General features: G+C 43.8%; 3 protein-coding genes across 9 annotated transcripts in view; 2 read left to right on the forward strand and 1 right to left on the reverse strand.

Annotated features, from left to right (window-relative positions):
- Window positions 1–2,877: 2,877 nt before the first annotated feature.
- On the reverse strand, window positions 2,878–29,470 carry LOC129861189 (GRIP1-associated protein 1-like; the record flags this gene model as incomplete). Of its 4 annotated transcripts, none has more annotated exon segments than XM_055932381.1 (22): window positions 2,878–2,934; window positions 4,501–4,596; window positions 7,707–7,784; window positions 8,920–9,033; window positions 9,139–9,351; window positions 9,743–9,838; window positions 10,018–10,152; window positions 10,591–10,683; window positions 15,385–15,462; window positions 15,709–15,808; window positions 15,940–15,987; window positions 16,506–16,537; window positions 16,656–16,703; window positions 17,441–17,607; window positions 22,613–22,661; window positions 23,092–23,264; window positions 23,417–23,573; window positions 23,759–23,866; window positions 27,482–27,508; window positions 27,661–27,722; window positions 28,003–28,069; window positions 29,187–29,470. In XM_055932381.1, coding segments are annotated over 22 exon segments (2,040 nt in total), but the record flags the coding sequence as incomplete, so codon positions are not given.
- Window positions 29,471–29,645: 175 nt separating this feature from the next.
- Window positions 29,646–45,088, forward strand: ptpn18 (protein tyrosine phosphatase non-receptor type 18). 2 transcript variants are annotated; one of them, XM_055932386.1, is made up of 16 exons: window positions 29,646–31,375; window positions 38,911–39,019; window positions 39,132–39,208; window positions 39,305–39,400; window positions 39,529–39,567; window positions 39,714–39,782; window positions 40,270–40,332; window positions 40,550–40,692; window positions 40,907–41,077; window positions 41,299–41,365; window positions 41,542–41,619; window positions 41,760–41,849; window positions 42,443–42,528; window positions 43,794–44,122; window positions 44,477–44,566; window positions 44,775–45,088. In XM_055932386.1, exons 1-16 carry the CDS (start codon window positions 31,292–31,294, stop codon window positions 44,846–44,848), a joined length of 1,665 nt encoding a protein of 554 aa, XP_055788361.1. In that variant the 5' UTR covers window positions 29,646–31,291; the 3' UTR covers window positions 44,849–45,088. The 2 variants fall into 2 exon arrangements, with proteins under 2 accessions (XP_055788361.1, XP_055788362.1); XM_055932387.1 differs by lacking the exon at window positions 40,907–41,077.
- Window positions 45,089–55,393: 10,305 nt separating this feature from the next.
- The window catches only part of plxna3 (plexin A3), a 154,114-nt gene continuing 137,683 nt past the window's right edge, over window positions 55,394–71,824 (forward strand). For 2 of the 3 annotated variants that reach the window (XM_055932388.1, XM_055932390.1), the window contains exons 1-3: window positions 55,418–55,593; window positions 63,447–64,718; window positions 66,889–67,071. In XM_055932388.1, the coding sequence (XP_055788363.1) occupies window positions 63,534–64,718; window positions 66,889–67,071 (1,368 nt within the window). In that variant the 5' untranslated portion in view covers window positions 55,418–55,593; window positions 63,447–63,533. Of the gene's footprint in view, window positions 55,594–63,446; window positions 64,719–66,888; window positions 67,072–71,824 lie in introns of all 3 variants that reach the window. The other variant, XM_055932389.1, reaches the window with a different exon arrangement.

The raw sequence follows: 71,824 nt of genomic DNA on the forward strand, positions 1-71,824 counted from the left end.
AGAGAGAGGCAGCGAGGAGAGAGAGAGAGAGAGGCAGCGAGGAGAGAGAGAGAGAGAGGCAGCGAGGAGAGAGAGAGAGAGAGGCAGCGAGGAGAGAGAGAGAGAGAGGCAGCGAGGAGAGAGAGAGAGAGGCAGCGAGGAGAGAGAGAGAGAGCACGGAGAGAGAGAGAGAGAGGCAGCGAGGAGAGAGAGAGAGAGAGGCAGCGAGGAGAGAGAGAGAGAGAGGCAGCGAGGAGAGAGAGAGAGAGAGGCAGCGAGGAGAGAGAGAGAGAGAGGCAGCGAGGAGAGAGAGAGAGAGAGAGAGGCAGCGAGGAGAGAGAGAGAGAGAGGCAGCTAGGAGAGAGAGAGAGAGAGGCAGCTAGGAGAGAGAGAGAGAGAGAGGCAGCGAGGAGAGAGAGAGAGAGAGGCAGCGAGGAGAGAGAGAGAGGCAGCGAGGAGAGAGAGAGAGAGAGGCAGCGAGGAGAGAGAGAGAGGAAGCGAGGAGAGAGAGAGAGAGGCAGCGAGGAGAGAGAGAGAGAGGCAGCAAGAGAGAGAGAGAGAGCGAGAGAGAGAGCAGCGAGGAGAGAGAGAGAGGAGAGAGAGGCAGCGAGGAGAGAGAGAGAGAGAGAGAGAGAGAGAGAGAGAGAGAGAGAGAGGAGAGAGAGAGAGAGGCAGAGAGAAGAGAGAGAGAGAGCGAGAGAGAGAGAGAGAGGCAGCGAGGAGAGAGAGAGAGGCAGCGAGGAGAGAGAGAGAGAGAGAGAGAGAGAGGCAGCGAGGAGAGAGAGAGAGAGAGGCAGCGAGGAGAGAGAGAGAGAGAGAGAGAGAGAGAGAGGCAGCGAGGAGAGAGAGAGAGAGGCAGCGAGGAGAGAGAGAGAGGCAGCGAGGAGAGAGAGAGAGAGAGAGAGAGAGAGAGGCAGCGAGGAGAGAGAGAGAGAGAGAGAGAGAGGCAGCGAGGAGAGAGAGAGAGAGAGAGAGAGAGAGAGAGAGGCAGCGAGGAGAGAGAGAGAGGCAGCGAGGAGAGAGAGAGAGGCAGCGAGGAGAGAGAGGCAGCGAGGAGAGAGAGAGGCAGCGAGGAGAGAGAGAGGCAGCGAGGAGAGAGAGAGAGGGAGCGAGGAGAGAGAGAGAGAGGCAGCGAGGAGAGAGAGAGAGGAAGCGAGGAGAGAGAGAGAGAGGCAGCGAGGAGAGAGAGAGAGAGGCAGCGAGGAGAGAGAGAGAGGAGAGAGAGGCAGCGAGGAGAGAGAGAGAGAGGAGCGAGGAGAGAGAGAGAGAGAGAGAGAGAGAGAGAGAGAGAGAGAGAGAGAGAGAGAGAGAGAGAGAGAGGCAGCGAGGAGAGAGAGAGAGAGAGAGAGAGGCAGCGAGGAGAGAGAGAGAGAGAGAGAGAGGCAGCGAGGAGAGAGAGAGAGAGAGAGAGAGAGAGAGAGAGGCAGCGAGGAGAGAGAGAGAGAGAGGCAGCGAGGAGAGAGAGAGAGAGAGAGAGAGAGAGAGAGAGAGAGGCAGCGAGGAGAGAGAGAGAGAGAGAGAGAGAGAGGCAGCGAGGAGAGAGAGAGAGAGAGAGAGGCAGCGAGGAGAGAGAGAGAGAGAGAGAGAGAGAGGCAGCGAGGAGAGAGAGAGAGAGAGAGAGAGGCAGCGAGGAGAGAGAGAGAGAGAGAGAGAGAGAGAGAGAGAGAGGCAGCGAGGAGAGAGAGAGAGGCAGCGAGGAGAGAGAGGCAGCGAGGAGAGAGAGGCAGCGAGGAGAGAGAGAGGCAGCGAGGAGAGAGAGAGAGGCAGCGAGGAGAGAGAGAGAGAGGCAGCGAGGAGAGAGAGAGAGAGGCAGCGAGGAGAGAGAGAGAGGCAGCGAGGAGAGAGAGAGAGAGGCAGCGAGGAGAGAGAGAGAGAGGCAGCGAGGAGAGAGAGAGAGAGGCAGCGAGGAGAGAGAGAGAGAGCAGCGAGGAGAGAGAGAGAGAGGCAGCGAGGAGAGAGAGAGAGAGGCAGCGAGGAAGAGAGAGAGAGGCAGCGAGGAGAGAGAGAGAGAGAGGCAGCGAGGAGAGAGAGAGAGAGGCAGCGAGGAGAGAGAGAGAGAGGCAGCGAGGAGAGAGAGAGAGAGGCAGCGAGGAGAGAGAGAGAGAGGCAGCGAGGAGAGAGAGAGAGGCAGCGAGGAGAGAGAGAGAGAGGCAGCGAGGAGGAGAGAGAGAGAGGCAGCGAGGAGAGAGAGAGAGAGGCAGCGAGGAGAGAGAGAGAGAGGCAGCGAGGAGAGAGAGAGAGCGGCAGCGAGGAGAGAGAGAGAGAGGCAGCGAGGAGAGAGAGAGAGAGGCAGCGAGGAGAGAGAGAGAGAGGCAGCGAGGAGAGAGAGAGAGAGGCAGCGAGGAGAGAGAGAGAGAGGCAGCGAGGAGAGAGAGAGAGAGGCAGCGAGGAGAGAGAGAGAGAGGCAGCGAGGAGAGAGAGAGAGAGAGGCAGCGAGGAGAGAGAGAGAGAGAGGCAGCGAGGAGAGAGAGAGAGAGAGGCAGCGAGGAGAGAGAGAGAGAGGAGAGAGAGGCAGCGAGGAGAGAGAGAGGAGAGAGAGGCAGCGAGGAGAGAGAGAGAGGAGAGAGAGGCAGCGAGGAGAGAGAGAGAGGAGAGAGAGGCAGCGAGGAGAGAGAGAGAGAGGCAGCGAGGAGAGAGAGAGAGAGGCAGCGAGGAGAGAGAGAGAGAGGCAGCGAGGAGAGAGAGAGAGGCAGCGAGGAGAGAGAGAGAGAGGCAGCGAGGAGAGAGAGAGAGAGGCAGCGAGGAGAGAGAGAGAGAGGCAGCGAGGAGAGAGAGAGAGGCAGCGAGGAGAGAGAGAGAGAGGCAGCGAGGAGAGAGAGAGAGAGGCAGCGAGGAGAGAGAGAGAGAGGCAGCGAGGAGAGAGAGAGAGAGAGGCAGCGAGGAGAGTGTTCCACTTACTGCTGAACTACCTTTCTTCTCCAGGATCCGCTGGCCATCTACCGTGTCTTTAATCTCCTGTACACCACAAAGACAGGGAGAGGCTCTAATGAGAACCATTACATGACCACACAGCCTTATTATACAGCTTTTAAACTCAGCAAAAAAAGAAATGTCCTCTCACTGTCAACTGCGTTTATTTTCAGCAAACATGGGTAAATATTTGTATGAACATAACAAGATTCAACAACAGACAAGTTCCACAGACACGTGATTTAGAAATTGAATAATGTGTCCCTGAACAAAGGGGGGTCAAAATCAAAATGAACAGTTAGTATCTGGTGCGGCCACCGGCTGCATTAAGTACTGCAGCGCATCTCCTCAGATTTGCCAGTTCTTGCTGTGAGATGTTAGCCCACTCATCCACCAAGGCACCTGAAAGTTCCCAGACATTTCTGGGGGGAAATGGCCCTAGCCCTCACCCTCCAATCCAACACGTCCCAGACGTGCTCAATGGGATTGAGATCCGGGCTCTTCGCTGGCCACTGACATTCCTGTCATGCAGGAAATCACGCACAGAACGAGCAGTATGGCTGGTGGCATTGTAATGCTGGAGGGTCACGTCAGGATGAGCCTGCAGGAAGGGTACCACATGAGGGAGGAGGATGTCTTCCCTGTAACGCACAGCGTTGAGATGGCCTGCAATGACAACAAGCTTAGTCCGATGATGCTGTGACACACCGCCCCAGACCACGATGGACCCTCCACCTCCAAATCGATCCCGCTCCAGAGTACAGGCCTCGGTGTAACGCTCATTCCGTCGACGATAAACGCGAAACCGACCATCACCCCTGGCGTGACAAAACCACGACTCGTCAGTGAAGAGCACCTTTTGCCAGTCCTGTCTGGTTCAGTGACGGTGGGTTTGTGTCCGTAGGTGACGTTGTTGCTGGTGATGTCTGGTGAGGACCTGCCTTACAACAGGCCTACAAGCTCTCAGTCCAGCCTCTCTCAGCCTATTGCAGACAGTCTGAGCACTGATGGAGGGATTGTGCGTTCCTGGTGTAACTCGGGCAGTTGTTGTTGCCATCCTGCACCTGTCCCGCAGGTGTGATGTTCGGATGTACCGATCCTGTGCAGCTGTTGTTACACGTGGTCTGCCACTGCGAGGACAAATCAGCTGTCCGTCCTGTCTCCCTGTAGCGCTGTCTTAGGCGTCGCACAGTACTGACATATCAATTTATTGCCTCCTTGCAGCATGCCTATGGCACATTCACGCAGATGAGCAGGGACCCTGGGCATCATTCTTTTTTCAGAGTCAGTAGAAAGGCCTCTTTAGTGTCCTAAGTTTTCATAACTGTGACCTTAATTGCCTACCGTCTGTAAGCTGTTAGTGTCTTAACGACCATTCCACAGGTGCATGTTCAATAATTGTTTAGACCCTTTACAATGAAGATCTGTGAAGTTAGTTGGATTTTTACAAATTATCTTTGAAAGACAGGGTCCTGAAAAAGGGAGGTTTCTTTTTTTGCTGAGTTTGTGTGTACATGTACGGAACATTTCAAACTGTACTTTCCTCTGAAAATTTGATAGAAAAATAACTATAATGGTAGTTTCTACTAACTACAAAAAGGGTTAGTTTACCTGTTTCAGTTTTCCAATGGTTTCAATGTGCACATCCCTTTCCTTCTCTACTTCTGTCAACTGCAGGTTCACACCATCTATTTCAGATGCCTTTCCCTGAATGAGAAACACAAAGAATACGTATTCAGTTTCAGTTACTTTCACAGATCCGATCTGAGAATCACACAATTTGAATCCGTTTCAACATAAGGTTACTAGTCACACCATGCTAATGGAATATCTACAGTGATGACAAGATTAACACAACAGTTCCATTCAGAATTAACTTCATGATACTAACAGGATTTTAATTGAAAAAGTAGGGGTTCAATTTCAAACAAGCATATCACCAAACCTACCTGCCCAATTAGAGTTAGACATAGAAGAGAAACACACTCTATAAGTAACACTTTTAATTGCTAAATAAGTTCAATAAACATCAGGTACTCAGCAGACGAGAATAGCAATGTAAGGAGTCATAGCTTTATCTACCTGAACGAAGTCCACGTACACTTACAGTGAGTATAGTATGTCCCTGGGTCAACTAGTGTTGTCACGATACCAGAATTTTCACTTCGATACTGATAGCAGGTTGAGTATCACGATACTCATTATGATACTCCATGCCACAACAAAGAAAAGGTGTATAACCAAAGTCATAGAATGGCACTTGATACAGAAAGAAACTATGTTCAATCGTTGGGCATCTTTAGGATTCAATGTTATTACATTTGAAAAATTGTACGTCCGGTTTATTTTTTACAGCCATGTATGCATTAATTAATAAATCATACAATCAATATGACTTTGTTTTTACCAATCTAACTACAAAACATAAATGGTAATCATTTATTTGAATGGTACTGTAAATCTCTATTGATAAACTGGGTAAATAACAATATAGCCTAGGTCTATTTAAAATACAGGTGAATGCAAATTATTCAATAGGAGTATGTGCATGCTTTGAGTTATTGAGCTTGTAAAATCTGATTTCATGGGGCTACAGATGGCAAACAATCCCTCCCATTTAGGAGTTATTTTAATGGCAACTGCTAGGACAAAATATTCTATTGTACCGATCAATAACATCTCCATGGAAGAAGCCATCTCTTTTATAAAAGTCTTAAAGTACTGACATCATTCGCGAGCCCGAACGTGGCTGTAGAATGTGTCTTTGTGGCTATGGAATCTAGAGAAAATAGGAAGGGAGACGAGGGATCAGGACCGGATTACCAAACGGGGACATGCTCCGGCCTTCAGCGGGGCCCCAGATAGCATATGATAGCAAAACGTGTAGGATTCCAGGAAATTAGCTTTAAAAAACTTTCAACAAAATGGGTAGAAATGGCATTCTAAAACTGCATGTTTCACAGGGCTGAGCTTGCGTTATGCTGGTTTGCATCGTGCAGTCCTGCCCTATGCAACTGTAGGCCTAATTAAACATGTACTCACAGTCTATATCAGCTATTATGTTGATTGATTCATCCCAGTTAATCATTTTGGATTGAAAAAGTCTAGGCAGTCTACCGTAATTGCTGGACTATTAAGCGCACCTGAAAATAAGCCGCACCCACTGAATTAAAAAAAAAAAAGTATTTTGTACATAAATAAGCCGCACGTGTCTATAAGCCGCAGGTGCCTACCGGTACATTGAAACAAATGAACTTTACACAGCCTTTAAACGAAACACGGCTTGTAACAAAAATAAATAGGCTTTAACGAAACACGTCTTGTAACAAAAATAAATAGGCTTTAACGAAACAGGCTTGTAACATTTTTTATTTTTATTTTTTTAAATAGCAGTAAACAGTAGCCTACCAAGAAAGTCCTTGGTCACTATCTTCCTCCTGTGCACTGAAACCACTGTCATCTCGTATCATCCGGAGGCAAATTCCCCGCTGAGCTTATACTGCCCTCTTCAATACGCAGCAGCTCCACGCTGTCAGGACCCACTGGCAGACTTGACCATAAATCGCTCTTCGCATGCGGCCCGTTTTAGTGAAGGATTTCTCCCCACTTGTCACCCAAGCCTCATTTTCTAGTTCGGGCCATCTGCTTTTCTTTCCTCTGAAAGCTTTTGTTGTCTTTTTGCACTAAGTCAGTTTCTCACGCTGCTGTTTCCAACGTCTTTTAATCGACTCATTAAGGCCAAGCTCCCGTGCAGCAGCTCTATTTACTTTTCAAACAGCCAGATCGATCGCCTTCAAATTGAAAGCTGCATCATATGCATTTCTCCGTGTCTTTGCCATGATGAGGGTGACAAAATGACTACCGTAATCAGAATGATGGAAAGTTTGAGCGCGCTCGATTTACTTCACATTATGTGACGGTGCTCAGGTTTTTGGCGGCATGAATTTGTGAAAGCGGGAAAAATCCATAAATTAGCCGCGTCATTGTATAAAGCGCAAGGTTCATAGCGTGGGAAAAAAAGTAGCGGCTTATAGTCCGGAAATTACGGTAGTCAGTTTGAAGATAAAACTAATTTGATCCCATTCACATTTTCTCAAAAACAAATGGGCTATGAATACATAACGTTACCGCTGCGTTTACCCTGGCCAGAGGGACAGAGTGAATTGTAGGTTAGACCATGCAGCTGCTGTTGCTGTTTGTTTCTTTGCAATACAGCACGTTAGATCACTAGTGTTTAGGCTGCTACATTTATGGAAGAGTTTTTGCTTGTGTCCGTCTGGAGTGGTGTGATCACAATCGCTAAATAAAGACCTGAGGAAAGTGGAGAGCACGCACCTTAAGATTAATGCATTGTTCCATGAACCTGATTGGTCAAGAGCCTGCAGCAGCACTCCAATGTGAAGAACAGAGAAATTGTGCTCGAGTTCAAAACTCCTGAAGCAAATCAGCCTAAAAAAAAACTCACTTTGCCCCTCTAACACTTTGCGTCAATCTATTTATTAAACTAAATCAAAGGTTGATTGAAAAGTGCTGTGGCAATGCATCCTCACCACAGACTTGATACTCTCAATCACGTGAGACATTTAACAGAAGTACCGAGCGTAACAACAATTCTAGTAACAAACCGTTTTTTTTCTCTCCTCTCATATAGAGTAACAAAGTTTCGGTATACCGTGCAACACTAGGGCCAACTGCAGTGAACAAAGCCTACACACACTCCCAGTCAGTATTCCCCTAGGCCCGGAGGAAAGTGTCTGAGTGTGTTGCTGTGTACAACACCCTGCCGTGTCTGAGAAGAGGAAAACAAGGCAAACAACCTTCAGTTGGAGAGAGTATTCTTCCTGCAGCTTCTCCGTGCTCTCCTGGTGCTCCAGACAGCTCTTCTCCATGCTCTCCTAAACACAGAGAGGAACAACACATCACCTAATCATCAGCACACATGTATTTTTAGAATTCTTTAAAAAGGCTAAACTACGACACATATGTAAAGTCATTAATCACAGTAAATGCTAGAAAACAAACAAATCTGAGCAGAAATAAGTAAGAAGCACTACTGACATCTTGTGGTCAGTGTTCCCGTGACGTGACGCCCCGTGGTCAGTGTTCCCGTGACGTGACGCCCCGTGGTCAGTGTTCCCGTGACGTGACGCCCCGTGGTCAGTGTTCCCGTGACCCCCCGTGGTCAGTGTTCCCGTGACCCCCCGTGGTCAGTGTTCCCGTGACGTGACGTCCCGTGGTCAGTGTTCCCGTGACGTGACGCCCCGTGGTCAGTGTTCCCGTGACGTGACGCCCCGTGGTCAGTGTTCCCGTGACGTGACGCCCCGTGGTCAGTGTTCCCGTGACGTGACGCCCCGTGGTCAGTGTTCCCGTGACGTGACGCGCCGTGGTCAGTGTTCCCGTGACGTGACGCCCCGTGGTCAGTGTTCCCGTGACGTCCCGTGGTCAGTGTTCCCGTGACGCCCCGTGGTCAGTGTTCCCGTGACGTGACGCCCCGTGGTCAGTGTTCCCGTGACGTGACGCCCCGTGGTCAGTGTTCCCGTGACGTGACGCCCCGTGGTCAGTGTTCCCGTGACGTGACGCCCCGTGGTCAGTGCTCCCGTGACGTGACGCCCCGTGGTCAGTGTTCCCGTGACGTGACGCCCCGTGGTCAGTGTTCCCGTGACGTGACGCCCCGTGGTCAGTGTTCCCGTGACGTGACGCCCCGTGGTCAGTGTTCCCTTGACATGACGTGCCGTGATCAGTGTTCCCGTGACGTGATGTCCCGTGGTCAGTGTTACAGTGACGCCACTAGGTCAGTGTTCCCGTAACGCCACGTGGTCAGAGTTACCGTGACAGGCATTACTCCGGGCAGTGAAGAGCGCCTCAAACTGCCAGTATTGATCACTCATTAACCTCATCTCCAACAGCATTTTTGTGTGTTCATGTACAAGCTTTAAAGTGTACAACACAGCATAACTACACTACATATTCCAGTAAGTACTGGAATATTCTAGTGAATAAATCAATGTGAAAGTGAAGTTGGTCGTGTACCTCAGCATCTTTGAGTCTGCGTTCGAACCAGCCCTTAGTGTCCTCCATGGACTGGACCTGGGCTTGTAGCTCCTCCACACACTGCTGCAGACCCTCCAGCTCCTTATTGCGAGCCTAGAGGTCAAAGGTCACATTAATACACAAGCAGAGCACCTGCTCATGTTCTCTCCCTTTTCGTTGGCTCTGTGGCCCTGAATCTAAATGTGTCCCCCCCTTCACCTTCTCGTCTCGGAGCTGTGAGCGGATCCCCTCCTCTGTGCGGTTCTTGTCCTCGTGGAGACCCCTCAGCTCCTTCTCGTAGCGCGCCCGCACCCCCAGGACCTCCTTCTCATGCTGCAGACGCACGTCGCTCAGCTCCTCCTTGTGCCGGGACTTCTCTGTGATTATCTCCATGGCCAGTTCATCCAGCATGGCCTTCCGCTTGTCAGCTGTCTGCAGGGGGAGGGAGACAAGGGGATATCTGACATTTATTGTGATGATAGATGAACAATAACATTCACACTCATCCAGCACTGATTAACTCTTTCTTAAACAAACCATGAGTCTTTGACTCATAATCCTGAATTCATATAAATTTGACTCAAAGATAACTCTGTGATAAGTCCAAGACTGGCACATATGCTAATTGAAGCTGTGCTGTCCATTTATGGCCTATGACCCCGTGGGCAGAAGGAGTGGAGCTTGAGAGATTTCAAATCAGCACTCCCACCTTCACTGGCATACAGAAATGCCAATTACTACAGTGCCATGTGTGTACCCCTCAAGCACGCATCTCTGTTCACTGTGTGTGTGTGTGTGTGTGTGTGTGTCACAGATAGCCCACCTTTTTAGCCTCCTCCAGCTCTTGCTGTAATCGGTCTTTCCATTGGTCCAATTCAGTCAGCTGTTCCAACAGTCTGCTGTTGGCACGGTTCACCTCCTACAGAGAGAAAAAGACAGCTAAAGAGAGGATAAAAATACATTTGCAACTCCCATCTTTTTCCTCCTTGACCTACATTAGAAGCACTTTATCAAAGTACTAACCACTGTAAAAGTAAGGTTTATTTCAGTGGTTATCGGAGTATGCATGCATTAGGACAATGTGAGGGTCACACAAACCTGTAGCTGAGAGTTAAGGTCATCTCTCTGTGCCAGGAAGCTCTCCTGCTCTGTCCGTCTCTGCTGCAGCTCAACATTCAGAGCCATGTTTTGGTCACGCAAAAGGTTCATCTCCTGAGTCTTCACTGTCTGAATCTAATGACAACGCCCACCCACTAGTTAGACACACTGAGCTTCACAATGGAACAACATTTGATTATTTATGTTTTACAAAGGTATTTCTAGACTTTGTTTAATGAAACAAAGTGGATCAAATGGGTCAGAAATGGAGAAAGTGAGACATGAAAAGCAGATGAGCAGAAGGTGAACGTCTTCAGATAAAGCTTTGTAGGAAAAACAACAAACCGTTAGTATTATTGTAAGTAGCAGCAATTCATGTCTGAACTATTGAAATAATCACCATCCGTCAGTATGAGAAAAACATCTTTACCTCCCTGACTTTAATCACAACAACTCAACTTGTCATAATAGTGATGCATCATGGGTAATGGCTGGTGAGTGGTGACAGTGGTAGAGTGAATAGTGATGAGGTTCCGTGGGGGTCCTGGCAGGGTGGGGGTCAGAATACTATACCTGTTCCAGAGCGACTAGGTTAGTCCTGAGAGCATCGTTCTCAGTCAGGATACCTTCCACCTGCTCCTGACTCACAGCACTTTGACACGCTATCTGCACCACAGCACCACACACGGGGTAAACACAAGGGGGGGCCACCCAGGACAGCCATGGAGGGAAGAGAGGACAGACGGAGGAAAAAGACAACGAGGTGGCGATTGGCAGCACAACAATATGGAATGAAAGAGAAGGGGAAAAGACGGGTTAGATTAATAGGATGGATCCTCAACGAGGGTTGGCTGAAATTACCAGAAGAGGATCAGTAAGGCACGGACAACAGAATGAAAAACAAGAAGGACTAATGAGGTAAAGAAACAAAGAAAGAACGGTGACAGAAGCCAGATCAGAAAGAGAACATCTGCATGACTTGCCAAAATGGCTTGAAATAAAAAAGTATTTGCATATTGTAAAGAGAAACCAAAAAGATAAGACAACAGCAGACCCAAAATCATTATCTTATTGTTGTCTATTCAAAGCAGCGTTTGAGTTAATTAAGACGTGTGACATCACAGAGGACATACGTGCCAGTCGTGCTGCCAGCCAGGCAGGCAGGGTCCAGTGAAATTCATTGAGAGATCTAGGCCTTATTTAGTGGAAAAACAGACTGGTCCCTAATGAAGTGCACCAGGCTCACTAAGAATCCTCACTGCTCTATTCCAGACAACCTCTTCACACTGAGACTAATCTGTAATTATTTAGGGTGATCCTCGATCTGTCTTTTCATTAACCGTCAATTAAACGTCTCGACTAAGATCATTTGACCGTTTTGGAATACCCATTATAAAATAAGACATATAAACTCAGCAGAAAGAGAAACGTCCTTCACTGTCAACTGCATTTATTTTCAGCAAACTTAACGTGTAAATATTTGTATGAACATAAGATTCAACAACTGAGACATAAACTGAACAAGTTCCACAAACATGTGATTAACAGTAATGGAATAATGTGTCCCTGAATAAAAGGGGGGGGGGGTCAAAATCAAAAGTAACAGTCAGTATCTGGTGTGGCCACCAGCGGCATTAAGTAGTGCAGTGCATCTCCTCAGCGTGGACTGCACCAGATTTGCCAGTTCTTGCTGTGAGATGTTACCCCACTCGTCCACCAAGGCACCTACAAGTTCCTGGACATTTCTGGGGGGAATGGCCCTAGCCTTCACCCTCCGATCCAATAGGTCCCAGACGTGCTCAATAGGATTAAGATCTGGGCTCTTCGCTGGCCATGGCAGAACACTGACATTCCTGTCATGCAGGAAATCACGCACAGAACGAGCAGTATGGCTGGTGGCATTGTAATGCTGGAGGGTCACGTCAGGATGAGCCTGCAGGAAGGGTACCACATGAGGGAGGAGGATGTCTTCCCAGGCCTCGGTGTAACGCTCATTCCTTCGATGATAAACGCGAATCCGACCATCACCCCTGGTGAGACAAAACCATGACTCGTCAGTGAAGAGTACTTTTTGCCAGTCCTGTCTGGTCCAGCGATGGTGGATTTGTGCCCATAGGCCACGTTGTTGCCGGTGATGTCTGGTGAGGACCTGCCTTACAACAGGCCTACAAGCCCTCAGTCCAGCCTCTCTCAGCCTATTGCAGACAGTCTGAGCACTGATGGAGGGATTGTGCGTTCCTGGTGTAACTCGGGCAGTTGTTGTTGCCATCCTGTACCTGTCCCGCACGTGTGATGTTCGGATGTACCGATCCTGTGCAGGTGTTGTTACACGTGGTCTGCCACTGCGAGGACGATCAGCAGCGTCCTGATCGTCCACTGCGAGGACGATCAGCAGCGTCCTGAGATGCCTAAGACAGCGTCCTGTAGCGCTGTCTTAGGCGTCTCTCAGTACGAACATAGCAATTTATTGCCATGGCCACATCTGTAGTCCTCATGCCTCCTTGCAGCATGCCCAAGGCACGTTCACGCGATGAGCAGGGACTCTGGGCATCTTTCTTTTGGTGTTTTTTACCCCAAAAGAAAAACAGTCAGTAGAAAGGCCTCTTTAGTGTCCTAAGTTTTCATAACTGTTACCTTAATTGCCTACCGTCTGTAAGCTGTTAGTGTCTTAACGACCGTTCCACAGGTGCATGTTCATTAATTGTTTATGGTTCATTGAACAAGCATGGGAAACAGTGTTTAAACCCTTTACAATGAAGATCTGTGAAGTTATTTAGATTTTTACAAATTATCTTTGAAAGACAGGGTGCTGAAAAAGGATATTTTTTTGCTGAGTTTAGTTCAACTAAAGTTGAGAGAAAATGTGAATAAGGTTTGCATGTCAGATGCCTTAATTGTTTTGAAACAAATATTTCCATATTACAGGAAATGAAAAAGCTCTACATTATACTACCTACAGTACGGCTATCATACTCTACTTCCACTTACGACCTACAGTACAGTAACAAAGTATTTTGCCCCTTTCTGGTTTTCACTATTTTTGCATTTTTTTATACTGAATGTCAGATGTTCCACCAAAATCTAATATTAGATAAAGCGAACCTGAGTTTACAAATAACAAAAATATATATTTTTATTTAATTAACAAAGTTATGCAACACCCAATTCCCCTGTGTGAAAAAGTAATTGCCCCCTTACGCTTGTTGATCAGTCTCGCACGTCGCTGTGGAGGAATTTTGGCCCACTCTTCCATGCAGAACTGCTTTAACTCAGCGACATTTGTGGGTTTTCATGTATGAACTGGTCGTTTCAAGAAGAGGTCGACTGATGATTTTTCAACGCCGATACCAATTATTGGAGGACCAAAAAAAGCAGATACCGATTAATCTGACGATTTTTATATATATATTTGTAATAATGACAATTACAACAATACTGAATGAACAATGAACACTTTTATTTAACTTAATATAATACATCAAAAATTTAATTTAGTCTCAAATGAATAATGAAACATGTTCAATTTGGTTTAAAGAATGCAAAAACACAGTGTTGGAGAAGAAAATAAAAGTGCAATATGTGCCATTTTAAAAAGCTAACGTTTAAGTTCCGTGCTCAGAACATATGAAAGCTGGTGGTTCCTTTTAACATGAGTCTTCAATATTCCCAGGTAAGAAGTTTTAGGTTGTAGTTATAGAAAGAAATAGTCCTATAATACCATTTGTATTTCATATACCTTTGACTATTGGATGTTCTAATAGGTACTTTAGTATTGCCAGGCTAATCTCGGGAGTTGATAGGCTTGAAGTCATAAACAGCGCTGTGCTTAAAGCACAGCGAAGAGCTGCTGGCAAATGCAGGAAAGTGCTGTTTGAATGAATGCTTACGAGCCTGCTGCTGCCTACCACCACTCAGTCAGACTGCTCTCTCAAATCATAGACTTAATTATAATATAATAACACACAGAAATACGAGCCTTAGGTCATTAATAATGGTCAAATCCGGAAACTATCATTTCGAAAACAAAATGTTTTTTCTTTCAGTGAAATACGGAACCGTTCCGTCTTTTTATCTAACGGGTGGCATCCATAAGTCTAAATATTGCTGTTACATTGCACAACCTTCAATGTTATGTCATAATTATGGAAAAAAGGAAAATTAGTTCGCAATGAGCCAGGCGGCCCAAACTGCTGCATATACCCTGACTCTGCGTGCAATGAACGCAAGAGAAGTGACACAATTTCACCTGGTTAATATTGCCTGCTAACATGAATTTCTTTTAACTTAATATGCAGGTTTAAAAAAATATACTTCTGTGTATTGATTTTATGAAAGGCATTGATGTTTATGTGCTTTTGTTAAATAATCCCCCGTTTGGCAAAGTTGGCTATCTTTGTTAGGAAGAAATGGTCTTCACACAGTTCGCAACGAGCCAGGTGGCCCAAACTGCTGCATATACCCTGACTCTGTTGCACAGAACGCAAGATAAGTGACACAATTTCCCTAGTTAAAAGAAATTCATGTTAGCATGCAATATTAACTAAATATGCAGGTTTAAAAATATATACTTGTGTATTGATTTTAAGAAAGGTGTTGATGTTTATGGTTAGGTACATTGGTGCAACGACAGTGCTTTTTTCACGAATGCGCTTGTTAAATCACCCGTTTGGCGAAGTAGGCTGTGACTCAATGATAAATTAACAGGCACCACATCGATTATATGCAACGCAGGACAAGCTAAATAAACTAGTAATATCATCAACCATATGTAGTTAACTAGTGATTATGTTAAGATTGATCGTTTTTTTTATAAGATAAGTTTAATGCTAGCTAGCACCTTACCTTGGCTCCTTGCTGCACTCGTATAACAGGTAGTCACAGCCTGCCACGCAGTCTCCTCGTGGAGTGCAATGTAATCGGCCATGATTGGTGTCCAAAAATGCAAATTACCGATTTGCCGATTACCTAAAATGTTTCGATTTTTTTTTGCCATTTTCATGTAAGCTTTTTACACAGGGGCATTGGGTGTTGCATAACTTTGTTTATGAAATAATTATGTAATTGTGTTATGTGTTCACTCAGGTTCCTTTTATCTAATATTAGGTTTTGGTTGAAGATCTGATAATTCAGTATTAAAAAAAAATGCAAAAGTTGAGAAAATTAGAAAGGGGGCAAATCCTATTTAACAGCATTAAAAACGATGTAGAGCAAATTACAGTTAATAGGTTTGAGTTTTAACTGATCTCTAACTGGTGTAGAACTAACTAATTCTCCTTGTTTTACCTGATCTCTGACTGGTGTAGAACTGATACTCATTGTATTACCTGATCTCTGAGTGGTGTAGAACTAACTAATGCTCCGTTTTACCTGATCTCTGAGTGTGTGTAGAACTAAGTCATGCTCCTTCTGCCGGCTCTGTAGCTGCTCCTTCATCTCTCCAACACTCTAAAAAAAACACAGGCAGCAAGAGTCAGCTTCAGATTCCTACTAGATTCTGTCACAGGCTGTCAATCATTTTAGGATATGGGTCTAGTGCATACCTACTACAACTCAGAAAACTGTTGTGAAGTTAATAAGGAGTATGTATTGTCATAATACAACAATATGAGTACTTCAGGTACAATACACCAATCATAAACAATATATCGAGATTGATCTCATAACAGGACAGGCAACATGGGGATGTGTGACCTGGTTGGCTGACAGCAGATCTCCCTGTAACTTCTGGATGCGGATTTTCAATGACTTCAGCTCCTCCTCCTTCCTCTGTTGAATCTCATCGATTTTGGTCCTGGTGCAGAAATAATGTATTTTAATCAAATGGCATCTGGCTTTTTTTTTTGTTACATAAAAAAAAGTACCTCCACCTTCAGAAGCTTGGTGAAAGTGAAAAACAAATTGAATCTTTATGCATGCCCTTACCTGCTGTCATTATAAAGGGCTTCTTTTTCACCTTGCGAACGCAGAAAGCTATAATACAAATCATAAAAAGGCAGTGAGAAAACTGCTCCACCATGAAACCCCCCAGTAGAGGAGATATAAGAGAGACTCCCCGAGTGGGCGGCCAGGGCTCTGCCGGTGTGAAAAGAGCCCGTAAGGGGAGATTTGGGCAGACGTCTTTGCAGATACAGCAGATGATAGTGACTGCTGGCAAAACAAGTTGAGGTTCAGTCTCATTACTCCCGACTGCTGACTGTCCACGGAGCAGGTGCCTAGTGTCGCATTGCTATACTGAGCCTGAGACGGCTGCCCAATGATGCCAGAGAAATAGCACTATAACAGGACAAGACCCAGGGGCTTATCATTACTGTCATACTCTGATGTAGTTCATCACAGCTGAGCCAAGGAAACTCAAATACCTTCATCCACATTGGCAAGGAAATACAATCCATCTATCATGAAATTGTCTTTTAATGCTCTTTAAGTTTTACTTTGTGTAGAACAGAAGAAATGCCTTCATAACACTTGCAAGGTAAATAGAATCTTACCTGTCTTGTTTTTTCTTTAATTTATCAGAGAGCTAGAAAGCAACACATGGACCAAATCAGTTTTCCATTACATGTAGGGGCCTAGATGCTAACATACACTACAGCCTGATCTATACAATGAAGAACACATCTGATCTTATAGTTAGTTACCTTTGCTATTTCTTCTTGAAGTTGAGTGATGTCTGCCTGTTTGGATGACTGGAGGAAAGAAATGAAATATCTAAGTACTTAGATGAAGAGACATAGAAATAGCCAACAAATTGTCTGTCCTTAATTGTGCCTAAGGGAAAGTCTGTCCACAGCGTATCGTATTTACACAAACCCACATACACTCAATTAGCCTAGTAAATGGAGGAGGCAGTTAGTGACCATATTTTTTTTAATGTATACTCAGATACAGAGCTGCATATCTTACTGCTTCACTTTGAGGCACTAGGGCAGGTAACATAAAAACTGAAGAAAAAAAACAAATAACAAAACGTATAAATATTCCTTAGCAATTATCACAAAAATCTGAAATTGTTTCTAGGAGAAATGGCCAATTAGTAAAGCATCACCCTGGGTCGTTAGCACCTAACCTAGGGTTGTAGGGTGGGTCATTAGCACCTAACCTAGGGTTGTGGGATGGGTTGCTAGCACCTGACCTAGGGTTGTGGGATGGGTTACTAGCACCTGACCTAGGGTTGTGGGATGGGTTACTAGCACCTGACCTAGGGTTGTGGGATGGGTTACTAGCACCTGACCTAGGGTTGTGGGATGGGTTACTAGCACCTGACCTAGGGTTGTGGGATGGGTTACTAGCACCTGACCTAGGGTTGTGGGATGGGTTACTAGCACCTGACCTAGGGTTGTGGATAGGTCGTTAGCACCTGACCTAGGGTTGTGGATAGGTCGTTAGCACCTGACCTAGGGTTGTAAAATGGGTTATAAATTACCTCTAGTGCATGGAGCTGCTCCTTCAGTAGGCGCTTCTCCTCCACCTCAGTGTGCAGCTGCAGCTCCACCTCTGGCCCAAAGCATTGCGTTATTGGATTTGGACACAGTGCTGACCACCTAAGAGCATCCTGTTTCATAACTAGCCCGGGGGTCCTCACTGCAGGTCCTGCAGGTAGTCCAGCTCAGTCTTAAATCACAGTACCCCAACTCACATGGTCATCACTTTCTGGGCAGGTGGCAAAGTCATAACCCCTGTCTATTTCTACAATGCATCTTCTTAACTGATTTGGAACCTAATATTAACCTTAACCACACTGCTAACCTTATGCCTAACCCTAACCTAGAGGTGAAAGAAACGCACACCTATTTAGGCGAGGTGCTGGCTAGCGGAGTAGAACACTTAAAAAACAAAAAGGAGAGCTGCACACTCTACGAGCTCGGATGCAAAAATATTTATGTCCAACGTTTCGACAGACAAGCTGTCTTCATCAGGGTATAATGACAAACACTGCAGGATGACTCATTTATATAGTGTCAAAAGACACACACAGGCGTCTGTAATCATGGCCAGGTGTGGCCTGATATCATTGGTTAATTCTCATATATTAAAATAGCATACAAAAAACAAATGGATAGTGTACGATCATAGATACAATTTGGCTACATAAGCCTACATACATTTACAATAGCAAAATCACAATAATCACAAGAATGGCTTCAGATCAAAGTCTACGTTGAGACCGAAGGAGCAAGGGTCTTTAAATTAAAGATCCAGGCAGCCTCTCGTTTTAACAATAAATGATCAAGGTCACCCCCTCTCCTAGGGAGGATGACATGTTCGATGCCAATATAACGTAGAGACGAAATCGAGTGGTTTTCTTCCAAAAAGTGGGCCGCAACAGGGTAAGTCCAGTTTTTGCACCTAATGGTGCTACGATACGTACTTTTAATTCGCGCTTTGTTTTACCCACATAATTTTTACCACAAGGACAAGTTATAAGATAAATAACTTGCCTTAGTGGAGCACGTGATAACACCTTTGATTGGGATCTGTTTCCCTGTTTGGGGGTGTTTGAAGGATCTACATTTATAAGAGCCATTACATTTGTAGTCTCCATCCAGTAGGGGTGCAAATAGACGCTGTGCAGGGATATCTTGGGGTGGTAAATCAGAGCTTACCAGTTGATCTCTGAGGTTTCTGCCCCGCGAGAATACGACCAAGGGAAGATCCGAAAACACATTACAGATACTATCATCGGATCTTAGAATGTGCCAATGTTTGTGAACGATTCCCTTAATTTGTTCAGAGCACTTTGAATAGCAGGTAGTTAGAACGCAAGAATGCTTCTTTCTGTTTTGTTTTGAATTTTCTCAATGGCAGTATTAAATCTGACCATATTTGTACCCCCTCTCCTTGAATTTTCTTTGAGTGTTAGCCATATTTCTGTCGAAATCTGATTGTTTTTTACAAATTATTTTGATTCGACAGAATTGGCTGTAGGGCAAACTGTTTTTCAAGGGAAGTGGGTGACAACTATCAGCCCTCAACAAACTGTTACGATCAGTAGGTTTCCTGTAAAGATCAGTGTATAGAACATTACACAAGATCAGAAGATCAAGAAAACTGATTTGACGTGTATCAGATTGCATAGTAAATCTCAGATGCTCAGAACAGGAGTTAAGAAAAGCATGGAACACCTGGAGCTGTTTTGCATCACCCCTCCACAGAACAAAAATATCATCAATATACCGTTTCCAAATAATGATTTTAGGCAAGAAAACATTTTTGAGAGGATTGAAAATAGACTGTTTCTCCATGTAACCCATATACAAATTAGCATAGTTAGGAGCCATGGGGGATCCCATAGCAGTACCCATCGTCTGAATAAAGAAATCATTTAGAAACATGAAGTAGTTGTGTGTGAGTACAATTTCAGCCAATGTTATAATGCATTCACTGGAAGGTAGTTCATTAGGGTCACATTGCAGAAGAAAATGTTCCATAGCATCAATACCGCCATCGTGTGGAAAATTTGTGAATAACGACTCAACATCAAAAGTAACTAACAAAGTATTATCAGGGAGAATATCAAGAGATTCAATAATAGAGATCATACTGCTGGTGTCCTTTACAAAAGAGGGGCGCTGTTCTGCGAGTGGTCTAAGAAATAAATAACTGCATCAATGACCGCTACAATAGGGCGCCCTGGAGGTTTTGTAATATTCTTGTGTAATTTCGGCAAAGTATAAAAAATGGCAATTTTAGTGTGTTGAAAAGCCAAAAAGTTGTGTTCTTTTTTGGTTATCTGACCAGAACTTAAATAACCATCTAGGACAGTAAAGATCGTGTTCTGAAATTGGGCAGTGGGGTCACTTCTGAGTTTCTTGTAAAAGGTTAACAACACTGCTAACCTTGTGCCTAACCCTAACCACACTGCTAACTTTATGCCTAACCCTAACCACACTGCTAACTTTATGCCTAACCTTAACCACACTGCTAACTTTATGCCTAACCCTAACCACACTGCTAACTTTATGCCTAACCCTAACCACACTGCTAACTTTATGCCTAACCCTAACCACACTGCTAACTTTATGCCTAACCCTAACCACACTGCTAACTTTATGCCTAACCCTAACCACACTGCTAACTTTATGCCTAACCCTAACCACACTGCTAACCTTGTGCCTAACCACACTGCTAACCTTGTGCCTAACCACACTGCTAACCTTGTGCCTAACCACACTGCTAACCTTGTGCCTAACCACACTGCTAACCTTGTGCCTAACCACACTGCTAACCTTGTGCCTAACCACACTGCTAACCTTGTGCCTAACCACACTGCTAACTTTATGCCTAACCCTAACCACACTGCTAACTTTATGCCTAACCCTAACCACACTGCTAACCTTGTGCCTAACCACACTGCTAACCTTGTGCCTAACCACACTGCTAACCTTGTGCCTAACCACACTGCTAACCTTGTGCCTAACCACACTGCTAACCTTGTGCCTAACCACACTGCTAACCTTGTGCCTAACCACACTGCTAACCTTGTGCCTAACCACACTGCTAACTTTATGCCTAACCCTAACCACACTGCTAACTTTATGCCTAACCCTAACCACACTGCTAACTTTATGCCTAACCCTAACCACACTGCTAACTTTATGCCTAACCCTAACCACACTGCTAACCTTGTGCCTAACCACACTGCTAACCTTGTGCCTAACCACACTGCTAACCTTGTGCCTAACCACACTGCTAACTTTATGCCTAACCCTAACCACACAGCTAACCTTGTGCCTAACCACACTGCTAACCTTGTGCCTAACCCTAACCACACTGCTAACTTTATACCTAACCTTAACCACACTGCTAACTTTATGCCTAACCTTAACCACACTGCTAACTTTATGCCTAACCCTAACCACACTGCTAACATTGTGCCTAACCCTAAACACACTTCTAACATTGTGCCTAACCCTAAATTAAGATAAAAAAGTGAATTTTGTTTTCAAACATTTTTACAATTTATCCAGTTTAGACTTTGCCACTTGCCCATCTAGTGGGAACCCAGTCACACACTCCTGACTGGGCTCTGACATGCTGTAAACAAAAGCTAGATGCCTGCTGGACACATGCCCCACAGAGCCTGCATTGGGGAACAGTGAACTGGACTATGTCCTATCAGATTGGAAGGAAACCAGCAGTTAAATTATTTAAGCAACATTTGGTGCTGGGTAGAGGTCGACCGATTAATCAGAATAATTAGGGCTGATTTCAAGTTTTCATAACAATTGGTAATTGGCATGTTTGGACGCCGATTATGGCCGATTACATTGCAATCCACGAGGAGCATTAAACTTATCTTATTATAAACAATCTTCACATAATCACTAGTTAACTATAAACTTATCTTATTATAAACAATCTTCACATAATCACTAGTTAACTACACATGGTTGATGATATTACTAGTTTAACTAGCTTGTCCTGCGTTGCATATAATCAATGTGGTGCCTGAAATTGTGTCACTTCTCTTGCGTTCAGTGTAAGCAGAGTCTGGGTATATGCAGCAGTTTGGGCCACCTGGCTCGTTGAGAACTGCGTGAAGACCATTTCTTCCTAACAAAGACCGTAATTCATTTGCCAGAATTTTATATAATTATGACATAACATTGAAGGTTGTGCAATGTAACAGCAATATTTAGACTTATGGATGCCACCCGTTCGAAAAAAGACGGAACGGTTCCGTATTTCACTGAAAGAAAAAACGTTTTGTTTCGAAATGATAGTTTCCGGATTTGACCATATTAATGACCTAAGGCTCGTATTTCTGTGTGTTTATTATATTATAATTAAGTCTATGATTTGATATTTGATAGAGCAGTCTGGCAGTGGTGGTAGGCAGCAGCAGGCTCGTAAGCATTCACTCAAACAGCACTTTACTCCATTTGCCAGCAGCTTTTCGCAATGCTTCAAGCACAGCGTTGTTTATGACTTCAAGACTATCAACTCCCGAGATTAGCCTGGCAATACTAAAGTACCTATTAGAACATCCAATAGTCAAAGGTATATGAAATACAAATGGTATTATAGGACTATTTCTTTCTATAACTACAACCTAAAACTTCTTACCTGGGAATATTGAAGACTCATGTTAAAAGGAACCACCAGCTTTCATATGTTCTCATGTTCTGAGCAAGGAACTTAAACGTTAGCTTTTTAACATGGCACATATTGCACTTTTACTTTCTTCTCCAACACTGTGTTTTTGCATTCTTTAAACCAAATCGAACATGTTTCATTATTTATTTGACACTAAATTGATTTCATTTATGTATTATATTAAGTTAAAATAAAAGTGTTCATTGTTCATTCAGTATTGTTGTAATTGTCATTATTACAAATATATATATCTTTTTATTTTATCGGTATCGGCTTTTTTTGGTCCTCCAATAATCGGTATCCGTATTGAAAAATCATAATCGGTCGACCTCTAGTGCTGGGAGTCAACATTGTTAACAAAGATGTCAATTAATTAAGTCAATCACTCTTGTAAAGTATCACAACAACCAAGGGGGAAAGATTCAACTTTATTATTGCTCTACTAGGCTTTACAGACTATTTCTGAAGATATATTCTCCATAAGAAAGACTCAACTCACCGCTTAGCTCAGTCACTCGCTGTTCCAGTTTGGCACACTTTGCCTCCGCCTGAAAAAAAACAAAAGGAAATTAATTTAAGGACAACTCAACACAATGCCATACTGTATCCATAATTCAAAACCGTAATCTAAATATGGGGTCGTTTGTCAAATAATCTTGTAATTAAATAACAAATAAACATAAAACCAAACTCCATGTATAATGCAAAGGCTTGATCTAAATAGGGGCTGATTCATGTGTTGAAATACGCCAGTTTGCGTTCCATACTGTAACGGATTAATATGATGTGGAAACATACAGGTACATCATAATGGACAAAATAAACAGAGCCTTTTGTATGTTGAATAGAGCAACCAGCTCAATAATGAACAACACTAACCGGTGTGTACATTTATGTATGCCTGATACAACAGTGGAAGTAAATCTGAGGTTATTTTCAAAATGGCAGTTCCTTTGAAAAATGTGTTTATGATGTCACCTGTTCCAGTCTGTCATTGGTTCTGGCTGCAGAGTCCTCCCTGCTCTCACTGACGTCAGAGTGCAACCGGACACCGTTGGTGTCAGCCGGGCCGTCTGTCTCTGAGGTTTTGGTTTCACTGACCTCCGCTCCCCTCGGGCTCTTTATCTCACTCGCATGGCGCTCCTGAAGGGCTGAGGGGAAAACACAGTGTTGTAAATAGGGTTAGTAGAGGTTTTTTTTTATTTTTTTTACTGATGATGTGTTGCCATTACCAGATACATCTCATCTAAGAAATGCCTTTGAAAATGTTGATTTTCTACAACGATAACCAACATAAGCAAACCCGTCATCTTTTTCTGAAGGGCAGCGTTCTCTGCCTGGAGACGCAATAACTCTCCATCCACAGAGATGGAGATGGGACCGGAGGATTCAGCCTGCAGCCCCTTGCAATCCTTTAGCTCTTTGATTTCATGCTGTAGCTCCTCTATCTGAGTACATAACTAAACAGGGGAATGCAATAAATGTAAAATATTTCTGTAATATAATCATGAAATGTGATCAGGAAGGTGGGGCCTTTATGTTATACAAGCTAGACATAGGATAGGCCTAAATCACATCTTAATTTACTAGGACATTCCCCTCTTCTGAACCATTGGCATGTGCGGGAGCAGGGGACATCCAGTACCTTGGACAGCTCCTGCATCAGGGTGCTGTTTTGCAGTCTGAAGTCGTCCTCTTGGCTGTGCAGCTTGCCTTGCAGCATCTCGTTCTCGCTGAGTAAGGCATCCACCTCCTGAGCGCACACACCAGACAATCAACCAATCCATGTAAACAGAAAGTAGGCACTCACACAGGAGGACGACTTTATCATCCCCACATTTCTAGATTGTTGTCGTGTTTTTTGTGAGAGTACTCAATATACTTTGCTGATTAGAAAGAATGGTGAAAAATAAGTTGGAGGACATTGCTCTACTTCGATATCATACTTTGATACATTTCCAAATTATCTAAAATACTCTGGGGAAAGGTTAAATATGCATATTTAAACAACAGAGGGGGCTGTTGACTGCATTAATATAACATGAATTATAAAATCAGGCCCATATACGTCATATACCTATGCTACAGTCACTGAAAATGTGGAAGAACCTAATGAGTAAATGTAAGAAATTAAGTTAACAGACAAAAGGAGTGTGTCCTATGTTCTCTACCTGTACTTGGGAATAATCTCTTTGACTTCATTGAGGTAGTCTCTCTATCCATTAAGTTTTACTTGTCACATGCACAAGTAGAGTGATATGCTTAACTTGCAAGCCCTACCCAACAGCGCAGTATTCAATATAAAAAAACGAATAGAACTAAAGAAATTAAACAAAAGAGAGCAAGAGATATATATATATATATATATATATATATAGGGTTAGTGCCAGTACCAACTTTAAAATGTGCAGGTATTACAGGATTTTTTTGAGGAAGATACAGTATGTGCATGTGGGCAGGAATTAGCAGAAAGTGACTGGTAGTAGGATAAATAATTATAATAATAGTAAACAGTATGGCAGCAGCATAAAGACGTCCGCATGTTTCCCATCTCAAAAAGTTAACGCATATATTATGACATTTTGTGATGTTTTTGGTCTTCGGCAAGGTTTTTTCCCAGCTGTTCGTGCACACGTAATTATTTCTCGAGCCAAACCGAAGTCAGTAGCCGAAGTCTATGCCCCTTCATCGGTGATTGGTCAAAAGTCGGGATTCTTCAATGAAGTGTTTGTTATCATTCAACGAGAGATTAATGGTTTTCATACTCATTCTTTTTTTCACCAAACAACATCTTAGTTAGATGTCACATTGCGCGACTAAGACCACCTCGACAAAAAACTAACTTTAAAATGTAACTTTTATTTAAGTAGGCAAGTCAGTTAAGAACAAATTCTTATTTACAATGACGGCCTACTGGGGAACAGCGGGTTAACTGCCTTGTTCAGGAGCAGAACAACAGATTTACTTTGTCAGCTCGGGGATTCGATCCACTTTTCCTCGTTTTTGAAGTGAAGGTCTTTAAAGGAGACGTGAGCACACACGTCCGGATGGCCAACGGCTAAGCGTCAGCCAAACCGAAGCATGCAGAAGACTTAAGTGTTGGGTGGGTTTGTGCATGGTGGTGAGCGTGTAACATTGTCAGTGTAGGCGTGATAGGTGGACATACATGTAAACAATGCTGAAAGTGACTGGTAGGAGAAATATAAATAATTTTCAAAATCAAAAACACATTCTATTGGTTACATGCGCCGAATACAGATGTAGATTTTACCATGAAATGTTTACTTACGAGCCCACTCCCAACAATGCAGAGTTAAAAAGTAAGAAAAATAGTAACACAATGAAATAACAATAACGAAGTTATATACAAGGAGTACCAGTACGAATTAAATGTGCCGGGGTACGAGGTAATTGAGGTAACACAGTATGTACATGTAGGTAAGGGTAAAAGTAACTAGGCAATCAGGACATACAGTTGAAGTCAGAAGTTTACATACACCTTAGCAAAATACATTTAAACTCAGTTTTTCACAATTCCTGACATTTAGTAAAAATCCCCTGTTTTAGGTCAGTTAGGATCACCACTTTGTTTTAAGAATGTGAAATGTCAGAATAATAGTAGAGAGAATGATTTATTTCAGCTTTTATTTATATCATCACATTCCCTGTGGGTCAGAAGTTCACATACACTCAATTACTATTTGGTAGCATTGCCTTTAAATTGTTTAACTTGGGTCATATGTTTTGGGTAGCCTTCCACAAGATTCCCACAATAAGTTGGGTGAATTTTAGCCCATTCCTCCTGACAGAGCTGGTGTAACCGAGTCAGGTTTGTAGGCCTCCTTGCTCGCACACGCTTTTTCAGTTCTGCCCACAAATGTTCTATAGGATTGAGGTCAGGGCTTTGTGATGGCCACTCCAATAGCTTGACTTTGTTGTCCTTAAGCCATTTTGCCACAACTTGGAAGTATGCTTGGGGTCATTGTCCATTTAGAAGACCCATTTGCGACCAAGCTTTAACTTCCTGACAGATGTCGAGATGTTGCTTCAATATATCCACATAATTTTCCTCCGTCATGATACCTTCTATTTTGTGAAGGGCACCTGTCCCTCCTGCAGCAAAGCACCCCCACAACATGCTGCCACTCTTGTGCTTCACGGTTGGGATCGTGTTCTTCGGCTTGCAAGTGTCCCCTTTTTCCTCCAAACATAACGATGGTCATTATGGCCAAAAAGTTATATTTTTGTTACATCAGACCAGAGGACATTTCTCCAAAAAGTACAATCTTTGTCCCCATGTGCAGTTGCAAACCGTAGTCTGGCTTTTTATGGCGGTTTTGCCGCAGTGGCTTCTTCCTTGCTGAGCGGCCTTTCAGGTTATGTCATTAGAGGACTCATTTTAATGTGGATGTAGAGACTTTTGTACCTGTTTCCTCCAGCATCTTCACAAGGTCCTTTGCTGTTGTTCTGGGATTGATTTGCACTTTTCGCACCAAAGACCGTTCATCTCTAGGAGACAGAATGCATCTCCTTCCTGAGCGGTATGATGGCTGCGTGGTCCCATGGTGTTTATACTTGCGTACTATTGTTTGTACATATGGACGTGGTACCTTCACGTGTTTGGAAATTGCTCCCAGGGATGAACCAGACTTGTGGAGGGTACAATTTTTTTTCCTGAGGTCTTGGCTGATTTCATTTGATTTTCCCATGATGTCAAGCAAAGAGGCACTGAGTTTGAAGGTAGGCCTTGAAATACATCCACAGGTACACCTCCAATAGGCTAATTGACATAATTTTAGTCAATCAGAAGTTTCTAAAGCCATGACATCATTTTCTAGAATTGTCCAAGCTGTTTAAAGGCACAGTAAACTTCTGACCCACTGGAATTGTGATACAGTGAAATATAAGTTAAATAATCTGTCTGTAAACAATTGTTGGAAAAATTACTTGTGTCATGCAAAGTAGATGTCCTAACCGACTTGCCAAAATTGTAGTTTGTTAACAAGAAATTTGTGGAGTGGTTGAAAAACTAGTTTTAATGACTCCAACATAAGTGTATGTAAAATTCCAACTTCAACTGTATAATAAACAGAGTAGCAGAAGCATATGTTAAAAGTGAGAAAGTATGTGTGGGTGTCGGAGTGTCAATGTAGTATGTGTGATTGTGTGGCTAGAGTCTAGTGAGTGCACCTCGAGCCAGTGCAAAAAAAAAAATACAATAAAAAAGTATATGATAATATATACACATGTAAACAGGAGTAATAGCTATTATGGCATATAACATGTATAGCAAGCTCATGTTCATACTATCTGGTCATGATCATTTTAGACAGCTTTGAAATATGTTTATAGGATGCAAGTAACCCACCTGAGCTTTCTTGCTTTTATTCAGAGCCTGAAGATAAAACAAAAAGCTAATCAGAATAGAATCACAAACAAAGGTACATTTTATTCTGTCTCAAACATGATGCCTTGAGTTTCAGTGCATTGAACTCCACAGCCATATTATCACGGTTTTAATCAAAATGTAGAAAAAGCTTGCTATACCTTCTGTGCTTTGATGTAATCCTTCTCCAAGGTCACAGTCTTCAGACGAACAGAATTCAGCTCTGGAATTAAAATCAACACTAAAATATTGAATATCCCCAGAGCCTAGTATTTTCTTTTCAATCACTGAGACATAACTAACCCATTTTGAAGTTAGATAAAGTGCATCACATGGGTTACTACACACATCACACACTTGCATTAAGAGGGAGACTAAATCTGAAGTCCATCCTGGAGTTGCATTGCAATGTTCTTTTCATTTTAGCAGTAAATATTGATCCCAGTTCAAGGGCACCAACTGAGCTCCATAACATATTTATATTACGAGCTGCTGCTCCTTACCAGTTGTGTTCTTCCGCAGGTCATCAGAAAGTTGGTAGTTCTGTGTCCTCAGCTCTAAAAGCTGAGCCTGGAAAACAACAAAAAGGTTATAGAAGGAGGGGATGACATTACCAAAACACGTAAAAGCCTTTGACCAGTTAGCCTTGTCAGAGCTAGAACGGCACATAGGCTTCTGCCCCATATCTTGTTTCTGTAGGGTGAGGCAGCCTAATGTACAAGTATACCCCCTGGACAGGACGCTAGTCTGTAGCAGGGCCTTACCCCCAGTCCATCTTCTTAATTTTGAGTGCCAAGCAGAGAGGCATCAGGTCCCATGTTTTGAGTCTTTGGTAAGGGACACTAATCACAAGGTCACGGAGTTGGTTTAAGCCTGTATAAAGGGTCAATTTAATTAAACATTAAAACATCTGACTGTACACATAATCTGATTCAGGTGACTTCAGATGAACAAGCAATGCATTATCTAGGCTAGCTAGCTATGGGCACTATCTGGTTTGGAAAACTGAACACACCCATTAAAATAAACAGTGAATGGCGTCCAGTCCCTAAAACCTGCGAGCAGGCATTAGGCTAACGTTGAATGACCAAACCCGTGACCCATAATAAGTCTTGGAAAGCTATCAGCTACGCGAGATTAACTAGCTAGTTAACGTTATAGTTTTCACCGAATGTATTTATAAAAGTTGTAACAAAAACAGCACACAACTATCAGACACGGATGTTTGAAATCAATAGCTAACAGGAAGATAACTTTGCCATTAATAAGATATTGTCAAGAAGATTAATGAAGACCAGAGTATGTCATTTCAAGCTAACTAGCTAGCCTAGCCATTTAAGCTAGTTAACGGTTAACTCGCAAACCAGCTAACGTTGGTTATTTGAACATAAAGCAAACTATTGGGATTACCACATTCGCATGTTTGTATAGAATACTAAAACGATATGACCAACTGCCTGTTGCTTTTGGAATAGCAATGACTGCTGACACTATCAACATAGCTAGCCACATCCCTGGGTTGCAATGTTGGCCTAGCTAGTAAGGGAAGTTACCACGCATGCTTTACCGTTCTGTAATTTAGCTCTGGACAGGTTGACAGAAAATCCAATTTTCATAAAATACTCTGAAGGTGACAACAAATTTGAAACAACGGGCATTAAAAATGGACAGCTGTCAACCTAGCTACCTGCATCCGATGGAACTCCTCCTCTGACAGTGCCTGCGCCATCTTCACTCAAGCAGCTAGGAAGGACTCTGCTATTAGCAGAGGTCCTGTGTGATAGAAGTGCCCGTGGGAATAGGCTTTACTTTCATGCCATTCTGCATATCCTTATGGAAAACACGACGTAGTTGTATATAGAAATGTAAATGTATCGGACGCCTTGGCTTTTAGATGAGGGAGTGCACTATCACCATTTTCCCTAATCTAAACATTACTCCATAGCTGGGTATTGTCGTTGCAATAATCACACCTGTCCGGTAGTTGGAGTCCTGGGAGTCCAGATCCATAACGCCATTTTATAAACTGGGTGGTTTGAGCCCTGAATTCTGATTGGCTGAAAGCCATGGCCGTATAACTGGGTATGACAAACATTTAGTTTTACTGCTCTAATTAAGTTGGTAACCAGTTTATAATAGCAATAAGGCTCCCGGGGGGGTTTGTGATGTATGGCCAATATACCACGGCTAAGGGCTGCGCCCAGGCACTCTGCATTGCATAAAAACAGCCCTTAGCCGTAGTATATTGGCCATCTACCACACCTCCTCCAGACTTATTGCATAAGTGACACACAATGGAGGTGCCTCTAGCACTGAATTACCACGTGATTGTAAATTGTGAGCTTATTAGTCCATTTGAAGTAATTGTTTGTTCGCTCTGATTGGTTGTAGGTGTTATGATACTGATGGTTTGTTGAGACTAATTGTTTGTATGGTTGTGGCTAGTGGATGGCTACCAGTACAGCTCCATCTAGTAGTGGCTTCGGGGATAATAGTTGTTGCCAACTGTAGCTTTACAAAAAAACGTAACCAGGCAAGTCAGTTAAGAACAAATTCTTATTTACAATTGTGCGCAGCCCTATGCGACTCCAAATCACGGAAGAGGTGTGATATAGCCTGGATTCGAACCAATTATCACATGCTGCTAAGTAAAGTCATGTCTGTCCGTAGCTGGGTTAGGCTTAGCTAAAATGCTGCAGTTGTCAACAAACCATCAGTATCACCGCACAAGTATGACGAGAATGCACCTCCACCTATTATTTACTATGGCTGTGCGTTTTCCAGAGGCAGAGGGGAAGTGTTGCACAGCGATTGTGTTTGAACCAAAATTTCAGTGTCACAGTTGAGTTGACAATCCTTTTTGCAGTCTCTGTTTTGAGTGTATGCCTAACTGGTGGCTGTGTGAATTTGGAGACAGATATGCTAGCCATTTTCTTTTTATCATTGCGTCTGAAAAAAAAAATCCACGGGTTGTTGAGGAGGCATGTTCTGATGGAACCGTTACAGTTTCAATAAACCATGCATCGATATGTCGCCCTTCTCCTATACGAAGTGTAGGCTATAGCAGTAGAATAAACACCCATATAATACAGACATAGTAAAATCACTGAAGTTTCCTGGCGGTCAATTGTCTGCACGTTGGTTTCATATGCTCAGAATACTAGCCGAGCACACCCTGGAATACAACAAAAATAGGCTGATCCTCATCTCTGACGTGTTTACTAATCTATGGACAATGTAAATAACCACATAGGATATATTTTTTAGAAAGTGTCAGGCTAATTAATATCCCTGAGAATATTATCAGGCTGCAAGTTTTAGGACTCCCTATTAGTCTAAATGTGATTCATGCATTGATAGCCTGCTTGATAACTTTATAATAACACATTATTTAACTGTACAACTAACGTAAAATAATAGAGCGTTTGAAAATGCGTTGAATGCCTTTTGAAGATGCTTTGAATATTCTTGTTGGCAAAGAATAAATATGCTATACATTTTTCCATCTGTTGTAATAGTAGTGTATGGGAGTTTATGTGAAAGTTCCTCCCCTGTTTTGACGCAAATAAATAAGCCAGTAGCTTTCAATGCGGAAATGTACATGACTTGCCTCACAGTGACAATGACATAAGGAACGTTCCAAGAGGTACACGCGGAACCTAGGCTAATCATCGCACTAGAGATTGGTGCGGCAAGGCGCTCTGCGTTTGTTTAGAATTGTTGTATTGATATAGTGGCCGCCCACTGCCTGCCATTTAAAAAGTTAAATTGACAGCCCTAGCCGCCGCACGGATGGAGCACCTATCGAGGTTCGTAGGTCAGATGTCCTTGATAGATGACAGCAGAGCAGAGGGCATCATCTCATCGGAGTATAGTGTAAGTGAAAATCACCATACCTGTATATCAATTCAAATCAACTGTTATTGGTCACATACACATGGTATATTCTCAGGTTATAATTAATTCCCATAGAAAGACAATAAGACCAGGTAATATTTTCAGATGAAAAAAAAAAGTATGATTTAAGGCACAGCACTTCATGGGACTTTCACATTGCAATTGTATTAATCTTTTGATTGCACATAACTGGTTGAAGAATGGCTAAAGATTGTGTGTACGCTGTGCATGATGTACAACAGCACAGGCTGCACATCATACACTGGTCCAGTTGTAGATAGGGGTAGTAAACCTGAGAGGTATGATGATTAAACAAAGGAAAAGTAGGCTACTGAATTGTTTGTTTGAATGTTAAATCTGCAAATCATGTTGGCTACTTGCTTTCTGTATAGTATAATACAATGCATGTTGTAACTTGAATGCAGTTAACGAAAACCTTCTTTCAAATCAGTGGCATCTCTCTTTAAAGCACATACAGAAGTGAACCTTGGTTATTTAGTTTTGTTTTGACATTACACTGAACTGAATAGCAACATTTGCAGAAGTATATTTTGTTAAACTACTGTAGGCTATTGCTCTTCCTACATGTGAACCTCTGTAAGTGTTAAGATACAGTAGGTAGGCTAGTCCTTTTTTTCCTAATTTAGCTTCCAAAGTTCAAAAGTAAGTTATTTATTAACACTGAGGCCACTATGGGAAACATTTCCTTGTTGCAGCTAGTAGACTGTTGCGTAAAATTATTTATTGACAATGTTCCATTGTGAGGGGTGCCAGTGCTTTTACATGCCAGCGTCAGATTGTTTTCAATAAACATGATTCTGTTGACTGTTTGTATGTTGAATTAATGACAGTAATGATCGAAATAGTAATACATGTGAACTATTTTCTAACCAGCCTCATTCAAATCAAATTGTATTTGTCACATGTGCTGAATACAACAGGTGTAGACCTTACAGTGAAATGCTTACTTACAAGCCCTTAACCAACAATGCAGTTTAAGTAGAAAAATTAATAAATAAAAGTAACTAATAATTATAATTCAAGAGCAGCAGTAAAATAACAATAGCAAGGCTATGTACAGGAGGTACCGGTACAGAGTCAATGTGCGGGGAACCGGTTAGTTGAGGTAATTGAGGTAATATGTACATGTAGGTAGAGTTGTTAAAGTGACTTGGCATAGATAATAACAGAGAGTAGCAGTGGTGTAAAAGAGGGGGGCAATGCAAATAGTCTGGGTGGCCATTTGGTTAGATGTTCAGGAGTCTTATAGCGTGGGGGTAGAAGCTGTTTAGAAGCCTCTTGGACCTAGACTTGGCGCTTCAGTACAGCTTGCCGTGCTGTAGCGGAGAGAACAGTTTATGACTAGGGTGGCCGGAGTCTTTGACAATTTTTAGGGCCTTCCTCTGACACCGCCTGGTGTAGATGTCCTGGATGGCAGGAAGCTTGGCCCCAGTGATGTACTGGGCCGTATGCACTACCCTCTGTAGTGCCTTGCGGTCGGAGGCCGAGTAGTTGCCATACCAGGCAGTGATGCAACTCGTCAGGATGCTCTCTATTGTGCAGCTGTAGAACCTTTTGAGATCTGAGGACCCATGCCAAATCTTTTCAGTCTCCTGAGGGGGAAAATATTTTTGTTGTGCCCTCTTCATGACTGTCTTGGTGTGCTTGGACCATGTTAGTTTGTTGGAGACTAAGAGACTAAGAATGTGCAAAGTGAGAAATGGTGGTAATGTAATAATGTAATTATGTCTATATTATGGCATGAAGAAAGCTGTGATATTGTATCAGTATTATTTCCGTCCCTATCGAGCCCTTCGATAGCCCTTCGCTTCACCTCAATCTGGTCTTGAACTAGGGACCCTATGAACACAGCTACTGCCTCCCACGGAGCATCGTTACCTGTCGCTCGACAAAAGCCGCAGTGCAAGGGAATCAACTAGTTCAAGGTCTCAGCGCTAGTGACGTCAGCGATTGAACTGCCACTAGCGCACACAGCTAACTAGCTAGCCATTTCACACCGGTTACATTATCACATGCAGTGCCTTCAGAAAGTATTCACACTCCTTGATTTTTTACACATTTTGTTGTGTTAAAGCCTGAATTTAAAATGGATTACATTTCCAAATGTTTACAAATTAATTGAAACTGAAAAGCTGAAATCTCATGAGTCAATAAGTATTGAACCCCTTTGTTATGGCAAGGCTAAATAAGTTCAGGAGTAAAAATGTGCTTAACAAGTCACATAATAAGTTGCATGGACTCACTCTGTGTGCAATAATAGTGTTTAACATGATTTTTGAATTACTACCTCATCTCTGTATGCCACGCATACAATTATCTGTATTCTGTAAGGTCCCTCAGTCAAGCTGTCATGTTCTGACCTTAGTTCCTTTTTTATGTCTTTATCTTAGTGTGGTCACAGCGTGAGTTGGGGTGGGCATTCTATGTTGTTTTTCTATGTTTTGTTCTGTTGTTCTATTTCTATGTGTTTGGCCTAGTATGGTTCTCAATCAGAGGCAGGTGTCAGTCGTTGTCTCTGATTGGGAGCCATATTTAGGTAGCCTGTTTTCCTTTGTGTTTTGTGGGTGGTTGTTTCCGGTGTCCATGTTTAGTTGCCTGTGAGCACTACATTGGCTTCACGTTTCGTTTGATGTTTATTGTTTTGTTGGTGAATTCTTATATTAAATAAGTATGTACGCTCACAACACTGCGCCTTGGTCCACTCCTTTAAATGGCCGTTACAGAACCACCCACCAACCAAGGACCAAGCAGCGTGGTAAACGGCAGCAGCGAGTTCTGGACTTCTGGACATGGGAGGAGATTCTGGACGGAAAGGCACCCTGGCCACAGGCTAGGGAATATCGCCGCCCCAAGGCAGAGCTGGAGGCAGCAAAAGCTGAGCAGCGTTGGTATGAGGAGGCAGCACGGCAGCGCGGCTGGGACGAGAGACAGCCCCAAAACTTTCTTGGGGGGGGCACACGGGGATTGTGGTTAAGTCAGGTAGGAGACCTGAGCCAACTCCCCGTGCTTTCCGTGGAGAGAGGTGGTTCGGGCAGGCACCATGTTATGCGGAGAAGCGCACGATGTCCCCGGTGCGCTACATTGCCGCTCCTCGTATCGGCCGGGCTAGAGTGGGCATCGAGCCAGGTGCGATGAAACCTGCTCAGCGCATCTGGTCTCCAGTGCGTCTCCTTGGTCCGTGTTATATGACACCAGCCCTACACACTGTGTCTCCCGTGGGTCTGCACAGCCCAGTGCGTCCTGTGCCTGCGCCCCGCAAGTGCCGGGCTAAAATTAACATCCAGCCAGGACGGGTTGTTCAGGCCCTTAGTTCGAGACCTCCAGTGCGCCTCCACGGACCGGTCTATCCTGTGCCTCCTCCAAGGACCAGGCCTCCAGTAGATCTCTCCAGCCTGGTAAGTACTGTGCCTGTTCTAAGAACCAAGTCTCCTGTGTGTTCCTCCAGTCCGGATACTCCAGAGCCTCCCTCCAGTCCGGACCCTCCAGAGCCGCCCGTCTGTCCTGAGCCGCCTGAGCCGCCCGTCTGTCCTGAGCCGCCTGAGCCGCCCGTCTGTCCTGAGCCGCCCGTCTGTCCTGAGCCGCCCGTCTGTCCTGAGCCGCCTGAGCCGCCCGTCTGTCCTGAGCCGCCCGTCTGTCCTGAGCGGCCTGAGCCGCCCGTCTGTCCTGAGCGGCCTGAGCCGCCCGTCTGTCCTGAGCGGCCTGAGCCGCCCGTCTGTCCTGAGCCGCCTGAGCCGCCCGTCTGTCCTGAGCCGCCTGAGCCGCCCGTCTGTCCTTAGCCGCCTGAGCCGCCCGTCAGTCAGGAGCCGCCTGAGCCGCCCGTCAGTCAGGAGCCGCCTGAGCCGCCCGTCTGTCCTGAGCCGCCCGTCTGTCCTGAGCCGCCCATCTGTCCTGAGCCGCCTGAGCCGCCCGTCTGTCCTGAGCCTCCCGTCTGTCCTGAGCTGCCCGTCTGTCCTGATCCGCCTGAGCCGCCTGTCTGTCCTGAGCCGCCCGTCTGTCCTGAGCCACCTGAGCCGCCCGTCTGTCCTGAGCCGCCTGAGCTGCCCTTCAGTCAGGAGCCGCCTGAACCGCCCGTCAGTCAGGAGCCGCCTGAGCCGTCCGCCAGTCAGGAGCCGCTAGAGTCTCCCTCCAGTCCTGATACGCCAGAGTCTCCCTCCAGTCCGGATCCGCCAGAGTCTCCCTCCAGTCCGGAGGCGCCCATCAGTCCAGAGGCGCCCTCTACTAGGGTCTCCAATCCGGGGTCGGTGGCGAGGGTCGCCGCTCCTAAGGTGTCACAGAAGTGGGCCGAGACTATGGTGGAGTGGGGTCCCCGTCTGTCCTGAGCCGCCTGAGCCGCCCGTCTGTCCTGAGCCGCCCGTCTGTCCTGAGCCGCCCGTCTGTCCTGAGCCGCTTGAGCCGCCCGTCAGTCAGGAGCCGCCTGAGCCGCCCGTCTGTCCTGAGCCGCCTGAGCCGCCCGTCTGTCCTGAGCCGCCCGTCTGTCCTGAGCCGCCTGAGCCGCCCATCTGTTCTGAGCCGCCCGTCTGTTCTGAGCCGCCTGAGCCGCCCGTCTGTCCTGAGCCGCCTGAGCCGCCCGTCTGTCCTGAGCCTCCCGTCTGTCCTGAGCCGCCTGAGTTGCCCGTCTGTCCTGATCCGCCTGAGCCGCCCGTCTGTCCTGAGCCGCCCGTCTGTCCTGAGCCGCCTGAGCCGCCCGTCTGTCCTGAGCCGCCTGAGCCGCCCATCTGCTCTGAGCCGCCCGTATGTTCTGAGCCGCCTGAGCCGCCCGTCTGTCCTGATCCGCCTGAGCCGCCTGTCTGTCCTGAGCCGCCTGAGCCGCCCGTCTGTCCTGAGCCTCCCGTCTGTCCTGAGCCGCCTGAGTTGCCCGTCTGTCCTGATCCGCCTGAGCCGCCCGTCTGTCCTGAGCCGCCCGTCTGTCCTGAGCCGCCTGAGCCGCCCGTCTGTCCTGAGCCGCCTGAGCCGCCCTTCAGTCAGGAGCCGCCTGAGCCGCCCGTCAGTCAGGAGCCGCCTGAGCCGTCCGTCAGTCAGGAGCCGACTGAGCCGCCCGTCAGTCAGGAGCCGCCTGAGCCACACGCCAGTCAGGAGCCGCCAGAGTCTCCCTCCAGTCCGGATCCGCCAGAGTCTCCCTCCAGTCCGGAGGCGCCCTCTACTAGGGTCTCCAATCCGGGGTCGGTGGCGAGGGTCGCCGCTCCTAAGGTGTCACAGAAGTGGGCCGAGACTATGGTGGAGTGGGGTCCCCGTCTGTCCTGAGCCGCCTGAGCTGCCCGTCTGTCCTGAGCCGCCCGTCTGTCCTGAGCCGCCCATCTGTCCTGAGCCGCCTGAGCCGCCCGTCTGTCCTGAGCCGCCCGTCTGAGCCGCCCGTCTGGCCTGAGCCGCCCGTCTGTCCTGAGCCGCCCGTCTGTCCTGAGCCGCCCATCTGTCCTGAGCCGCCCGTCTGTCCTGAGCCGCCTGAGCCGCCCGTCTGTCCTGAGCCGCCTGAGCCGCCCGTCTGTCCTGAGCCGCCCGTCTGTCCTGAGCCGCCCGTCTGTTCTGAGCCGCCCGTCTGTTCTGAGCCGCCTGAGCCGCCCGTATGTCCTGATCCGCCTGAGCCGCCCGTCTGTCCTGAGCCGCCCGTCTGTCCTGAGCCGCCTGAGCCGCCCGTCTGTCCTGAGCCGCCCGTCTGTCCTGAGCCGCCCGTCAGTCAGGAGCCGCCTGAGCCGTCCGTCAGTCAGGAGCCGACTGAGCCGCTCGTCAGTCAGGAGCCGACTGAGCCGCCCGTCAGTCAGGAGCCGCCTGAGCCGCCCGCCAGTCAGGAGCCGCCAGAGTCTCCCTCCAGTCCGGATCCGCCAGAGTCTCCCTCCAGTCCGGATCCGCCAGAGTCTCCCTCCAGTCCGGAGGCGCCCTCTACTAGGGTCTCCAATCCGGGGTCGGTGGCGAGGGTCGCCACTCCTAAGGTGACACAGAAGTGGGCCGAGACTATGGTGGAGTGGGGTCCCCGTCTGTCCTGAGCCGCCCATCTGTCCTGAGCCGCCTGAGCCGCCCGTCTGTCCTGAGCCGCCTGAGCCGCCCGTCTGTCCTGAGCCGCCCGTCTGAGCCGCCCGTCTGTCCTGAGCCGCCTGAGCCGCCCGTCAGTCAGGAGCCGCCTGAGCCGCCCATCTGTCAGGAGCCGCCTGAGCCGCCTGTCTGTCCTGAGCCACCTGAGCCGCCCGTCTGTCCTGAGCCACCTGAGCCGCCCGTCTGTCCTGAGCCATTAGAGCCGCCCGTCTGTCCTGAGCCGCCTGAGCCGCCCGTCTGTCAGGAGCCGCCTGAGCCGCCCGTCTGTCAGGAGCCGCCTGAGCCGCCCGTCTGTCAGGAGCCGCCTGAGCCGCCCGTCTGTCAGGAGCCGCCTGAGCCGCCCGTCAGTCAGGAGCCGCCTGAGCCGCCCGTCAGTCAGGAGCCGCCTGAGCCGCCCGTCAGTCAGGAACCGCCTGAGCCGCCCGTCAGTCAGGAGCTGCCTGAGCCGCCTGAGCATGAGCCGCCCGTCAGTCAGGAACCGCCTGAGCAGCCTCAGCCGCTTTAAAACAGTCACAGAGTTTAATGACTGTGATAGGAGAAAACTGAGGATGGATCAACAACATTGTAGTAACTCCACAGTACTACCCTAATTTACAGAGTGAAAATAAGGAAGCTTGTAGAGAATAAAAATATTCCAAAACGTGCATCCTGTTTGCAACAAGGCATTAAAGCACGGCTCTTCAACCGTGTTCCTGGAGAGCTACTGTCCTGTAGGTTTTAACTTTAACCCTAATTTAGCCCACCTGATTATGATATTTATCTTCAACTGGGGTTGGCGTGAAAACCTACGGGAGGGTAGATCTCCAGGAACAGGGTTGTAAAACACTAAAGTAATACACAGGGTTGCAAAACACTGAAACACTAAAGTAATATTGCAAAACATTTGGCAAAACAATTACAAAGTGTTATGTTTTGGGCAAATCAAATACAACACATTACTGAGTACCACTTTTCATATTTTCAAGCATCATGTTATGGGTATGCTTGTAATCGTTAAGGACTGGGAAGTTTTTCAGGATTTAAAAAAAACGTATTGGAGCTAAACACAGGCAAAATTCTAGAGGAAAACGTGATTCAGTCTGCTTTCCACCAGACACTGGGAGATGAATTCACCCTTCAGCAGGACAATAACCTAAAGGACAAGTCCAAATATTCCCTGGATTTGCTTACCAAGAGGATATTGAATTTTCCTGAGTGGCCTACTTACAGTTTTAACAAAAATCGGCTTGAAAATCTATGGCAAGACTTGAAAATGGCTGTCTAGCAGTGATCAACAACCAACTTGACAGAGCTTGAAAAAAATGTACAAGAATAATGTGCAAATATTGTAAGATCCTGGTGTATTGAGCTCTTAGAGGCTTACCCAGAAAGACTCACAGCTGGAATCGCTGTCTACATAATTACAGTTTCACATTCATGAAAGTTGCCCCCAACCTCATCTCAGCTTCGATGTTTCTTTGTGTTTGTAGAATATCCGTGATCGGACTTCCATCATCAAGAAAGATCTTGGCCTTACGACGAAAGCCGGGGCACTGAAGGACAATGTAAAGAAGAATCGTTACAAAGACATTTTACCATGTAAGCACAATGATGGAGACATAAAAAATGTTAGTGGTTTTTACTCTAATTGAAAATTAGATTATTGCTTAATATTAAACTTATCTGAACAAAAATTCATATTTTTATATAGATGACCAGACCCGTGTTCCCCTAACTCTACTGACGAATGACAATGATTCTGACTATATCAACGCCAGCTTCATTAAAGTACAGTATTGCCTTCTCTCATTCGGTAAGTCCCATTGCATTTCATTCTGCTCTGTCTGAAGCTGATTATTCTGCTATATCTCATCTGTCCTCTAGGGTGCAACAGAGACCAGAAAATACATAGCGACCCAAGGACCTCTGAGGCACACTTTGGTTGACTTCTGGCAAATGATTTGGCAGTATGATGTAAAGGTAAGGAAGATTGTATTCAGCTTTCCTATAAATGTAGTACAGCTTGTACAGTAGCTCTGTTACACAGATGAAGAATGGGAAAATTGTCTCCAAATCTAATGTTGCCTCTATTCCTATCCCTGTTTTAGGTTATAATCATGGCTTGCAGAGAAATTGAAATGGGAAAGGTAAATGCCCTTTTAGTCACATTTTAATAAAAAAGGTACAGTGGAAGTGTGAACATATTATTGTACTGTATAATTTATCAACTTTGGTGCTTGTGTCCTCTTCACTCATAATGTTGTTGTTTCTTTCACTGTCTTTTCTTTTTTAGAAAAAGTGTGAGCGCTATTGGACAACTGTCAAGGAAAAAAACCCCTTTGGTCCCTTTATTGTCTCAAATGTAAGTTTTTGTCGATATATCTTCATTATATTGTATGCTGCGAAGATACACAGACCACAAAACTTTCAGTTGATTCAGATGTATCTTCTTAGTTGTATTACTATTCAGGAGTAGTCCCAGACAGACGGGTTGCCTCCCACAATGTTACCAATATTCCAGCATGCACAGAGTGCTGTCCCACTAGGCACAGATGTCAATTTAACGTATATTTCACATTGGTTAAGTGACATATCATTGAAATTATTCAACCAGTGTTTGCCCAGTGGGGTTGTTTTATAGTCTGGGTTTTCTGAGAATATTCATGAAGACTTCCCTTTTTACCCAACATCCTCCACAGATGATGTGTCAGTTCCTGTGCACTATGTTTACTCAGTTTGGTTATTTCATGGCATATTGACCCACATGTTGTTGTCTGCATGAAATCACAGGCACCTGTTTCAGGAAACACTAGAACATTTTTAATTGAAACGTTATCATGTTTTTTCAGCTTGAGGAATCCAACCCAAATGAAGAAGTAGTCTTAAGGACTCTGACTGTGAGATACCAGAATGTAAGTGTCCAACTGTGAAAAGGGTATTAGTTTGTGTTGTTTTCCATCAGCAGCACTAGTCAAAGATTTATTCAATATCGTAGAAAAATTAATCAGTGTTATTTTCCAACAACCATTATCCACATTGGATAATCTCACATTATTTGTTGGTATCCAGGAAGTTGAATGAGCGGGAGCCAGTGAAGTCATATGCAAACCATGTTTTCTGTTTGTCTAGGAAACACGGACTATCTCTCAATTCCAATACACAGCTTGGCCTGATCATGACATTCCATACACAGCTGGTGGTATTTTAGAAATGATGGATATGGCTCGCAAAGCCCAGGGAAACAACACTAGCCCTGTTCTCATCCACTGCAGGTCTGTTTGTCCCCTATACATGACATACAGCACAGCCCCTATGATTACTGTCTGCACAGTGGACTTGTTGTGCTCCGAGAGGAAATTGTCGTGCTCAGAGACAGACTATGATCCATATGCCCATTAAAATTCCTCAATGCATATCATTCAATATTGTTTATCACAAGGCCACATGTACTCCTTGAGCTCCATGCGTTTTAATGATGCCATTTAGATGGGCTCCTGAGTGGCGCAGAGGTCTAAGGCACTGCATCTCAATGCCAGGGGCATCACTACATACCCTACATACCCATGGTTCAATCCCGGGGTGTATCACTACCGGACGTTATTGGGAGTCCCATGGGGCGGCGCACAATTGGCCCAGCATCGTCTCGGTTTGGCCTGGGTAGGCCGTCATTGTATTTAAGAATTTGTTCTGAACTGACTTGCCTAGTTAAATAAAGATAAATTGAGATATGTTAAAAATTCAGGACCTGATGGGGTCTAGCGTGTCATATCCAGACTTGTGTTCATGTTGTGGACTTCTCTGGTAATGTGTGAGTACTACTATCAGAGACTGAATGGAGCAGACCATGTCATGTATTTGGTTGTGTTTTCTATTTTCAGTGCTGGTTGTGGAAGAACAGGGGTGATTTGTGCCCTGGATTATGTTCATGATCTTCTTGTGACAAAGGTATTACTTATGTTCACTGCATTACATTGATGGCATCATTTAGGGAATTGGTTTTACAATACCTTTGTAGACTGCAACTAAAAACAATAATACTTGTAAAAAAAAAAAAATACTGAAAAAAGAATATTGGTGGGTATGAGTGTTTTGACTAATGCATTCTCATATTTCTCCACCAGCAAATCAAAGGAGATTTCAATATCATGAAGATTGTAGTGGAACTAAGGAGACAGAGGCCATCAGCTGTTCAGACAAAGGTATTTTATTATCAGACAGAATTACATATGAGAAATTGTGTTTATTTTCTGCAGGGTATTATATATCATGCAATAAATACTGTAATTCTCTCCTGTGGAAATGATGTCTTCAATCATCTTTTTTCCATCCTTCCAACCAGGAGCAGTATCAGTTTGTGTTTTCTGCCGTGGCTTACATGTTTGAGAAGGCTTTACGGTCACCTGAGAACAACTACCAGAATCTCACCAAGGTAAGACAGAAACAGTTATCAGGTTTTTGGAATTGCTATCTCCAACCGACAGATGTCAGCCTTTTTCTAAAGTCAAAATACAACACAGTATTCAACACATGCCGTACTAGCATTCATGTTCAAGCAAGCTTTACTAGAACAATAAGACATGAGAGGGCATGTAGTATTATGGGGATTATTGGCACGTCTGTGTTGCGGTCAGATGCTGCGTTTACACAGGTAGCCCAATTCAGATCTTTTACCCGGTCAGATCAGATCTTTTGCCAGTAATTGGGCAGAGGTACAAGGCAAAGCTGACAGAATATGTCAGTTTGTCTGTTATTAAAAATATAAACTAACAAAGGCCCTGTCTTTTCCTTGTGTCATCCATTTAATCTGATCATATTATACTTCCGTCTGATATTTCAATGTGATGAGTGGAGTAAAAATAACATAAAAAATGTGACGCAGGAAACCAGCTATCCCGCTTCCTCCCTATGCAAATATTGGCACATAGAAGATGATTGTTCACACATTTTCATACAGAGCCTGAACTTTAGAGACACAGTCCTATACCTCTCTGGTCCTAAACGGCTTTTTTTTGTTGTTAATAGAGCAACCAACCTCTCTATGATGACGTTGAGTCTGTGAAGACCTCTCCACCGATAACATCAGCCATCGCTCAGCCACTTGAAAAAAGGTAGGAGCAAGTATTCTTTCTTTGTTCAGCCTGATGTGTGATGTGCATCGACATACACACATTAACAACAGTTTCTGACTTTAATAAGCAGCCTGAGATAATGGTATACCACAGTAAGGTGCTCCGATACATGTAGACTTTCAGTTTGAGAGAGAGAGTTGTGGAGATGTAGACTTTCAGTTTGAGAGAGAGCGAGAGAGAGAGAGAGAGAGAGTTAGGGAGCTTCCTGTTTTGTACATCTATTTCAGTTGGCTGTACAACAGGGTTTTGTGTTTGTTGGGTGTGTAGTTTTAGTGAACATAAGCTTATCAATACCAAGTCATTTATTAATATTTTGCACTATGTAACTGTTGTGGTCAAATATACACTACCGTTCCAAAGTTTGAGGTCACTTAGAAATGTCCTTGTTTTGAAAGAAAAGCTCATTTTTTTATCTATTAAAATCACATCAAATTGATCAGAAATACAGTGTAGACATTGTTTATGTTGTAAATTACTATTGTAGCTGGAAACGGCAGACTATTTATGGAATATCTTAATAGGCGTACAGAGGCCCATTATCAGCAACCATATATTTCAAGTGGTTTAGTACAATGATTCAATGACACAATACTTGCTTGTTTTGTCACAGAAACTGAAATTAGGCTACTTTTAGCAACCAGGAAATGGCTGAGCAATTTCTGCATAGTGCACCTTTAGTATTGCTAAATATACTGTATATTCAAATGCAGTGTTGTCGTACACGTTGAAGATCTTGAAGTGAAAGGGACTTTAAACCGGTTATTGTTAGTTGCATTTTACACAACTTTTCTGAAACATGATGCGTGAATCAGAAGGATTTAACCATTCCTGTACAACAACAACATTCATCATGCTGCAGAGGAAGTGACACACTGGCCTGTTAACCATCACTTTCACATCCTCTTTCCTCCCTTCCATATGTTCAACTGTTACCAAGAACCCGTCAGCTCGTATCACAGGCTTAAACACAAATGATCTATATCTCTGTAAACATGGTCAAAGAGACAGTAGGAAATCACTATTGTAACATTGACATTTTTAATCAATCTTAATTTCTATACCGATATACTAATGGTAAAAATCCACTGTGGAAGCCCCAGAAAGAAAACAGACTAGATAATGAAAATTCAGTCATATGTATAATAGTTATGGCCATCTAGTGTGTAGAGCAGAAACAATAAGGCCACATTTGTACTTTTTGCTTCTCACTGTTGATGGAATTGTGGATGTCTACTCCTCTTTAGAAATTCTAGTGTGCAGCCCAGAGCGCCTCAACTGTACCAGCAGAATATGGATGACACCTATGCTGTGGTCAACAAGTCCAAACAGCTTCCGTCACCAGCCTCTTCCTCAGCTCCTCCGGCCGCTCTCCATCACTATGACAACGCAGAGCTCGGCACCCTGAAATGCCCCGCCACTGCTCTCTACAGCACGGTCAAGCCCAAGAGCAGGTGTCCTCCAGCCAATCCACCTCCAGCGGCCTCACCCATATATGACACAGCTAGACCAGCCAATCACAGGCTAGCTGAGGACGTTTTAGGGAAGGAACAGAGTGGCTATGAACAGGTCACAGGTGAGAGCATTTTAGGGAGACCAATGTGAGGCCAGCTCTGATTTTGTTTTATTCATTATGCCCTGCAAAAAATATCCAGTCTTTTAGAAGAGCATTGTAATCTAGATCTAGTAACATCAGTCCAATACTGTGAAACTGGGGAAATTGGGTAATGTTTATTTACGAGGGCGTACACTGTAATTTTAAGTAATAAATCAATGCGAAAAGTAATTTGAGTTCTACATTGACCACAAAAGAGCAATATTCGTTTTCCATCTTCATTTAGTTTCTTGCCAGTAACAATTCCTTGACAGCCATATTGAGCTGTTTATGTGGAAAATGTTTTACTGATTCTTACTGTTTGCTTTTCTCTAGCTGAGCGTCATTCCTCAATGGACGATGACTATGAATATGTCTCAAATCCCATCAAAGACCTGACCAACAGCTGTACTCCTGGTAGCATGGGTGAATATCTGCTTGTGTTTGTGATACTGTTATCCAATGCCATTTACTGTTACTATCCCATGCCATTATAGCTACCCAATGTAATATCAATTTCCTCAGAATCTCATGATAATTGTGACTGGATGCCAAAACAAGGCTATGTAAACTGTTAGATGTACTTGCAGGTGCCTTCAACTAATCCCAAACACATTTCTCAACTGTCCCTCAGGGTTCAACTGTCGTATAAAGAAACCCAAAGGGCCCCGGGATACCCCGGCAGAGTGGAGTCATGTGGAGAGATGATACAGCAGCCATGTACCAGGCCTGGAAAACAGTCTATTCAACGTTTTACATGTTTTAGAAGCAGTGGGAATGGGCTCTTTCATAGAGGTTTTTAACTTGCTGTGAACACCTCTATGTGATCAGAAAAATCTTTCTTTTGCAACCCGTTTGAGTTGGTATATTTTTCAGATCTTTTGTATCACTTCTTTATTTATTGTGATTGATATTACTGATGAAAATAAATACATTTTATGAAACATCTTTCCATTCTGAGACAGGTATTGTTTTTGGATACTACACAGGTTTTGGATCCTAACCTAAGGTTCTTCAGCTGTCCCCATAGGAGAAGCCTTTAAAGAACCATTTTTGGTTCCTGGTAGAACCCTTTCCACAGAGGAACCCTGAAGGATTCCACCTGTAACCAGAAATGATTATTCAAAGGGTTCTCCTATGTGGACAGTCAAAGAACCTTTCTGGAACTCTTTTTTCTAAGAGTGTATTTACCAAATTCAAGTTCAAAGTGGTGCTATGGTGTGACGGCACTAACCAACAGGGGGCACTATAGTAACATGGGATAATGAGCTTTTCAATATTAACGAAACAGGTATTGTAAAATGTTTTTTTCACAGGTATTTATTTGATGTCTACTCATTTCTGGTGACAAGGACTTACAATAAAGACAACCATTTCTTCAAGGTTCTTTGAAATACATATTTGTATTAGGCCTGCTTACCACAGTCAATGCAGCATACATGTAGATACAACAAATGTTCTGGTGATTACATTAAAAACAATGTGCTTTACTTGAAAGCACTTTGCTGAACATTCTGTACTGGAAATACCAGCTTTGAAGATTGACCTCTGACTTCTGTGGCTATGCTGATATTGTGTTTCAGTCACGGAAATCAATCGAAACACAACTTCTTGCACTCTGAAATGAACATCTGTGTATCTGCCAGATACCAAGCTGATACTCTGTCTGTCAAAAGCAACAAAAAAAACAGAGAGAAGTCTCTATGGAGATTAAGTCAGCAATGCACTTAAATATCTAACATTATAGCTATGTTTTTGTTTACCTTTATTTAACTAGGCAAGTCAGTTAAAGAACAAATTCTTATTTACAACGACGGCCTACACCGGCCAAACCCGGACGATGCTGGACCAATTGTGCGCCGCCCTATGGGACTCACGGCCGGTTGTGATCCAATCACGGCCGGTTGTGATACAGCCTGGATTCAAACCAGGGTGTCTGTAGTGACACCTCTAGCGCTAAGATGCAGTGCCTTAGACCGCTGCACCACTCAGGAGTTTAAATGTGTGGTCCTATGTCATGTTCCTATAGAAAGTTGCCCATAAGAACATTTTCTTTTACCCCAGCCGTGGAGACCCAACGCTGGGACGGGCGTGTGTGATAGACACTTGAAGGGGTGTTGCTAATGGCCACTCTGTGTTCTAGTTGGCAGTGCATGTGGGATGTCAAGGGTTTAAACTCGGCTGGATGGCTAATCCCATTCAACAGATGCTAATGTGAAAAGACAATCTAATGACCTGTACCATGGCTTCTCAACCCAAGCCTCCAGCTATCTCATAGCAACACTTCACCCAGATTTAGCCACCACAACACACACAAGCACACAAACACACACACATGTTCACAAATGCATTTTCACACACACACACACACACACACACACACACACACACACACACACACACACACACACACACACACCCACACCCACACACACACACATTAAAATGCACTAAAGCAAATCAATATTTTGACCTTTTTTCATGATTATTTGCTGCTGTGTCTGATGTATTGACTGGTGATATTAAATCTCCCTTTAGGGGATCAATAGAAACCTTACCTTATCTTATTATAAACTCATGAAAATGAATCAGAACAAAATGAGCCTCTTCAAATTATAGTAACTGTCATACTGAGTGGGACGTATTTAATACATCAGACTAAGAAAAGTAGATACAGATGTAGGATCTTAATTTGATCCCTCTTTTGTTGCTGAGTATTTTCCTGCACCAAAATGCAGATGAGCTTTGTGATTTACATACATTCACTGAAAACCCACACTAACACATGGTTGCATTAACAGTATTTAACTTTTTATGTAGCCTATACTTTTGGCCAGCTAATAGCCTTACCACCGATCAAGCAACATTATGGACTAAACGTTCAAGTCCATTTGCTACAAGATTGTTTTGCTGTGACGATATAGGTCATATTAAGATCCTACATATGTATCTGGATAGCATTACATTAAAATGTTACAATTTTTTTTGTATTTTTTAACTATTTAGAATGGTTGTTTCAGAAGTTTGTTAATGTTTCCGGAGTGTACAACATAGAGAAAGTGTAAATACCGCCCTCTTAGGACACAATTGTTTCTCGTTATGACCAAGTTAACTAAAACTGTTAACAATAGTCTGTGGCCATTGTGTTCACTCCAGACATATTAAGATAGGCACTTGGAAATTGATCCTGATCTGTTTAGTCTTTTTACGAGCAAAAAAGTATTGATTAGTCGATACCTTGCATCTGATTTCATTTCCCATCTGTTTTCTTACTGAAATTACCATTCATTACATTCAGACAAATACATTTTACAGTAGGACCTTTGCTATCTTTCAGATCAAATATCAAGGAAAGAAATCCATATATGAATAAAGAAATTAAACATTCTGTGTGAAATGAGTGTAAGGAAATTGGAGAGGGAGGGTTAAGATTCCAACATGAGCCCTTAATGACTAGGTGTGTTGGTATTGAGTGAATAGGGCAAGTTTTGGATGTATCTTGCTCTGAGCGGCAGAGGGTTAGAGCCAGAAGAAGTGAAGTAGGGGGATGCAGGGGTGAAAGGGAGTTAGTTTGGACCGGTGTCAAAAGGTCTGTAAGACAGGAGGGAGAGAGGGGAAGAGGCTGGTTTCAATTAAAGACCTGGCAGGACTGGACGCTCAGTGGTTTGACTCTGGTGAAAAGAGGCGAAAGTTCAATAGCTGTAATGTAATCCACATAATTACATGTATTATTTATTTTACATTATGACACTTCCAAACCAACAGAAAGTCCACTGGATTACGCCATAGCGATGGAATGTGCTGTGAGTGACAGTGCACCTTTAAGGATTGCCAGGATCTGGGCATTCTGTAGCTTTCTCAGAATAACTCCGAGATAAAACATTGTCCAAGAAATGAAACATGTTTATAAAGAGTAAACACAGAAGATAAATATTTGGTAATTGGCAACAGTATGCTTCTTTATTTTGTTCATCTAACATGTGCAGTGTAGCATCACTCAGCTCCACAGTATTTTCATTTGAAGACGACTAAACAAACACCTCTTTTTGAACAAGTATGCTAGGCCTCCCTTCCTGTTGTCTCCGTGTTCACTGACTCACTCCTCTGTCTCAATGTTTTCCTGTCTCAGGGCCTTTGTCAGTTCCCCCTCGCCTTCAAACTGTAATCTGAAACGTGTCACCATCCCTGGATGTGTTTTTTCATTATTCAATTAATATGGGATTAAGCAAAATGACAGTGTACAGCCAAGGAGTAACTGACTTCCCTCCTCTTCAGTTTGAGAGTGCCTGTGAGTTGGCCTCTCTGGGGCAAAGAGCTGGTGTGTAGGAGGTTTGGGAATGTACTTTGATTACAGCAAAGGATGCTGGTAGAGCAGGCAGGACCTGTGGTTACAGTGGATTATACTCTCGCTGAAATGTATACATACTGTGCTCTGCCCTGCCTCACTCCCCCATCTCCCTCTCTCTCTCTCTCTCTCTCTCTCTCTCTCTCTCTCTCTCTCTCTCTGATATCTTTCTCTCTCTGTCCATCATTCTCTCTCTTCAACCACAAAGTACAGCTCTTCCTGTAGCTGAAGCAGAGGGGTGGCACAGAGCTGGAACAGGGTGAGTGTGCTGCGTGGCAGTGGCTTTGTGGATGCAGCTCCAAGTCTTGGGCTGTTGGCTCAACGAGTGGAAAGGAGACCACAGGCATGAATTGGATTTCAAGTGGAAAGGCCTGAAAGACAGCTGCTTGCCAAATTGCCACTCACTTAACCATCCCTGATACCAGCCATTACCTACTGTCCAATACCTATGACATGACGCCCTGAGCATAGACAATCTTTATTGAACGATCACCATACATAGGTATGAGTGGGTTGCAAAATTCCGGGAACTTTCAATAAATTCCCTGGTTTCCCAGCAATCCTGGTTGGAGATTTCTAGATTTCCTGCTTATTCCCTTCTTATTCTGGGGATCCTCCAACCGGGATTTCAGAAAAAACAGGGAATTTTGCAATCCTATGTATGACCATACATTTTATACCTCCATTATGATCTCTATAGCAACAATACATCTGTGTTTTCTGCATCAACAATACTCCATTTGTTGAGCCGTTGTTTATCGTTGGCTCTAGCCTATTAGCATTCCCAATATCACTGTATAAGATACTGCTGTATTTACTGTAGATCCCAGGTGATTGATGGCACCTTAACTGGGGAGGACGGCTCATAATAATGGCTGGAACAGAATAAATGGAATGCTATCGGAACACATCAAAGACGTGGTTTCCATGTTTGATACCATTCCATTCACGCCATCCCAGCCATTATTATGAGCCGTCCTCCCCTCAGCAGCCTCCTGTGCTGTAGATTCTTTTGGCATCTCGGGTTATGAGTTTGACTCAATATATCGCCACAATAAATGTATGGTCAATCGAGTAGCAAAACGCATGGATAACTTAGAGTTTAGTGCGAACTGAAAAGTAATCCCCCCCCCCCCGGAATATCCAACAAACTGGAATAGTGGGAATAGTGCTGTTGGGACACAGCTCAAATAATTGTTGCTTAGCAACTGTTTCAGCTCTACTTCAACGTTTTCTTGATTTTTTTTTGCAATAAGATTTACATTTGACATTTTAGTCATTTAGCAGACGCTCTTATCCAGAGCGACTTACAGTAGAGTGCATACATTTTATTTACATTTTTTTTTTTTTTTTTTACATTTCATTACATTTTTACATACTGAGACAAGGATATCCCTACCGGCCAAACCCTCCCTAACACGGACGACGCTATGCCAATTGTGCGTCGCCCCACGGACCTCCCGGTTGCGGCCGGCTGCGACAGAGCCTGGGCGCGAACCCAGCCCAGGCTGGGCGCGAACCCAGAGTCTCTGGTGGCGCAGCTAGCACTGCGATGCAGTGCCCTAGACCACTGCGCAACCCTTTAGTGAACTGCAGTGATATGGTGAGTTATGAGACACAGTGCATTACGCTTGTATTTATTTTTTTACTGTGCATCGTCACACTTGATAAGTGTTCTCTCGTGTTACATTTTAAGTTCGCGTTTGAGATCAGTTGTTTTCCATTACAAACTCAGGCAAACAAACACATTCGAAAAGAAAATGAGCACATAAACCACTGCAGGAAAGGCCCCAAAAATATGCCTGTACGATGATACAGGACTACTGGCTTGGTTTTAACGAGACCTTTCATGAGATACAGGCTCGACCAGTCAAATTGTTCCCTCTCCACCTCGCTGTGGTTTGGGGAGGAGGAGGGTGCTCTCTGTGGTCTGGACCCTCTAAACTACACACATGATTTCACTAACAGCTGTAGTGGCTTATTGAGGCCAGATGTGAGGCTCATGGGACTGAAGCTGCAGCGCTGGGGAAAGAGCAGCCTGGGGACAGGCCTAAGCACTCAGAAGTCAATAGAGAGGGGCATTGTCATGCATGCTGCAACCCTTTTTATGGTGACTTGAGCAAATTAACAGGGAGTAGGCATCAATTTACACGTAGATTCCTCCGTAATAGTAAAATGTTTTGTTTGCCAAGTCTCTCTCTCTCTCTCTCTCTCTCTCTCTCTCTCTCTCTGTGTGTGTGTGTGTGTGTGTGTGTGTGTGTGTGTGTGTGTGTGTGTGTGTGTGTGTGTGTGTGTGTGTGTGTGTGCGTGCGTGCGTGCGTGCGTGCGTGCGTGCGTGCGTGCGTGCGTGCGTGCGTGCGTGCGTGTGCGTGCTTGTCATGAACATTTCCAACTTGACTTGTTTTACAAAGAAAAACAACAGGGGAATGCTAATTTCTCTTTGATCCCTGGAAATGCCCATTAACCATTTTGGATGTAAAAATATGATGTGAGAGTTGAACTCGGCAGAGCAGTTTGGAACTCTCTTTCTTATTGGTCTATTAACTAATTTACTGCCTGGTAACGTCAGGCAGGCCAAAACTCCAGGCAAAAACTTCAGGCAATCTTTTCAAACAGCTCTTACACTAACAGATCTGACACTAATTTTCACAATTTCACAGCATCATTCCAACATCATAGAATGAAAATATAAAACACAGGGCCTTTAAGACATGTCTTCAAAACAGCAATGTCTCAAGACATGTCTCAAGACGTTTTGAGACACAGGTGATGGCTGGGTATGTAGGTTGGTTTCTGTACCAGCATAATGCTTTAAAATATTCTAGTACAGCTGAAGGTTTTGGCAAAGACAGAGAAGAGCTGAGGATGTCTGTTTCACTCAGTGACCATTTTTATATTGATTAAATAATCCAAACACATTCTGTCAGCACAAGAAGAATGTTTGTTGTCTTACCCTGGAGACATTTGACTATCTGCTATGACTGAGTGTGCAAAGCTGTCATCAAGGCAAAGGGTGGCTACTTGGAAGAATCTAACATTTTTAAATATATTTTGATTTGTTTAACACATTTTTGGTTACTACATGATTCCATATGTGTTATTTCATAGTTTTGATGTCTTCACTATTATTCTACAATGTAGAAAATAGTCAAAATAAAGAAAAACCCTTTAATGAGTAGGTGTGTCCAAACTTTTGACTGGTACAGCATACCACCCTGCATACCACTGCTGGCTTGCTTCTGAAGCTAAGCAGGGTTGGTCCTGGTCAGTCCCTGGATGGGAGACCAGATGCTGCTGGAAGTGGTGTTGGAGGGCCAGTAGGAGGCACTCTTTCCTCTGGTCTTAAAAAAATATATATCCCAATGCCCCAGGGCAGTGATTGGGGACACTGCCCTGTGTAGGCTGCTGTCTTTCGGATGGGACGTTAAACAGGTCTCCTGACTCTCTGAGGTCATTAAAGATCCCATGGCACTTATCGTAAGAGTAGGGGTGTTAACCCCGGTGTCCTGGCTAAATTCCCAATCTGGCCCTCAAACCATCATGGTCACCTAATAATCCCCAGTTTACAATTGGTGCATTCATCCCCCTCCTCTCCCCTGTAACTATTCCCCAGGTTGTTGCTGCAAATGAGAACGTGTTCTCAGTCAACTTACCTGGTAAAATGAAAAAAAATATATGAACTAATTTGTTTGATTTTTGCACTCTTATAGCCACTGGGGGGCAGTAGTGGCTTCTATGGGGTAGAGAGCAGTTTCAACCACATCACTCAAACAGAGGCAGCCTCTCAGGCTGACTGACTGACTACAACACAGGCTAATGTTTAACATTGGCCATCATGTTAACAGCCTCTGAAATTGACGTCATAATTTCTAATTTCAAAGGCTGAATTGAACATATTAATGGGCGCTTAAATTATTTATAGATATTGAGGTCAATGAAGTTTAAATGCAGCAATCATAACAATATACACTATATTTACAAAAGTATGTGGATACCCCTTCAAATGAGCGGATTCAGCTATTTCAGCCATACCTGTTGCTGACAGGTGTATAAGACTGAGCACACACCCATGCAATCTCCATAGACAAACATTGGCAGTATAATGGCCTTACTGAAGAGCTCAGTGACTTTCAACGTGACACCGTCATAGGATACTACCTTTCCAAGAAGTCAGTTCGTAAAATTTCTGCCCTGCTAGAGCTGCCCCGGTCAACTGTAAGTGCTGTTATTGTAAAGTAGGAGCAACAACAGCTCAGCCACAAAGTGGTAGGCCACACAAGCTCACAGAGCGGGACCACCGATTGTTGAAGCGCATAGCAGCTCCAAACTGCCTCTGGAAGCAACGGCAGCACAATAACTGTTTGTCGGGCGTTTCATGAAATGGGTTTCCATGGCCGAGCAGCCGCAAACAAGCCTAAGTTCACCATGCACAATGCCAAGCGTCGGCTGGAGTGGTGTAAAGCTCACCGCCATTGAACTCTGTAGCAGTTGAAACCCGTTCTCTGGCGTGATGAATCACACTTCACGATCTTTGCAGTCTGACGGACGAATCTGGCTTTAGCGGATGCCAGGAGAACACTGTTGTCCACAGACTTTTGGTCATTTAGTGTATCTGTGTGTAACCCTCACGACATGTGTGTCTCTAATACACCCTGGCTCCACTCCAACCCCATGAGAAGGCAGGACCCATAGGGGATTACTGCTTCTGAACTGCACGCTCGTGAAATTGCCTGAGTCTAATAATGTACAGTATGCAATCTAATTAATAAGGATCCTTTCAGGGAGAACCTGACATCATCACAAATGACAGACTCCACCTAGAGGCTATTTCATTCTATTCTAAATGGTAAATGAATATTACAGAACTGGACTGAGACCATATCCGGCACTGTAAAGACCTTGTACCGTAGCCCTGTATGGAAAATACCTCCCAATATCATTCTGGTTTTCATTTTTTTGTGACTGACATGTTATCGTTGTCCCATGATGATAGTACTGCCCGCTTTGTAGACTGATATAAGGATATTCATTTTTGAATTGCTTAGATCTTTGGAACCACAACAATTAGGATTGCAAAATTTCTGAAGCATACAATAAATTCCCTGGTCATTTCATAAAAGTTTTAAACAATTGCAACCATAATTCTAGTAGTTCCAACCCATCTTGGAAGAACACCCGACAGCAAATATGATTGGAGGGTGGCTCCAGTAAAGATGCTGGGGTCCCTGTGATGAGGGTTGTGTTTTTCAAAGGAAACCATATGGTCGTTTCATCTACACCAGGGGGTTCATGGTCCTGTATTTCCTCTGCTCACATCTCCCAGCCTTCGGCAGGGGCCCGTCCTCCGAAAGCACCGTGTGGTCGAGGAACTTAGGAGACACTTCTGTCTTCCTCAAGTGGCTTCAATTAGAGACAGTCACAATTACAGAGGGAGGGAGTACAAGTGGTCAAACCTGCCAAGCTCAAACTCCAACTGGATTACAGGGACAGGGACATGGAGGCTACCACAGCGAGCTCGGCTACTTGGTGATTCCTAACCCACCCAACCAAGGGTTATTTTAGGAACTCTCCGGTTTCTGTGTCTGGACTGATCTAATTTCACTCCGTTCAACCCAATGACTGTGATTCAACCTCTTCAGACTAGAATACCATACTGCCGTAGGATGCTAATGTTTGTTTCTTATGGTTTCACTTCCAAGGCCCCATGAAGGACCATATATGTTGATAAATACAAATGCTTTCAACACTATTAATTTATACCACAACAAAGAGCACTATAGTTTGTGGTGATTTGTATTCTGCTTTAGCTGGATTGTCTTTACTGCACTGGGGGATTGCAAGTGTCATTCCTCCTAAACTGGCTATTACTTGACACATGATTTGAATAAGTGTATTGCTTTGCTGCTTGCTGGTGGATGGCATGAAACCACATAACTGGTGAATGACAGACATCGTTGGTAGATTATAACTCCCAATAAGGTGCATATTGCAGCTTTAGAATAAGTTAATATTGAATGTCTTATATATTTACACTGTTCAGAGCAAACGCTAGTCTAAAGTAATTTTATATTTCAGTTTTCTCCATGTACTGTATTTCTGCGTGTTTACAATACAGTGAACAGCTTGTTTACAGTGACCTACGACACTGTTTTGATATTGTCCCCAAGCGATCCTGTCTCTTGTCTTTGAAATGTCTGTTTTTACAATATCAAACTACATATCCGTTAATATTGTGTTTTTATATTGAGGAATAAACATTAGGTTTATGAAATTGTAACCTACTTATTTTTGTCTTAAGAACATCTATGACTTCTCAGGTTATGACTACAAGGAACTCTCTGTTCTTCATTCAAATAAATATGTCAATCATATTAGCAATTCTTTTTTTACTCCGAATAGTAGCAGATCTATAACGTTAATTCAGATCTCTTGGAACGGGAAGATGTGCGGTTTATACACGTTTATAACTGTTTTATTGCATGTTTTAATAACACAGTAACGATTATGTCCACGTGAGGGAGTTTAGATTTTAAATAAATTCTGCAACATATTTACCTTTCACATTTTTCTCTTCCTTATTTTGTATCAAACATCTCTATCCGCCTTGAAAATCCAGCCTTCTCCCTAACATCTGGGTTTGGTAGAAAAATACTTGATTATGGGCGAGCCTGTCCCAACTACTATTAGGGTAGATTTAAGCACATGCCAAATGTGATCATATATAATCATAATTCAAAGACACCAAAAGTGAATACAAAACTGTATTGTAATTAAATCCATGTAATAATTAATTAGTAACTTAATGTAGCAATTATATTTGATCTTAATCTATGGTTTAGTGAGCAATAATGAGTTTGAATCCCCTTGTTGAAAGTGGTACGTTCCATAAAGGGATAGCTACCCAGCCTTGCTCATCCAGGACAAAATAAGACCGTTCCTAATGTGTAGAGAGTGCCATGCGATTCAAGCGGTGAGTGCTCTGTTGGTTTACTTCGAGGATTTTGCGCAGAATTATAACTAATTAACAAATAACTATAGGCCTATATGGTAACCGCGGGAAAAAGAACTGCACGTGGTTGTGGATGTAACTGTTGCACTTTAAATACAGGTAGGTCCACGAGCCTGTGTTTTGTTACTGATCTCATTTTACGATGCTGCTGAAACATAGTGGCTAGCGTTTGAATCCGAAGCATGCTTTTTAAACCATGACTGGGCTTTATAAGACTTTTAAAACATCATGCAGTTTGTATACTGAAAGTGGCGATAACACATTCATAAGCAATAGTCAGTAGGACAGCATGCTTTAGTTGTATAATGCTTTTAGAAAGGATGCGTGAGGTCTTTGGCTGGATATGTAAGCAGCATAGTGTGATGCAAGGAGCCGCCGCCGCTCCTTTCAGAACAAAGCCAAAGGGGCGTTAAAAACATTAGTTATCTGATGGAAAAACAGATCCATTTGCCTTGTGATCATTTCATTTAACATGTGAACGCCCTGGTCCTCATACATAGTTCCTTTTTTTTTTTTTTACCAAACGAAACGTTCATTATATTCCTCCATGTGCATCTATCTGATAACATCATGGATATTTTCCTAGAGTTTATTAAACCAAAACACAGACAGTAGACTATCATGTAGGTTAATTGTCAACATTAACGTTTATCTTGGCAGATGAATGTTATCAAATTGACTAAAATAGTCTTCCAAGCAGGACCTAATGTTACCAATTGGATTACTCTGGCTGCTTCACGAACAGGGTGTATTCGGCTCCGGGTTGTTTTCACATATAGGCTACCGTCTGACACATCTGTAACAGCTCCGGTGAAATATCGTCACGTGACCTCACGTTTTTATCAGAAAAACATCCATATGAATTAGAAACATATTCCATTCTGTGAATAATTGTCATTTAATAGTATACCCATTGCTTGTGATGTCCTTCTCAATAATTAAGACAACGGATTTCTTCATAATGCAATTTCAAATCACGTAGCCTATTTCATCCCTATGGAGTATTGATGTTTTCATAAGGGAGGAAACTACAGGTGATACAATGTGTATATTCACAACAATGAAGATCATAGCCAAAGTTGGCAACAATGATGTTTAAATAATAGGTTAAAGGGAGATTGCATTTAACACAGGGTCAACACATGGGCAGCCCTGCACATGTGTCACAAAACATCTGTCTCTTGTCTGATGTCTGGTTGTCTTTTTTGTTATCATGGCAGCGTAATGCCCGTTTCCAGACTAATCACGATAGTTAGAGATGATTAGGGAAATAAACTAATGTAGGGACCACCTTTCACCCTCACTTAACCCTCCCCTATATGAATGAGGGATTTAGCCAATCCCCACAGGTTAAAGCACTAACAGCTGCAGCTACAACATTCATGAATGGGAAAATTGATGGTGGAAAAAAAAGCTATGGAACCCCTAATACACTAAATTGCATACATCAAAACCTATTGTCTCAGCTATATCAGAGAGCAGATATGGCCAGCCAGGTCAGGCATTGGATCTTGAAATCACAGAAGCAAGATTCCACCCTGTATTTGTCATTGTATAAGCTTACAACGGGGCATTAGAGTTTCATGATATCATTGGCTGAGTAAGTGTCCAGGCTTAGTTAGTCAGGGACAGTCATAGACATTGGTAATCACTGAGCAATAGATTCTGTCTACAAGCCGTTTCTCAGTTTAATGTAATTCTCTCCATTGTCTGCTGCCGCTCTGCCATGGAGGTAACACACTTAGCTTTTATCTTTAATGACATCTTTCTGTCATTTTTTCATCGGCAGGTGATTTCTGTCCCCCTCTTCCCAAAGGTAATGGGGGAGGTTTTTAATGGATACACCCTCCAGACGAGGTTACATATGATAGGTTACATGTAGAGTAGAAACACATTGAGCGACCAAATGTGTTATAGCCACACTCACAATTTAACCTTTATTGTTAAATAAAGGTTAAAACATTTTTTATTATAATGTGAACACCATGTGTTGAGGCTCATGCTCACAGTAAGCTTTATCTTGGCAATTCTAATGGATAAAGTAATGGTACCCATTCATTAATTGTCTGACCAAATACCAAAGCGAACATCCCAATGGGAACACTCTGGTTTTCCATACCACTATCTGTGGCTTTGCAATGGAATATCCATTCCATACCCATGTTGTACCTTAGCTCAATTTGTGGTACTGTTTAATAAGCTGTGTAATAAGCTAGTTTCCCTTAAGTTATGTGAGTGGTCTTTGGAGATCGGTTTGCAACGCCAGGAGAGTTGGTTCGATTCCCGGGAACACCCATACTCTTTTGGATAAAAGTGTCTGCTAAATGGCACATATTATTATTTATTAATTATGGACAACATTGGGCCAGTGTCTCAGCCAGGATGCCTGTTCTCATGTCTGGTGTAACAGTGGGAGAACAGAGGGAACTGCTGACCCTGGAATCATACAGAATGATAAACAGGACTAAAATAATAGGCAGAGGAAACAATCACATGACACTTAGACTTCCTCTTTCCTCCTCTGTGATAGACGTAGCACCATTGAGATAGAACCGTTCCATCTGAGTCTGTACCGGCTAGGTACAGACTCAGATCTAGTCTTTAGTTTGGGTGGATGTTTTATCAATTCACCACATACTGTAAGTGCTAATGTACTTATTCTTAAAATAGATACAAGCTCTATTCATCCCAAAACATTTACATTTTTACGGCAAAAATATAACTTAATTATGAAAGGAAACATCTTGGTGTTCATGCCCCATCTGCAGTAGTTTACTGTATGCAGTAAGAGGCAACATACCATTATGTGAACTAATGACAGTTGAGTCGGGGTGAGAGCCTTTGAAATGAAACTTTAGAATATTCTTGCTTTTGGTCATCTGTACCCATGAGTGGACAGAATCTTCAATAGTTAACAGAGCAATTCTTTTTTTTAATCAAGTGCTGTTGACCCTCATTAGAGAAGTACTGGTGACAAGAGAGTGGTGTTTTCAGAGTCCTTGATTAGGTGAAATGGTGGTTGCCCTGATTGCTTCTTTGTGTTCACGTTTCACAGACACTCGGCAGACTCTTTCCATTCCTAACGGTTTATCTAAAAACATGGCCCCCTCTCATTTCCTCTTTTAAAGGAGATTGTGTTTGATGACAGTCAGCAGCAACTAGTCAGTTTTTGGGGGACCGAGTAGCGCAGTGGTCTAAGGCGTCACTACAGACCCGGGTTAGATCCCGGGCAGTATCAAAACCGGCCGCGATCGGGAGTCCCATAGGGCGGCCCAGCCCCGTCCGGGTTAAGGCAGGGTTTGGCCGGGGTACATTTACATTTACACTTACAAATTGGGTAAGCCGTCATTGTAAAAAATAATTTGTTCTTACCTGACTAGCCTAGATAAATAAAGGTTAAATAAATCAAAACTTTTTTTAAAGGATTATTCTGATGTTCTCATCCCCTCCATCTTTCATTTGATCCAACTAAACGAGCAGCTAGTTGTTAATGTACATAATGGTGTAATGGAGAAAGTGAGGAGTTGGGCTGAGGCTTGGAATTGCTTAACCTGAATGTGCTTGTTCATTTTTGATTAAGTAATCAGAAGATTGACAATTAATATTGGGTGTGTGATCTGTCCCGTAATGGTTTAGATGTCACGACCCAAACAAAGCCATTGGTAGGTATTGAGTAATAGCCTAGTGAAGCTATCACTTATTACATATCGCATCACATACCCTAGGCTATCCTCCACACTAGTAAGTCTTCAACTAAACCTTATCTCTGTCAAATGAGCTTGCTCTTGGGTGGTTAGGGGTTGCACTATATACGCGTACATGGACACGCATGCACGCACACACACGCACACACACACACACATACACATACACATACACATACACATACACATACACATACACACTCCCTCTCTCTCTCTCTCTCTCTCTCTCTCTCTCTCTCTCTCTACTGTAAAGATTATTGAAAGAACTTGAGCCTGTAAAACCTGTAATTATTCTCACTGTTCGGGCAGGGAGGTCTTATTTCCCGCTGAGGTTTCAAATGTTATTTACAGTTGTTATTTAAGTCGATCATTAGAGTCTGCTTTTTTAATTCAGCTGCAGCACCATCTCTGCTTTAGAATTCTGAGATTCCAGGTCAACATTTTCTGCTGAGGAATTCAGCTTTTACTGGCACCAGTCAGTGCTCTTTTCTCTTCTGTGGTAATGAAATCATTGTGACTGCTGCTCAATAGTATTCCACAAGTCAGGAAATGTACTACAATAAAGCATTGTATCGCAATGGGCAATGACTGGGGGGTTTGCGCTGAATTTAAAGGCGGCAAGTGTCCTCGCCTATTCTATTTCAGACCATTATGAGGGCTTTTTGGAGTCACAGACGTGTAAGGGAAGGGTGCACACGCCAGCTTCAGAGTTGCTGTTCCTCGGTTTACTTTTCCTATCAATCCCTCAGCATTTTCACAGCCGATTGAAACGTTCCTACCATTTGTTATGAAATTTAAAACAGATTTATCAAACAGCGGCTGCTAATGAGAACGTGTTGCGCTGATCTTTGCAGCCGTAATGATTCTATCCATTTGAGGTATTCATGAAGCATATTTCATTGTCGTGAGTGGATGAAAGAAAGAAAAGCATGGGGAAATCTCTCTTTTCACACCAGACTATCACTGTCATTCTTGTCCAAGTTTATCCATTTAGACCTGTGAGCACAACTGAGTCATTTTCACAATAAGGGTAATCAGTTTTGATAAAAGTGCTATTTTGGCATGCATGCATTTGCGAAACAAAGGATTTGATATTCCCAACCGTTATTGAATGTGGCATAAAAATGCATTAAAGGAGAGTACTGCCAGTAAAACTAAACTATATAATAAAACAAAATAACCGATGAGATGGATGATTGGATTTGTGATGAGTTCCGTGTTTCCCTGCTCTCTCTGTGACTACTACGTGAAGACTCATAATCAGTGAGGTCAGAGACAACCTGACAAAGATACTTTTGTTATTACTGAAACTCACCAAACACTGTGGACACACTAAATGAGTTGACGGGCAGAATATCAAGCACCCCTCACGCAGGGAACAAGTAGTGCTTAGTAAGAGCTAGAGGTGTTGTCCGTCTCTGTCTGTCTCTGACTGACTGTGTCTGTCTGACTGTCTCTGTCTGACTGTCTCTGTCTGACTTTCTCTGTCTGTCTGTCTCTGTCTGACTGTCTCTGTCTGACTGTCTCTGTCTGACTTTCTCTGTCTGTCTGTCTCTGTTTGTTTGTCTCTGTCTGACTGTCTCTGTCTGACTGTCTCTGTCTGTCTGTCTCTGTTTGTTTGTCTCTGTCTGACTGTCTCTGTCTGACTGTCTGTCTCTGTTTGTTTGTCTCTGTTTGTTTGCCTCTGTCTGACTGTCTCTGTCTGACTCTCTCTGTCTGACTGTCTCTGTCTGACTTTCTCTGTCTGTCTGTCTCTGTTTGTTTGTCTCTGTTTGACTGTCTCTGTCTGACTGTCTCTGTCTGACTGTCTCTGTCTGTCTGTCTCTGTCTGACTGTCTCTGTCTGACTGTCTCTGTCTGACTTTCTCTGTCTGTCTCTGTTTGTTTGTCTCTGTCTGACTGTCTCTGTCTGACTTTCTCTGTCTGTCTGTCTCTGTCTGTCTGTCTCTGTCTGACTTTCTTTGTCTGTCTGTCTCTGTCTGTCTGTCTCTGTCTGACTTTCTCTGTCTGTCTCTGTCTGTCTGTCTGTCTCTGTCTGACTTTCTCTGTCTGACTTTCTCTGTCTGACTTTCTCTGTCTGTCTGTCTGTCTCTGTTTGTTTGTCTCTGTCTGACTTTCTCTGTCTAACTGTCTCTGTCTGTCTGTCTCTGTCTGTCTGTCTGTCTCTGTCTGACTTTCTCTGTCTGACTTTCTCTGTCTGACTTTCTCTGTCTGTCTGTCTCTGTTTGTTTGTCTCTGTCTGACTGTCTCTGTCTGACTTTCCCTGTCTGTCTGTCTCTGTTTGTTTGTCTCTGTCTGACTGTCTCTGTCTGACTGTCTCTGTCTGTTTGTCTCTGTTGACTGTCCCTGTCTGTCTGTCTCTGTTTGTCTGTCTCTGTCTGACTGTCTCTGTCTGTCTCTGTCTGACTGTCTCTGTTTGTCTGTCTCTGTTTGTCTGTCTCTGTCTGTCTGTCTCTGTATGTCTCTGTTTGTCTGTCTCTGTCTGTCTCTGTCTGTCTGTCTGTCTGTCTCTATCTGTCTCTGTCTGTCTCTGTCTGACTGTCTCTGTCTGTCTGTCTCTGTTTGTTTGTCTCTGTCTGACTGTCTCTGTCTGTCTGTCTCTGTCTGTCTGTCTCTGTCTGTCTGTCTGTCTCTGTCTGACTTTCTCTGTCTGTCTGTCTCTGTCTGTCTGTCTCTGTCTGACTTTCTCTGTCTGTCTGTCTCTGTCTGTCTGTCTCTGTCTGACTTTCTCTGTCTGACTTTCTCTGTCTGACTTTCTATGTCTGTCTGTCTCTGTTTGTTTGTCTCTGTCTGACTTTCTATGTCTGACTGTCTCTGTCTGTCTGTCTCTGTCTGTCTGTCTCTGTCTGACTTTCTCTGTCTGACTTTCTCTGTCTGACTTTCTCTGTCTGTCTGTCTCTGTTTGTTTGTCTCTGTCTGACTGTCTCTGTCTGACTTTCTCTGTCTGTCTCTGTTTGTTTGTCTCTGTCTGTCTGTCTCTGTATGTCTGTCTCTGTTGACTGTCCCTGTCTGTCTGTCTCTGTTTGTCTGTCTCTGTCTGACTGTCTCTGTCTGTCTCTGTCTGACTGTCTCTGTCTGTCTCTGTATATCTCTGTTTGCCTGTCTCTGTCTGTCTGTCTGTCTGTCTGTCTCTGTCTGTCTGTCTGTCTGTCTCTGTCTGTCTGTCTGTCTCTATCTGTCTCTGTCTGTCTGTCTCTGTCTGACTGTCTCTGTCTGTCTGTCTGTCTCTGTCTGACTGTCTCTGTCTGACTGTCTGTCTGTCTGTCTGTCTGTCTGTCTGTCTGTCTGTCTGTCTGTCTGTCTGTGTGCTGCTAATACCTGAAACCCCAAACTGCTGAAACGTGTCAGATGATTAAAGGCCCATTCTTCCTGTGTTCCTACTTCCTATCCCAGCCCTAGCCCAGGCTGTTGTAGTGCCATAAGGTCATTTTCCTATCCCAGCCCCAGCCCTTGTTGAAGAAGGGAACCATCTCGGGCACCGAGTCCATCACAAGGTCACCATACATGTTCATGATCTGGTCATTGAGCCAGTTCTGTCCGTACAGAGTGCTGAGATCATCCATGGTGAGGACATGACGCTTGTAGTTGACGCAGAAAATCCCAGCCCTTATTATATAGTTTAGTTTTACTGGCAGTACTCTCCTTTAATGCATTTTTATGCCACATTCAATAACGGTTGGGCTGTTGTAGTGCCATAAGGTCATCTTTCATTCCAGAAGCTCTAACCAGTGGGTATGTGGGAGGGGTGGAGGACCATGAGCAGTGGAGCGATGTCTGACCCACTGACCACTATAGCATTATCCTGTGGTCTGTTACTAATATATGGCAGCGCATCATAATTGTCCCTGTTTGTTTGTATATCTTCTGTTGTTGTCATGTTCTCTTTTCCTAGTAGCAATACTTCCTAATTAACAAATGTGCTCGGGATTAGTGTTGGTGATGGCTATAAAGGTTTATTAGCAATCCATTGAGTGAAGGTAGTGGGACAGACAAGCCTTGGCACCAGCCCTACAATCAATACACTCCCCCAAACCTCCCTCACACACACAGCTGTGTCAGTGGCTGACTTGCACATTTAGTCATTAATATCTCAAAATCGACTACAGTCAGGAGTTGGTGGTGAGGGAGGGGGACACTGAAAAGTGATGAAATTGAATGAGATTTTTCTCCATCTACTTTGAGGGGACACTACTTACTCATGTATTCAATACTGCAATCCATCCTAACCAACATATCTTTTTCATTTCAGACATGAACCACTGAACTGAGACAGACAAAGGACTGCAATAAGCTCACGTGACGAGCTCTATTCTCCCACCACCAAAAGATCTCCATCATGACACCCAAATGGCTGGTGGTATTTGTCCTTTTTCTACACTCTGGGACTACCAATACATTCCCCATGGCCCCGACCAAGCTCCCCCCTGAGACAGGCACCTACAGGGTCACAGACACCAGCCTGACTCATCTCACAGTGCACAGCCGGACGGGAGAGGTCTATGTGGGAGCAGTGAACCGTGTCTTCAAGCTGTCTGCCAACCTAACAGAGCTGCGTTCACACATGACTGGCCCCGTGGATGACAACGCCAAATGTTACCCCCCTCCCAGCGTCCGAGCCTGTGCACACAAACTGGAGTCCTCTGACAACGTCAACAAGTTGCTGCTGGTTGACTACGCTGGCAACCGCCTGGTAGCATGTGGAAGCATCTGGCAGGGTGTGTGTCAGTTCCTGCGACTGGAGGACCTCTTCAAGCTGGGAGAGCCCCATCACCGCAAGGAGCACTACCTCTCTGGAGCCAGGGAGGCTGACGGCATGGCAGGAGTGGTGGTTGACAGTACAGAAGGGAAGTGGAAGAATGAGAAGAAGGGGGGCAGCCGGCTGTTCATTGGGGCAGCCATAGATGGCAAGTCAGAGTATTTCCCTACCCTGTCCAGCCGTAAACTGGTCACTGATGAAGAGAGTGTTAACATGTTCAGTCTGGTCTACCAGGACGAGTTTGTGTCATCACAAATCAAGATACCCTCCGATACCCTGTCCCTCTACCCGGCGTTTGACATCTATTACGTGTATGGATTCTCCAGCCGTACTTACATCTATTTCCTGACGTTGCAGCTGGACACACAGCTCACCCAGATGGATGCCACCGGTGAAAAGTTCTTCACCTCCAAGATAGTGCGGATGTGTTCCAACGACACCGAGTTCTATTCTTACGTGGAGTTCCCCCTGGGCTGCACCAAGGATGGGGTGGAGTACCGGCTGGTTCAGTCCGCCTACAAGCACCGTCCAGGTCGGATGCTGGCCCAGGCCTTGGGGCTGTCTGAGGACGAGGATGTGCTGTTTGTCGTGTTCTCCCAGGGCCAGAAGAACCGGGCCAACCCGCCTCGGGAAACAGTCCTGTGTCTCTTTACCCTGCATCAGATCAACCTGGCTATGAGGGAGAGGATCAAGTCATGTTACCGTGGGGAAGGCAAGCTGTCCCTGCCCTGGCTGCTCAACAAGGAGCTCCCCTGCATCAACACGGTGAGTCATCACCATTTCATTTCAGTAGTTCCGCTCAAATCAAGTACTTCTATCCTGCCTCAGGCCCCAGCCCCAGAGCAGGCAATATTCTGCTGGGTTTACATTCATATTTCATCCATACCTCATTAACTTCAATAGCCCAAATTCTCCATGAATATATTGAAACATTTAACAGGCTTGCAAACACGTTCTAGGCATAGGATATCTTATCCAGTCTCCACCGTATGATGCTTTATGAAAAAAAAACTAACAGGGTGGTATTTTTACATCCAGAATCATATTTCGAGTGACTATACAACATGAAAAGTCACAGCTGATCTATACAATGTTTGATAAAATGGAAGAATTTCTATTCCAGTAAACGTTACCCGGGATAAACCGTAAGACAGAGCAGGGTTATCTCCTATGAAGCTGACTCCAGTCATATCACTGTACTGTAGTATTGTGAGGCAACTCATGAAACATACAGTTAAGTAGTGATCCATCTAAATACTGTGCAGCAGGCAGGGTATTTAAACGGATGCATCTTATAAGGGCACCTCTCTCAAGGATTTAAATCAAGAACAGTTGAAGAGCTGCTGCCAAAACTATACTTATACGATGTTCTGTCAAGGCCTGTGCAGAAAGTTACATTTTCCTCCCTCCTTGTGCCCTAATGGCTGATGGCACCCTGTTAGTTTATGGGTCAGAGCTGGGCGGATGGAGAGGAGAACTACGAGTATCAGTAGCTGACCTGGATCCTTTAAGGAAGCGGGGGCTTGTTTTTTTATTAGGAGTAACAGGGCTCCCTGTAGCTGATGCAAATCTGCTCTTGATGATGGCCTGGTTCATGGACATTATTAGCCTCTTCTCATGCGCAGCAATAGCCCTTGCCCACATAATGAGAGTGTGCGTGCCAGACTCTGGCACCGGCCTTGTTACATATAGTTGTCCTTCATAAAGGCTCAACAACAATAATCGTTTGTTCCTCTGGCACCGGCCTTGTTACATATAGTTGTCCTTCATAAAGGCTCAACAACAATAATCGTTTGTTCCTCTGGCACCGGCCTTGTTACATATAGTTGTCCTTCATAAAGGCTCAACAACAATAATCGTTTGTTCCTCTGGCACCGGCCTTGTTACATATAGTTGTCCTTCATAAAGGCTCAACAACAATAATCGTTTGTTCCTCTGACACCGGCCTTGTTACATATAGTTATCCTTCATAAAGGCTCAACAACAATAATCGTTTGTTCCTCTGGCACCGGCCTTGTTACATATAGTTGTCCTTCATAAAGGCTCAACAACAATAATCGTTTGTTCCTCTGGCACCGGCCTTGTTACATATAGTTGTCCTTCATAAAGGCTCAACAACAATAATCGTTTGTTCCTCTGGCACCGGCCTTGTTACATATAGTTGTCCTTCATAAAGGCTCAACAACAATAATCGTTTGTTCCTCTGACACCGGCCTTGTTACATATAGTTATCCTTCATAAAGGCTCAACAACAATAATCGTTTGTTCCTCTGGCACCGGCCTTGTTACATATAGTTGTCCTTCATAAAGGCTCAACAACAATAATCGTTTGTTCCTCTGGCACCGGCCTTGTTACATATAGTTGTCCTTCATAAAGGCTCAACAACAATAATCGTTTGTTCCTCTGACACCGGCCTTGTTACATATAGTTGTCCTTCATAAAGGCTCAACAACAATAATCGTTTGTTCCTCTGACACCGGCCTTGTTACATATAGTTGTCCTTCATAAAGGCTCAACAACAATAATCGTTTGTTCCTCTGACACCGGCCTTGTTACATATAGTTGTCCTTCATAAAGGCTCAACAACAATAATCGTTTGTTCCTCTGACACCGGCCTTGTTACATATAGTTGTCCTTCATAAAGGCTCAACAACAATAATCATTTGTTCCTCTGGCACCGGCATGTTTTTAGTTGATTCAGATTTCTTTTTAAATCTCTATACATGCCAAGAATACACCGGTGCTTTTTTATTACATTTCTTATCTTAGTAATTGATTACATGTTCATGTTTCTTTATGTATGTTAGAGGTGTAGTGAAACTCAATTCTATTAGCGTTTTGTGTATTCCAGGCCCTAAGTGATTAAATAGGCTACATTTGATCCAGAACCTTGATACATTCTGAACATTGTCCCCTTCTTGTTTTGTTTTACAGCCGAAGCAGATTGGTGATGACTTCTGTGGGCTGGTGTTGAACCAACCTCTTGGGGGTCTGCGGGTGATAGAAGGGACCCCTCTCTATGACGACGGCGTGGACGGTATGGGAGCGGTAACGGCCTACACCTATGGAGATCACTCAGTGGTGTTTGTGGGAACCCGAAGTGGACGCCTCAAAAAGGTAAGGGAGACATTCTGATTCTTTCTGTTCAAATGGGCCGATCAATTATTCCCTGGCAGCTGTGTTACAGTTCTCTACATGAAGCCATACCGGGTGAAGGCCTGGGGGAAACCCTGGTGTTGTAGGCAGAAATGGGATTTCACCACACACCAACCGCTTTGTCCGATTTCTTTTGCGCTGTGATTCAATATTTGTAGAACATTGCATGATACAGTACAGAATGCTTTTTCGGTCAAAAGCAGGATTGAATATTCCATGATATTTCTAGTGGAAGCCATGGGGGTCTTTTCTCAGTTGACTATAAAAGATTTATGAAAATAAATGATATTTCTCTGGTTTGGAACTTTTTGTTGTGTAGATATGGCCTTTCTGACTTGAGTTGGCGGCAGAATATGCTCAGCCTCCATCTTATTCTGAATGGATTTATTTTCGGTTGCTGCTCTGCTGGGAGTTGACACAATGTTATCATCGCGGCTCAGTCATTTACAATAGATGAAGAACTTCAGCAGTCAGTCATTCTGGGTTGAAATGCTGCGTTTCTTTATATTCAGCAGAAGCTTGTTTCCTCAAAAAGGATGTTTAAAATCCACATGTATTTATTTTAGGAGACCACTGACCTGGTTGCACTTCATTTCTGATAAAATAACATCAGAGCTCTTATGACATCCACTCTATAGAAACGTTCACTTCTTATTACTCTGTTGAATTCATTGTAGTTCAACATGTTATGCATTATATAGCCTTTTTGATTTATATATAGTACCAGTCAAAAGTTTGGACACACCTACTCATTTAAGGGTTTTTCTTTATTTTTACTATTTTCTACATTGTAGAATAATAGTGAAGACATCAAAACTATGAAATAACACATATGGAATCATGTAGTAACCAAAAACTGTTAAAACAAATCAAAATATATATATTTTTGGGGATACTTCATAGTAGCCACCCTTTGCCTTGATGACAGCTTTGCACACTCTTAGCATACTCTCAACTACATGATTCCATATGTGTTATTTCATAGTTTTGATGTCTTCACTATTATTCCACAATGTAGAAAATAGTACAAATAAAGAAAAACCCTTAAATGAGTAGGTGTCCAAACTTGATCTTTTTCATCACACCGCCTCATGTGGATCTGTGTTTTCCATCCAGTGTGTGAACCTCAGACTGGCGTGGGGACAGAGTTGTAGTAGAGTACACAGTAATAGGTCTTTAGTTAAAAGCACTAACCAATGACTTCTAGGATTCATTTAAAGACTATAATGATTTTGTCCTTTCATAACTGTGTGACATTGAAACGTAAAAACAGTTACTGGAATACCATCTAGAAGGACTTGGAACGCCATCTAGAATTTTGGACATTCTGACATAATGATAACCCCACTGAATGTGGCGATGCCTGGAGAGGGATACATTTGATGCTATTTCAGTCACTCTCCATTGGTTTTGTGGACAGGAGAACGTAGTTTGGCGCCCTAGCAGAGAGAATCATGGTCTACTCCCACAATGTTCTATGAAAAGAAAAACAGCCCATGACTCACCCTGCCCTCTGTGCCCACTGTTTACAACAATAACATTATACCAAATGGTGCTGCTGAGAATTGATGCCCTTACTTTCCTACTCAGCCAACTCCAAAATATCATCCCTCCTCTAGTGTTCTGTTAAGAGTCAAACTAGTGTGTGCTATTGCCTATCTTTAACTATCAAGTCATTTAGTCTACTTGCTCTGCCTTTGAAATAAAAGCCTGAGATTGGATGAGAATACATTTTTATTGTACTGGAATCAATAATCATTCTCTTATAAATGCCTCAGTCCCTGGTCCTTGTATATGTTAAATGGGTGGTCTGTCCCAGTTAACCATTTCTTTTGAGAGAAATTCCATGAGATGTTGGACTGACTTAGCTATTTTCACTTGACACAGTGATTATAATGCTTGGTCAGAAATGAATTACACCCCAGTTCTGTGTTCTTACCATCCTATTCCCAGAGCAGAACGTAAACTGTGCTCACATACACACTGAAAAGCATGGGCTTAGTTAGAAAGTCTTCTCCTTGGAGAGTAGTGTCGTGTTTTGTTTTCTATTCCGATTATTTATGAGGTCCCCTGTTGATACGTGTATCAATATGTTCCCTGGGTCACAAGGCTATGTCTACAAGCCAAGTTTGGAGTATTTAGCCCATACTGATGACAGTATATGTCAAGAGGATTCAGTACCTAATATGTTTAAATGATCTGCGTTGATAATACAGAGAGATATTTAGGATCATCCCAACTGCGCATTTTCCCATCTCAAGTTTTTAAGATGCTGCCCCCCCCCCCCCACACACACACATAAATTCACTTGTCTGATATATAGATCATCGTCATGAATTCATTAGGTGTATTAAAAACTGTAATTTGCATTATTTATTAACACAGTTGGAGGGATTGGGGTTTATTTAATTGGTGAGTGGATTATGTGGTTGTGGTGCATGGATTATTGTGAAAGAAGAAGCAGGAGACTGCAGAGGCCAAGCCCTGACAGGGAAGTCAAACATTCACACAATCTAAAAGGGGCTTATTCCCACCAGCCACTGGCTGCTTTGTTGTTAAACTCAATCTCAATAGAAACCCAATAGATTACAGTTACACTTAACAGAAAGTGGATATTGCACATGTTTCATCCTGTGGGTGTTATGTTTTTAATGTTTTCCGGTGAAATGCTGCTCTAAGGGATAGCTTGTTGTGGCCCAGTGTGGAGTATTAGACTACCTGCCATAATAAGGAGCTAGAGAATGCAGGAGGAGGCTATATAATCACATCATATCTCCTCTCAGAATGGCTTGTTTGTTTTGGCAAGAGATCAGAGAATACAAGCCGCTTTCTGGAGCCATGCGGAAATTACCCATGAGCCCCTAGTATTTCCTGTCCCCTACCAATGGCTTTCACAGTGGCAAATGTAGGAGAGAGGAACCAGCGTTAGGTCTAACTGAGAATATGAAAAGAATAATAATTTTAAGTGGTGAAAACGGAGCTGAGCGCTGCTTTGAATTAGTATTGATCAATTAGTATTGATTTCTGAGATGATACATTGAGGCAAACACAAAGGGACATCGTAATTATAAGGTTATAATTATGAGTGAAAGATGATTGCATCTGATTGATTTGATTTCGCACCTGCACTCTTGTGCAGGTAATGAACAGCTGTGTCCTTGTTTGGGATTCTGTTCATTCTATTACACACTATTGTGACACCGAGCAAGATGCATTCAGCTGAAACAACGGTAATGTAATCAACGGTTTGCAAAAAGCATTGAAATGTAGATAGTACAGTGGCGTTAATAAAGCAGTGGTTGGTTGGTGTCCTGCACCTCCCCATCACCACTGTGGAGGAGTCTACAGTGAGACATCTATTAGTGCTGAAATAGGAAAAGGCCTTTCTGGATCACATAATCTGACTCAGCAACAGGCTGTGTATTAGACCAAGGTTGTCAGGTGTATTTTATTGCTTGTGCTGGTGTGGTGCCACTGCTGATGTTATTGTGTGTGTGTGTGTGTGTGTGTGTGTGTGTGTGTGTGTGTGTGTGTGTGTGTGTGTGTGTGTGTGTGTGTGTGTGTGTGTGTGTGTGTGTGTGTGTGTGTGTGTGTGTGTGTGTGTGTGTGTGTGTGTGTGTGTGTGCCTGTGTGTGCATGTGTGTGCATGTGCGAGCGTGTCCGAGTGTGAGTGTGTGTGTCCCTGTGTGTACATGTGCGAGTGTATCCGAGTGTGTGTGTGTGCATAAACTGTTCTGTTTTTTGATTGCTAGCCACCTTATCTCGTCTTCCAAAGGGAACTCATGCAAATCAAGTTTCCAAGACAGTTTTTGATATTGAATAATTTTAATAATTTGTTTTAATATTAAAGCAATGGTTTGTTTTGTTGTTGACTCTTCATAATACCGGAAATATTTATTAGCTGGGACTCAATAATAAATACTGCCATAAGCTAAGAATATATTGAATATATTATTAAGATTCAACATTTTACTGTAGTGGCAATCCATAGCACAGTAGTGATGGGGGGGAAAATCTATACATTTACATATCGCAATATTATTTTGGCCGACATTATCTTGATACTTTGACTCCAAGTAACGATCTGTAAAAAAAAAAAAAAAAAGATGAAGAAGAATTTTACATAAATGTCATATCGGTACCTAAGTATCATGATAATATTGTATCGTGAGGTCCCTACCATCTCCCACCCATATAGGACAGTCAGTAAGATCTGACCATCCTATAGGTTACCCCCCCCTAACAGTTTATATGTACAGCAGTAGACAAGCTGTACAGGTCAGGTGTTACCTGTATGACATGGGCTGCACCCCCGTGTGTGTGTAACCTTTATTTAACTAGGCAAGTCAATGTCTCCTGTTCTGTTTTCCCTGCGTCTGTCCTGAGTGGCGTCAGCCTCAAATTGGAATGGAAGCTAATTCAGCAGTATAAATCAGTGTTGGGTGAATGGGCTGTGAAGCAGGCCAGGGCCCAGATTTACGAGCCGTCCCAGCCCACGGCAGGTTTGATCGCGGGGAAATCTGTTTGCCATAAATCCCCCGGTCCAGAACAAGGCTGAGTGATGTTGGGTCTGGAGAGCAGGGGCCATTGTTCTCCATGTGGTGTTGCTGCTGGAATGTTGCTGCTGGATTGTTGCTGCTGGAGTGTTGATGCTGGATTGTTGATGCTTGAATGTTAATGCTGGAGTGTTGCTGCTGGAATGTTGATGCTGGAG

Source organism: Salvelinus fontinalis, chromosome 8 (assembly GCF_029448725.1).
Source record: "Salvelinus fontinalis isolate EN_2023a chromosome 8, ASM2944872v1, whole genome shotgun sequence".
Classification (NCBI taxonomy): Eukaryota; Metazoa; Chordata; class Actinopteri; order Salmoniformes; family Salmonidae; genus Salvelinus; species Salvelinus fontinalis.

What these genes read in the sequence shown, in the direction of transcription:
- ptpn18 (XM_055932386.1), top strand. Translation starts at nt 31,292, where the DNA reads ATGGAGCACCTATCGAGGTTCGTAGGTCAGATGTCCTTGATAGATGAC. An exon ending in CCTGTTCTCATCCACTGCAG is followed by an intron (nt 40,693 to 40,906) that starts GTCTGTTTGTCC and finishes GATGCCATTTAG; the next exon opens with ATGGGCTCCTGAGTGGCGCA. An exon ending in ACTACCAGAATCTCACCAAG is followed by an intron (nt 41,850 to 42,442) that starts GTAAGACAGAAA and finishes TGTTGTTAATAG; the next exon opens with AGCAACCAACCTCTCTATGA.